Genomic DNA, 72,089 nt, shown 5'->3' on the forward strand with positions numbered 1-72,089 from the left:
GCTGCAGGCTGCTTCTCTGTACTTGCTAATGAAACGACGGATGTTGCTGGTATCGAGCAGCTTACTGTTTGTGCAAGGTACCTTAATAAGGATGCGAACGGAATCGAAGAAGTGTTCTTAGGCTTTGTGCGAATTCACGACCAAATGGCCGGGCCCTCGCCGACACCATCATAAGGCTCCTTATAGAAATGGGAATTAACATGCAGCATCTCCGTGGTCAAGGCTACGATGGTGCAAGTTCGATGGCCGACAAAACGAATGGTGTTCAAGCTGCTGTCCGTGAGAAATATCCAGCCGCACTCTATGTACTCACTGCGCGTGTCACTCCCTTAATCTAGTTGTGTGTGCGGCATGCTCCATCACAGACATTCGAAACTGTTTTGGGACTCTGAAAGCGACGTCAGTCTCATTCCGTAAATCTTCCAGCCGCTCACACGTTTTGCCACAAATGATAAGTCTGACCTGTCCTGAGTCTACAAGGCAGCGCCTTTTGGGACTATGCGAAACGCGCTGGGCCGAGAAGCACGATGCAGTGCTTTCATTTGTGAGCCTCTCTGAGCCGTTGATCGCAGCACTAGAGGAGATTAAGTTTAACAGAAATGGCGAAAGTCCAGTGCAGGCAAACAGTCTAATGTTGGCACTCTTTTCACCAGCGTTCCTTGTAAGCCCGCATGTGACGGAGCAGGTGTTAGCACTGACTTTGCCACTGTCAAAGCTGACTTTGCCAATGCTGCAGACGAGGAGTATCGACATGAGCGCTGCCACTGACGACATAGAAGTGATACAGCAGACAATTGAAAATGACCGCAGGAACACGAATGCTTCTTTCTCAAAAATATTTGCACAAGTGCGGGCATTAGCAGAAAAACTGAATGTGGAGATCACCAGCCGTCGAGCCGGTGTCCGGAAGCAAAACCTTGGGAGCAATGCATTCGAAAGCGCGGAAGAATATTTTCGCAGAACCCTGTTCATTCCGTTCATGGACCACGTACTAGCCCAGTTAAACCAACGGTTCGAAAAGCACAGGACACTTCTAAAGGACTTTTCTTTAATTGTACCATCCGCATTACCACCAATGCAAGATGATCGGGAGAAAGGAGCATAAACTCTCCTGAACGTTTTTGTGCATGACGTCGAAACGAGGGCTGGTTTTGGAGAACTGCGACTATGTTGGACAAAATGGGCGAACAAAGCAGCAAACCAGCGCCCCGATACTGGAACCGATGCCCTCTCTCATTGCGACAGCAGGTTCTATGCGAATGTGTACAAGCTACTCCGGATTCTAGTCACCCTTCTAGTGACCACTGCCAGCGCAGAGAGAACGTTTTCAAGCATGAAGTTACTTAAGAATTACTTACGCTCCACGATGTCTGAGGAACGCATGGTTGGCCAGGCACTTCTGTACGCCCACAGAAATGTCATCGCCGGTTCGCTAAGCTTCCTCGCCGGGTCAACGTTGTCCTTTGATACCGAGCAGGACAAAAATCAGAGCAAACAAAAGGAAAAGACAGACAGTTGCAGAGTTCAGGTCAATGAGCCCGTAATTCTGACGCAATATTATTGTTCACCACCTTTTAAAGCCGTGAGGATTTTGTACCTTTTAGCAGTTAACACTGTGACCTAATATAAACATAAGAATACGGGCATGAGGTGGACAATCGACAGCTTCACCTTGTTCACTGAGAGGTCGGCATACGCGGCCTTACCAAACAAATTCACCTATTGGGAAGCCGTACTAGCAGCATTGTTTGTTACTTTCATTTGTCGTTTTTGTTCTTCATTGCTTTTCGAACTAGAAGCGGCAACCTTGCTTTTATATTTAGTGCACAATAGTGGTTCGCACTTTTAAAACAGTTTTGAAATAGTTTCCTTCGTTATTTCTGCGCTCTTCCTTTATAGTTCTTTCCACATGGTGCATCCGAGACAGCAGCTTGGCCCAAGGACATATAAGTTGGGCATTATGTATAGTGATCATTGCTTAGTTCCGTTTATTGATTGCATATTTAAATGTACATTTGTGAAGTTTTGCGTAAGCATACTGCGCACTGTTTCCGGTGACATGCTTGGCCGTTTTCGAGGTGTACTTTCCCATTCTTGCTTTTCCCTGGCCGCAACATTTCTGCAAAAAGATGAACATTTTGCGTAAACAATCTGCATTACAATATTTCATCTCGTCCTGGTTATTTCGCAGACTTCATTTTTTTTGTTATCAGGCGCTTCTTCAGTTCAAAACTGATGCAGTTCTGAAGTTTACGTGATATTTGCCGTACCTGTTACGCACACACGCACACAAAAATATTGAAAATACTGGAGACAGTTATTCCTGGAAAGATTTTGCGGGCATGCCAACGTAATATTTTTACGAAAAAAAAAACACATTTCTTACTCGTTCTTAACAGAGGGCAGCATTCAAGAAGTGATTTGCAGCCTCTAATACAAATTGTCACTGGTAATGCATGTTAATGGAAATACCAGTGACAATGTATGTACATGGTAATACATGTACATACCCACGCCGCTTTAGGAAAATTATGAAACCGGACGACAAAACCACAGTCTCTCGTTGTGACACTTCTGGATCCCCCGTTGCCGACTACGACGTTCCATCCGTCAACTCTGCATTTTGTTTCGTCTTTACTAACGAACCTAACAACGAACTTCCTGATTTTCCGCATTTTGCTTTTCCGCCGATGCCAAAGATTGAATTCAATTCAGAGGGAGTTGTAAAAGTTATTAACCAATTAAAGAACTCTTCGTCATGTGGTATAGATGGCATAAACGCCAAAATTCTGAAAAATAATAAACATATATGTAGTTCCATATTGTCAATCCTTTTTCAGCAGTCACTCGACACAGGTAAAGTCCCATTAGACTGGAGAGTTGGGAAGGTCATTCCGGTGTTCAAGAAAGGTGACCGCTCATTTGCAGGTTACTACTGACCAATCTCGCTCACTAGTGTTTGTTCAAAGATCATGGAACACGTCATCTTTTCTCATGTTGCTACATTTTTATCATCCGTAAACTTCTTTCACCCAAACCAACATGGCTTTCGTAAAGATCACTCATGCGAGACGCAACTAACATTATTCCTGCACGACATTCACCTTCATATGGACCGTAACATCCCAATTGACACACTGTTCTTAGATTTTGAAAAAGCCTTCGATAAGGTACCCCACTCCCGTCTCCTTCTAAAAACCTTGCGTCTAAACCTTCATCGGCGTGTTTTTAACTGGATTAAAGCATTCCTAACAAACCGTAAACAATTCGTGCATGTTAATGATCACTCCTCCGACTTGTCTTGTCCGGCGTGCCCCAGGGTACTGTCCAAGGGCCTCTTTTATTCCTAATATACATTAACGATATTCCGCTTTCCGTTGAATCTAACATCCGTCTTTTGGCTGATGATTGTGTCCTCTACCGCCCTATAAATAACCCCACCGATGTCTCCTCTCTACAGCATGACCTCTCACGCATTCAGCAGTGGTGTACCACCTGGTTGATGTCCCTTAATGCGAAAAAAAACATTACTAATTTCTTTCCATCGTCGCCGAAACCACACGCCGGCTACTTACACAATCAACAACTGTCATATAGCTGCTACTGACTCGATTAAATACCTGGGTGTCCATCTTTCGAGTGACCTAACTTGGGGCGACCATATAAATCACATAATTCCCTCCGCTAACCGCGCTCTCGTGTACATACACCGTAACATTTCCATGGCACCACCTACCGTTAAACTACTCGCCTATGAAACCATTGTCAGACCAAAACTTGAGTATGCATCTGCTGTCTTTGACCCCCACCAAACTAATCATATCGAAATACTTGAGTCAGCTACAGAACCGAGCAACCAGATTCATTGTTTCAGATTATTCCCGCTACTCGAACGTCTCCGCCCTCAAATCCCAGTTAAATCTTTCTACCCTCGCTCTTCGTCGTCGTATTGCACGTCTCTGCCTTTTTCACAGATTCTTTTATTCAACCCGGCGTGACAACCACCTCATCCAGCCGGTCCATCGAGGCCATCGCACAAGTCATCCAAATGCTGTGATTCCGCCACGTGCCCACACCACCTCATTTCAGCAGCCTTTCTTTTTGCGCACCGCCCGAGACTGGAATGACCTTCCGAACGAAGCAGCAGTCATCCGCGATTTTTCGCGCTTCAAAAATGCCATCCAGGAAGCAGACTCAATCACATCCTAACATACACCTTCATCGATACCGCCACTTTATGATGTCCACCCCGCATGTAAAGTCCCATACGGGACCTTTGAGGATATAATAAATAAATAAATAAATAATAAATAATAAATAAATAAATAAATAAATAAATAAATAAATAAATAAATAAATAAATAAATAAATAAATAAATAAATGTTATTCATATACTTAGTCCTTCTAAAAAATCAATGAGGAGGTCGCGCTGCAACGTGAGCCCCCCCCCCCCCCCCTCCCCCCGAACAAAATTCCTGGCTACGCCACTGGTAAGGACCACTGCAGCGCTAGCGCTCTTTATTTCTCTTGTTGCCCGCTTAAGCGACTTTTCACAGATGCTCTGTACCACTCACCCTTACCATCAGAAGTTCCGATGTTAGCGGTGCGCACGTCCGTATTGTTCCTATTCGGAACAACAGGGACGTGCGCGAGTGCCCTTAGAAAAGTCTTTGTAGAATTTCCTTTGGGTTCATTTTGATATTTTTGTTCCTGTCGATTCTCTGTTGTGAATCAAGTAAATAGGAAACAGGAGCCTCGCATTTTTCGCAAGGGCTACAAATTTAATTTCGCGACTTTCGGTTCAATCGAATTGTGTTTCGTCGACAAGGTGCCTGCTCGGACTTCTGTATGTGATGCAGTGGCCTGCGTTGTAGAGGTAAGAAGTCTTCCAGTTTTGTAGTCCCTTGGGTGCCGCTAGGAGGCACCCGTGGGCTCGCAACCGGCGTCACATCTGCAGTTTTCCTTAAATCGAATTTTCTTAAGCCGACAACTCCCGCACTTTGCAATGTTGTGTGCCACGTACTCACACTAAATCAATGAAAGAATAAGAAGTAAAAAACTGATTCAAGAGAGCGTGAGCGATTTGCTATGCACACACACACACACACACACACACACACACACACACACACACACACACACACACACACACACACACACACACACACACACACACACACACACACACACACACACACACACACACACACACACACACACACACACACACATGCGTGCGCGCGCGCGCATGCAGGCACGCACACGTAGGCACGTGGCGAAAAAAGATTAACAGACGAGTGAGTTCACGTTGGTGTTTGCGGCGCTGAGTTGTGAAGACACAGCCTAAGCAATTTCGTTCAGCCCTCAATGTAGTCTGGAATTTCGAGGCAGTGGGAGTTTCTGATCGAACGACCCAGCATGTGCAGTGTATTGTAAGAAAAAAAAGTGGTGAGGACAACCTAGGCTCCATTTAGTTGTCGAAGATTAGTTACTACGCAGACATTGCAGAATAACATATCCAGTGCATCTTCCTTACTTCTTTCTTGTGCATCTTCCTTACTTCTCGACAGACGCAGATTTCTCGTGGAGGATCACTTGTCGGCCAATTTTTCTTTTTCGCCATCTCTATTCAACCAAGACGCATCGCTGCACGTATCTTCTCGTTAGAGACCGAGAGCTGCAGCTATTACTCATCGCTGATTGCCCGACCAGAGAGTCAAGCACGACTGACGGCAGCGCGCAATCGCCAAGCTCGTTTGTGAAATTGGTGCACAGCCGCTAAGCGTGGAATCGGGACCGAGTGCCCGGTGATACCGAAAGAGTGGGAGTAAATGGAATCAATTGATCCCAGTGATGTCGAGCGGTAATCGTTTCTCATCCATTCATCGACGCTCACCACGTTCTTGCTCTAATACAATACGTAATTCCATAGCACGGATGTTTGAGACAATGAAGTGAAGGCTGTGGGGAAATAGAAATTTGGTTATTTAATATATGTTGATCTGAATCACATGAACGCCACGAGTCGGCCGTCATCATGTCTTTAAGCTCGTCGAGCTTCATAAAACAGAAAAGGTTAAACAAAGTAATTAATGAAATTGTAGTCCTGCATTCGCTCTGACATGACACTGCACACTTCAACGCAACATGTATAGAGAGTATGTTGGGGACTACCGCCTTGTGTGTGGACTTTCGTATTGATGTTTTCTACAGTTGCTAATTTAAAGGGTTGAGGTACTAAAAATATAAGCGCAGACACAAAAAGGGGGTAGTTTAGTGTTGCACTGCATCTAAATAAGCTTATCAGCGCAGGGGCTTGATGCGTGCTTTCTCCTTCCTCATTCGCAGGTTTAGTTCAGTAGTGCTGCTTAAGACCTAAGCTTAGTGTAGACCAACCAGCCCAACTTTCCGTTCTATTATCATAATTATTATTTACATTAAGTAGGCTAGTTGACGTACGTGCTAAAAATATGACTATCCCGGCTGTGCAGTCAGTCTAGACGCTGTAGACTTGTAGCCTTGTTTCACGCCTAGTTAAGCTTCCGAAATTACTATATATGGATAATTCGAGGCATCAATTTCTTATGAGTGACAACGCTACGCGTATATCTGCGAGCTAGATGGAATAAGTCAATGCTTATCGAGACAAATGTTTGTAGCTCTATCCCAAAAACTAGGTCCTTGGATATCTTGAGTGCAAGTAACAATGTATTGTCTAAAGAAGCTAATGTGAGAAACAGCCAACATATATCCAATGTAGAGTGTCGACTGCAGCGAAGTCTTGATTTTGACTCTTTTTAAGATCAGCAAGAAAAGAACAGAAAGAAAAGATAGCCATGTGAGTGTTTACAGCCAGAAACTTCGCGCGAAAGAAAACCTTTGGTGTGCGCATGATTCGAAGATAAGGACGCTTCGAAAATATAAAGAATCTCGCAAAACGTTAGACAAAACGAAGAGGAGAAATTCATTGTACAAAAAGGTGACAGCAGGCGCTAAGCACGCCTTTAACACACCTCTGCAACGTTGACAGAAGAAGGAAGAGACGAGGGACAAATACATAACGGGCGAGATTGCGGTGACGCTGAATCCCAGTTGAACGTTCGGAGGAGAGCATCAGACCAGCCGCGAAAAACCTTTTTTCGCTGTTGCAACGCGCCGCTTTATCGAGCGTGAAACCGTTTTTCATTTCCGGCAAGTGCAGCAGACACTTCACTTGCTCCTTTCTTGCTTTGCTTTGTTTTGTTTGCCCTTTGCTTCTTTTGTGGTTTCATCTGAAGTCAACTCTCGAAAATGAAAATGCAGAGCGGACTGCAATGGCAAACAGAAACGATGAAATTGCGGAAGCGTGGTTCACTTCCGCACGTTCCAGCTCATACAGCTTAACTTCTTCGTGGTAATACTGAATGAAGGATCAGAAGCTGCACCGTAAACAGGAATGAGCAAGACAAATGTGAAGCAACGGAACTAATAAACAAACCACAGAAAGAAACAATCTCCAGAACCAGTCAGAAGAGTAGAGTCGTTATGATGTCCCACAATAAACAGCGGCAATACAGTCGCTAAAGAATTTCGCTACACGGGTCGAAAAGGTGCACGCGTGGCTTCCACATTTCTTGCCACTTTTACTGAGCGTGCAATTGCACGGATGCTTGATTGCCGGCAGTTCACGACCGCGCAGCGCTGTGGCCCGCCTGGTATTTCGCCCTTATTCTTGCTATACTGTGCCGCGTTTATTTGTGTAGGATCTAGCGTGATAGTTGCAAACTAAGTTCTTAAGTAGCGCTCTATAAATTATAGATACCCACTTAATGTGCATAGTGCAGCACGTAGTAAAACGGTACTATGTTTTTTACAGGGAAAGCTGTTATGAGATCATTTCACCGGCCGTTTTTGGCGCCGTAGTTGTCCGCCGCCGCCGCCGCCGGTGTCCGTAACCACTATCGCTCGAAATAAGAAAAAAAAAACGAAACAAGAAAAAAATTCCAGGATGGAACGAGGTTCGAACCTGGGCCCTCTGCGCGGGAGCCCAGTATTCAACCTCTGAGCCATGCCGGTGCTTGAAACTGCTTTGCAAAAAGGTCCTATACAGGCTTCATGTCGAGAAGGAACCACATTAGCATATGCAATATAGCGTGGTAGAAGAGTAAAATAAGCACCAAGCGTCGCACAACGCGAATTCTGTGACCAGGCGTCACACAATGCGAATTGCGCAACGAGTAGGTTGTTGAATGCTTCCAACCCATTACAACGGGATCTGCCATAATTCTTCGTCGTCATCAGGCGCAGCATCAACAAAGTGCGCATAATGTCTTACATGTGTTTAGTAGGTGCGACGGCTCTCCGTAGAATGACGAAAAATGGCACAGTGCCTGCGGCCCTACTTCTCAAAAACTACAATGATTTATAGCGTAGTGGGTTCCTCGCAAGTGCACTTGTATTGGTTGCCAAGGAAGCCCATAAGCGCATGGTCCATTTCCTCGGGGTCTCAGTAATATTACAATAATTTAGAGCGTAGTGGGTTCCTCGCAAGTGTACTTGTATTGGTTGCCAAGGAAGCCCATAAGCGCATGATCCATTTCCTCGGGGTCTCAATAAAATTACAATGATTTATAGCGTAGTGGGTTCCTCGCAAGTGCACTTGTATTGGTTGCCAAGGAAGCCCATAAGCGCATGATCCATTTCCTGGGGGTCTCAGTAAAGGTCTTCGCCCCCCCCCCCGTCTCTCTCCCACGTCAACGTATGTTATACAGCATGACGGGAGAGGGAAATAGCTACCGGGCGTCACCCAATGCAAGTTGCATAACTGGTAGGCCGTTTAAAGCTTCCGACCCATTACAAAGGGCTGAGCCATAATTCTTCATCGTCATCAGTCGTCGCGTCAACAAAGTGCACATAATGCCCTACAGACGTGTAGCTGGTGCCTCAATTCTCCGCAGAATGACGAATAATGTCTCAGTAGGTGCTTCCCAACTTCACAAAAATTGTGATTTATGGCGTAGTGGGTACCATTCTAGTGTACTTCTATTGTAGCCCCAAGAGAGCTTACAACGGGCTCTAGAAACGCCGCTCTTCCAGCTTTCGCTGTGACTGTGCTGCGATTTCAGCGCAGGCCTGGCGTTTTCTTCCCTATATAGCACACCGACCACGACTGAGAATAGATGGTTTAATTCTGCGGTTATATCTGTGGTTTCATAAATAGTTTTATTTTCTATACATGTTCTACAATTTTTATTGCGCATGAGGGGTTAGGGTATTGAGGATGCGGGTATTACAATGTTTAATGACGACAGACTTGCACGAGCGGTTGTAGACTAACAGCGATGTCGTATACCGTACAAGACTGACTTATACTGTGAAGTTGCGTGCCCCCTGTGTCTCTCCTTCTCTCTTATCCTTTAGGCATCTAACTTTCAAACTACACCATCCCTTTCCCTAGTGTATAGGGTAGCATACCGGTTATTCTCAACTGGTTAGCCTCCTTATCTGCCCCTCCCTCCTGTACCAAATTACGCTTTGCCCGACTCAGTGCTTTTGCCGTTTATTTTTGTGTATGTGCGCGAATGTGCAGCAAATGTTATTGTAGGAAAAAGCCCACGAAAGACTTTACCTCATCGGATACCTCAATTCATTCATAACACAAACCTTACAGCTTACATAGGTATAATACTTATATACACATCAAGAATTGTTTCCGCAGGCCAAGTCTTCATCGAATATATAAGAAAAAACGTAAAGTATGTTAGGTAATGCTAATAAAGCGTTGCGTGATCTCTCACTAAAACCTGCCCTAGGAGTTCTCGCAAGCAGAAATATTTCTTCAGTACACCTCTGCTGTAAATCAGGGAGTCGAAAACTCTCTAATGAGTGATGACTATTGTCATGATGATAACAGTAATACAGTCATATAATAAAAGAGTACTGTCGAACCAAAAGGAAAAGAACATTTCTGACGTCAAGTAACTATCAGAATAGTACGGCACATTTTAATGCGCAGTTTGTAACGACTATAGCTCTGCTATGAAGATTCGACGAAACGGCAAGAGAGGAATATCTTTTTTTTCATGACTGTAATGCGGTCAGAAACTTTCACTGTGTCACCCGAAATTGATTGCCCGACAAAAATACCTATTGTATACACAGCAAGAACGAACGATGTTATGAAAACCAATGCATGACTGACAGATAAATATGCATGATTTACATAACTTCCGAAACACGTCAGAACAACAAGTATCTCGGCCAACAGCCGAAGCCCTCGCCCCGCACATATGATACGCTTACAAGCAGCCCATATAGGCAACCGCGTGACGGTTCTGCGACAACGCGGAATGGAGCGTGGGCAGTCAGAAACATTGCGGCCGAAGCTTCGGAACTTTCAGGAATGTCCACTGGTGGCATAGCCCAAACACAAGAAATGTGTGTATTTGTCGCCTGTCGAGTTGATTGTTTACGCGGTATCAAGAGGCTAACGATCAAATTGAGAGCGAAGGTTTGACCCCTGCAAGGAAAGCACACAATGTTGCTGAACGCTCGATGATGTAGCTCGACTATACGATGGAACCCTCTGAGATAATACTTCAATAAACGCGTTGCGTGCAGGAACGCGCAGAATGATAAGCTCGCTGCGCGCGTAGACGTGCGACATAATTTTCCTCAGGAATCTGGAGCAAACTGCGTAACTTTTGGCAGACCCGGTACTGACGTTCTTTTGGGGATAGGTAAGAAGTGTCGAACGGAGGGCATGGATGCAGAACACCGTCGGCAAGCTACGCATTCAGCTCAGACGAAAGCCTGGTTGTATGGCACCATGTGGCTTCATGGGGAACGCTCGTACCCGTGCGATCGCTCACTTGTGCTCTGCAGCCTAACGTGATCGACAGTGTACGGTCGACAACCGAGCGATGTTCATTATTCCTGCGTGCCATTGCATCTATACAACTGCTACCATGTTGTTGAATCACGTTTCAAAACATCCCCTTTAATACAGTCCACGGTGAAGAAGACATTAGCAGGAAGTTGAAGGCGTAAAAATATACTTGCACAAGTGATCACCTGAACAGAAGGTCAGTGATAATAAGCTGACTACGGAAAGGCTAACGTATTTGCCTCTTTCCTTTAGTCCTTGTGTCACCCCTCATTATGACGACTCCAGCCTCGCTTGAATTAATGTTCTGGCACTTTTAATGCTCCTTTGGATTTATGCCCGCACTTTTTAGCTGTAGTGATAATTGAAAAGGTTCAGTCAAGTTATTTCAAACACAGAGATCACTCGCTTATTACGAACATAAACATTATGGTGACGATGATGATGATGATGTGGTCTTTAATGGCGCAAGGGCCAAACACGAACGTAAACAGTGACCGGCTTTCCTACAACGGCAGATCGTTTCTGACACACCGAACGCCCTCCAACTTCCTATAATACATTATGATAATGACAGAAACCAGCGTTCGTCACTCAATCACTTTTTATAATCGTCACTGGTTGTACCTTGTCAGCGCATGGAAACACGCTGGCGAGAAACCTTTGGTGCGGGTTCATCAGGTCTACACAAGCACGACGCGTGCAGGAGAGTAGAGATAATTAAGGTGACAAAGCAATTCGTTTAAGCGAAGACACGTAAGGCTATAGGGGCACGTTGACAGAGGAAAGTAACAGTGAATAAAATCTTTAAAAATACAAGAAGGAAATGAATGCAGTGAATCGGTGAAAGCGAGTGAATATAACGCAATTGTATCAAAAGGATTTATACCGACCGGTAGTCGTCAAAGGACACAGGAGCAAAAAAAAAAAAAAAGACACACTCAATGCCGAATTGGAACTCCTGCACTATTTCACTTTCCTTTTGCAGATATTGTAAGCAAATCAGCCTTTCGATGCTAACAAAGTTACGCCATCTTGCCGCTGCCGCTCCTAAACGTATTTCGTTTTCGAAGCGCGCACGTGAGGACGTATCTACACCATACATGTCCAGTCGCGACCTACTTACGTATCTTTGCGTTCCGTGTTTGAATGGCCGGGTTGCGATGCTGTTCAATAAGGCTGATTAAATTTGGCAATGTACAACTTATGGCATGGCCCTGCCTTGAAACAAAATCACTGGCACAATAAACACAGAAGCAGTTGACGTGAGCCAGGGACTACATTTGCGCGTATCACTGCACTGATTACCACGCTCTTGTTTTTTTTAGATTTGAGACAGTCGTATAGTTTGTCTGATTGGTTAATGAAAGGGGAAAAAAATATGTGGAGTTTTCTCTTCATGTGAATTTAAATCCAATAAACGGGCAGCCCGCAGAGACACCTTGGCTACACTCAGAAAAAGCAATGCGTGTCACGGCGCCTGTAGCGACGATGAAGAAATGGAAAGATCGGATTGCCGAGTGATGCTGCACTCGGGAAGCTAAAAAAGACGCCTCGGAAAGACGAGTCTGCCTTCATGAAATCAAAATGGTCAATAATATACACATGAAGGGAGGCGTGTTTAGTTACTACGTGCCCAATTCGAAAGATGAAGATTTTGCAACAAGGCAGACCCCTCCGGAGGCATTGGTGGCTTTCTGTGAGCTTACTCTAAGCTTCAGTGGAGCCGGCTACAGCTGTGTTGTTTTATTGACTCATTTTGTGGTCTATGTTGACGCAGCAGAATATACCAAACGACGCTGTATGCCCCTCGCAGTGGTCGACTCCTCAGGGCAAGTGCGCGTGCGTGGTTCAATCTGAACCAGAAGCACACAAACAACGGAAGAAGCGGATATTGCTTTGGCAACAGCTTCCACACATTGCCGTTACATTATTAGTGATTCCAAAACAGCGGTACGCAATTTTGCGAAAGGCCGGATGCCGCCTCCCATAAGACACGCTATCACCCAAGACCGATTCAAATTATTTGGGCAACAACGCACTCCCCCCTTCCCGACAATGATGCCGCCCACTTTGCAGCTCGAGGATTCACCAATAGAGAGCCCGGGCGCGTCATGTTGAGATCAGGGCGGAATCGCATGGTCGGCTATCAGGAAATAACTCAGCACTATAGGTTCGCACGGGCTGTACCCGTGCGAACCCTGACCTGCGTGCGAGCTCTGACCCTGACCCGCAGACCAGGGTTATCAAAAGAGCAGAAGATGCCGCCCGGGCCCAGGGACTCGTGGCCGCCTAACCACGAAGCCGCCCACCGAAATACCTTGGCTTTTAAATAAAATGTTTACTTATTGGCTCACTTGATCATACACACTGCAGCGTACTTCAGTGCTTGCAGAAAACATTGTTCACAACCTTACGTTAGTCTTGAAGTGTCAGAGGAACGTGTGCTACTCCAGAAAGTGTTGACGAAACTCTACGCTACAGTAAATCGATGCCCACGGTTAATATGATAAGTACTTGTACTGGAAAGCAGCATGTGTATATAAAAAGATCGGCTGGAATTTTTATTTTGGTCGGAGAATTTTCTTGTGCATATTTTCCTAACACTTGGGACCTCAGAAGACCACAAACAAAAATGGAGCCAGTAGTGCTAGTATTTGTAGATTTTATATTTACAAACATGGCGTCAAATTAGAACATCAGGGTTCATTGGTTGAGAAATAAAAAAATGGCTCCTTTATTCCTGCTACTCACTACAGTGCACAAAATGTGAACCAACGTCTCATTTGGTAGAGCGAAAGTCTTTGAAAGAATTTCGGGACTTCGTCCCAAAAGCGGTGCTTACCCGCCTCAGCGTGAGCCATGACTTCGGTCAGGCTTCTTTTTTTATGGCTGTCAGCTCCGCAAAAATGCCACAATTGTGGGGTCGATCGCGGTGGGGATCCTTCAAGAAATGTCCTCCCCTCAAGAATTAGCAGTTTTGGTATTGTTTCCGAGGCGCTAGGAGAAATTTTGTGTGATAATGTCAATTAGCACCGCCAGGGCGGAAAGGGTTACACCACTTCAACAGCGCGAGAAAAAACAAAGGAATCCATGGTACAGAAAAAACCCCACATAGATCCAATGCGAATTTGCGTGGATAATGCAGCAAGGTAGAGATGTATCGCGGGAAACTATAGTTGAAAGCATAGAAAACAATGAAAAACACTGACGAAATTGTATGGCCTCCGACATAGCTGTTCGTCTTGCCTTCTGAGTCAATCTCATCATATGCAAATGGCTTACGACACAAAATTTTGCTCAGCCTGTGTAGGCAGAGCTAACCGTAATCCTGTTATACGATGGATTAGCCGAACAGTGCAGGTCATTTGTTTCGCTTCTACTTCAAGCCTGCCCGCTTGAGCCTTGCAGGCATACCATAATCCTACGGTCGGAATAGGATTAGGCGCACAGAGAATGTTAGCATTCTCTCCTTTGTTCATAGTGTGCGAGGCTACAAGCTATGCTGTCTAACTTTGCCTGCTGGATGTTTTGAATTAAGGTCAGTAGGGCATTCACAGGCGGAATCGCAATCTTTGAATCAGAAAATAATTATTCCGTACGATTTCGAATTAAGCAAGCACGCGACGTCCACCCTTCGTAATTAAATTATGGAGTAATTTTATGCTTGAAGGCTAGGGGTTGCTTTTGTGAAAGTAAACATATTGCCACACGCGCTCCTTTCTTTCGATGTTTTATGTTACCGCCCCCTTACACGTGTTGTCACTGCCTTGCGCGAACCGCGCCAGAATGCCTGGGGACGTTCCAGATTATTTCAGGATCATCTGTTAGGCTTGAGCGCAGAAACACGAACAGCTGAGTCTATTCTGGAACTAACGCGGCCACCAGCGATAAGGCTGGGATGTCGCTCTTCTTTTGTTTACGTTGAATTATTCATTAAATTAATAAGCTCTAGTACGAACCGCAACACAATTACAACACACTGTCAGTATTCGACACTATCGCTCGCAATAATGCATGGAGACTTTTTATGTACTGCCGCGATGTTATTTTGACTTGTATGTAGCACCGTAATTGTAGGGTTTGTGTAACACTTATTCAGGAGTCGAGAATTAGGTGGTCCGTTTTTGCGTGCTAACATCTCCTGCTACCATGTGATGCATGTAAAGAAAGCGAAGCCATCCCATCGCTAATCGGATGTCTGCTCACCGAACTGTGTCAGCGTGCAAATGTTTATCGCACTGACTTCCACGTGCACTCTGGGGAAACGTAACTTGGAAGGCGCGGCTAATCGTTATCGCCACCTAAGCCTTACTTTTCGGGTCTGAACTGAATAACCAGAAAGAAGTGATCAAGCTTAATTTACCCGCAACACGGCTTCGAATGTTTCTTGAGCTCGCGCCTAGTTAGCTGATGGCGTCGCCTTTATTATAACGTGTTTTATAGTTTTCAAATAGGGTTGGCTAGAAGGACGTGAAGGCGGGTAGGGCTCGACGGTTGCATCAATTAGTTAGATGCAGTAGTGAGCTCCTCCACAAGGGGTAAGACAAAAGAAGGTTAAGAATAAACCTATGAAACATTTGTATTTGGCATATCTGGGATCTGGCGGCACGCTGCTATAATTTGTCATGATGTATATCATATACAAAACACTGAAGCTTAGCGTGTACAAAATATTCAATCTTTCTTTTTTTCCGCTAAACACTCTAAATGACACACAGACTCTTAAGCGCTGCATTGCGAATTCTACCCACATTAAGTGTTCCCTCAAGGACAGTTGATAATAATAAAATTCATGTGTCTGTGCTTTCGTAGCATAGTTAATGCACTCCTACTACGTAACGCCATGATTATATGCGAAACCTCAGTGGTAAGGTTTACGTTTGTTTATCTTTTCATTGTCGTTCATTTGTTAATGTTTTTTTTAATCACTATGGCATGCGCGCATATTGAAAGTTCCCCTTTAAATAATGTTGGAAAACGAAGGGCAATACGGGAAATGTTTTGCGATCCGAGAAAATTATTTTTTCAGCTAAACTAATAGAAAGCACGGTTAAGGAATGAACACTTGTTTTTTTAATTTCGTCTTCGGACTATATTGGGCAATATTATTCCTAACCTAAATACGACCTACAGGCTTTTTCTTACGTAGCGTTAAACTCGGAGTTCTATGTACTCTGCATTTATGTATTTTGAATTATACCCATCAAGGCATCAAACATCGAAGGTCAAGTAAAAAAGTTCAGAAATGTGCCATTACAGGCTGCATTTACGGTGCGTGGGAGCCTAAGAGACCTTATCGCGTCTCTGCAAGACCTTCACTATAAATCACGGTAGGTGACCTGGGCCTTATGCCCGCAATTAGGCGAAAAGTGCAGCAAGCTTCGGTTCATAAATAACCAACTCACGGCTCAGACTGTGGCCAAGGTAAGATATCGCACTCTTGAAGGGGCCTTTAGATCTTTTAGATATATAGTGGCGGCCTAAGGAGCGGTAATCATTTCAGAAGCACCGCGAACGCGTGATGCCCCAAATTAAAAGCACATCAAAAGAAGCTTGCGCTTTGAACTCGTCAGGAAAAGTTGCGTAGTGTCTATAGCTAAGGCACTGAGTAACAAATAAGTTACCATGAAGCTTTAATCAAATCAAATACCTTAACAGTTACGTTCCGCGTAGACCGCCACGCGTGCCAGATTGATAGGTTTGCCTGTTGCATGGGCATGCGCGGATAAGTTTTCGTGCCTTCTTTCGTTTCCGCCGTTGTGCGTCTCTTCAGTTGTTAGTCGGCGTTTGTGGTGTCCTGACTTCTTTCTTGTGTCCGTGTTTGCACGCCCTGTCTCTTTAGAATGAAAGTTACCATGAGTCGGGTATACGCAATATGACGCAAGAATCGAGGTATACCACACATGCATACAGCATCGGAGTGTCGCCATGCCGTAGAAATCTTTTATAAATCTTTTATAAAATCTTTTATAATCTTTTATAATCTTTTATAAAATCTTCTATAAAAAATTGCGGGCTGTTGCACTAAGTCGCGCAAAGCTAGGCACAGCGAAGCACATGCCCGTCGCCGCTCGTACCATCGCCGTCGACCGACACGTACAGCTTCGAGATAAGCGACTTCCTCTTCGGGAGCACGCACTTCCTTCGATGTCCCATGACTCTATGAACATGATCGGGTGACTCGTGACGAATTTTTTTTCGCCAAGAATTTCTCTCTTTCTCTTTCTTTACATTTTTCTTTCCGGCTCTCTGTTTGTTTGTTTCTCTTCTTTCTTTCTTTCTTTCTTTCTTTCTTTCTTTCTTTCTTTCTTTCTTTCTTTCTTTCTTTCTTTCTTTCTTTCTTTCTTTCTTTCTTTCTTTCTTTCTTTCTTTCTTTCTTTCTTTCTTTCTTTCGTTCTGTACTCGTTCTCCGTATTACAGGCCACGCTGTAGCGGCGAGTAGTGGGATCTGCCCAAATTCTGTGGCTTATGCACGTTCACTATGATGATAGCTTTCGGGCACGGCCACACACTTTACGCCGAGCTGGAATAGGTTTGCTGTTAAAGAAATGTGCATACAATGTAAGCGCCATCTAGCCTCCATCGTCAGCATTACTCAAAGCTAGTATTTCAAGATTGGCACACACAACACACCTTCTCTTGCCTGTGGCATTTTATTTTGTTTAATTTTTGCGAGACATTTCGCCGTTTTCTCATTCTTTCCTGTAATGCCTTAGCATGTTCTAAATATTACTTGCAAATAACTTATCAATATGTAAGTAATGAATTCCTTGTTAAAATAAACAACCAGAAGACCGAAGTGTACACGTTCATATTTTAGGGTTAATGAGCATGCGTTAAGAAATTGAAAAACGTGTTTATTCGTGAAGTTTGTAATACTGACAGGGGCGTAACACCATCAGTGACCACACCGTAAAATTCAGTTATGTTATTTTTATATGGTCAATTCATATGCTGTGGCACGTGATCTAATTATTATTACATTGATGAATTGTGATTAGTCCGTACAATTAGTGTATATATATATATATATATATATATATATATATATATATATATATATATATATATATATATATATATATATATATATATATATTCAGCAACACATTACGGCAGTCTCGTCAACTTTCATGTTTCATACACAGAACCAACATGTTAGAAGAAAATACTTACTTTCCAAACAGAAACAGTGACATTTGAACAGAAAAAGTCTATGAAAACTGCCTAACTTTTTAATCACAGTTTAGGATAAAAGAGGGAGAAAGAGCGAGGGAATCTAAAACAGGGAAGTTTTGTTATTTTATTTATTCATACTGAAGGTCAATGCGCTGGTCCATGCAGGAGGTGCAATACAATGATAAATCAATGCAAAAAAAGTTCACCTTGCCTTAAAGAGCAGGATGAGTGAAAGAAAGCGAAAGGTAGGAATTTCAACCCGAGTCTACATGTGAGTTTGTGTGTGTGCGTGTGTGTGTTCGAAAACGCTAACCAGCGTTCAAGAAGGAGACCATTTCAAATTTTGGAAGTTTTTTTTTGCTAACTAAAGGCATTACCCCGCGTAGAAACAAAATACATGTCCTTCCCGGATACGAGAACTCGAATATTACACTCGTCGTTTCTCTCGCTGCGATAGAATACGTACACATTGGCATTTTCTCTCTTTCTCCACAAATGTGCAACATCTCGCAGAGCAGCACCTCAAGGTTGCACTCATCAGAATCTTTGACTTTAGAACTTACTGTTTACATCAACATCATGAGAACGTTTCACTTCTTCGCAGCAACGACCAAGCTTCCTGCCAAGGTTTTATAATAATAAAAATAATATCGTTTTTTCCGATTTCATGATGACTGTACAAACGCCTTCCAGGTTCATGCCATTCTGCCCAGTGCAAGCAGGACGGTATAAATAATGTGGCAAGAACAACGTACCGTATAACGAGCGAACTTTTATTTTTGTAAACGCCCCAAGTGTCTTTACAGCAGCCTTTTGCAGCCTCTAAAATTTACACCATCGTAAAGAAGACAAAATGAAAGGAAAAGTTGTGGAATAGCACCCTAAGGCATCATCCTTCGTTTATGGGCAGTCCGAGGTGCAGCAAAATATATCCACGAAACGGGGCATGGCGTTGTTCCGAAACAATAAACTTAACTCCTATAAGCATAAAAAGTAAGAAGTATTCGTGAACTTTGCATATTGGGATTGTAAAATCCACAATTACTCCATAAAGGATGCATTGCGGACGTCATATGTAGTGAGCTGTTTTATAGCACAAATGTTTGGATGGCTATGAGATTTTCCAAAGAAAATTTTGATTCAGATGCAGACGAGCACACCGCGTTGGCCCGTTTTAATACGTACGAGACGCATATGCGCGCAGTTTTGTTTTATGGCATATAAATTTTCAAAAATTCGCACGGTAAGTTGTTCAGACAATACTAAAACACGCAGAAACGAGCGCAGAATGTAACTGAAATTTTACTGTTATGTGAGACGCATTTTTGTCGACAAGCTGGTAAACAGTGCGTACAAGGGTGAAAAGGGGGGAAATGAGGGCGAAGGAGCGGAAGGGATGCATAACAAGAACAACATATCAATACCGAAGAGAGAGAAATAGATGAAAAGGAAACGCAGGGAGGTTAACCTGGCGCGAGTGACCGGTTTGCTACCCTGCACAGGGGTGGGGATATAGGGGGTCGGAAAGAGGACAGAGAGAGAGTGAGATAAAATGAAAACGAAAAAAAAAAAAACGAACACATGCACACACACGCAAGACGTTCCAGTCAGAGCCATTCTGAGAGACCAGTTGAACGCAGAAAGCGCAGTAGCGCTTGCACAGCCTTTTTCTGTGACGTTTGGTCCGGTCGATGGCGCAGGATTCTTTCTTCCGACAGAGTGAGGTCGTCCAACTTATCGAACGCGTTGCAAAGTGACTGTCTCTGTGAACAGTATGTGGGCAGTCGCACAGAATATGTTGAATTGTTTCATCACTGCCGCAGTGGTCACATGGTGCGGTGTCGGCCATTCCTATGCGGCACGCGTACGCGCGCGTAAATGCGACACCCAACCATAACCTGCACAGGAGGGTAGCGTCACGTCGGCGAAGGCCTGGAGGAATTTGAAGGCTGAGAGTTGGGTCCAGGGAATATAGTCGCGCATGCTTGAAGTGCGGCTCGAATGCGTTCACTAACGAATAGGGGGAGAATAAATAAAATTGTACCCATCCCTGAAAAAAAAGGCTAACTAAACAATATACCACCTTGATTCTAATGTAATCAGATGCACGTCTTTTCGAAATAATGGACAATCAATCGATCCATTGATCAGTCAATCAATGCTACTTTTAAACTCTATCCTTCTGACTTGCCAGCCGAGAAAGAGAGAGAAAGGAAGCAAAAGATGCGGAAGTATACACGAACAAATATTCGGTTCGGAATCCCATGGATGATACGTTGAATATATAGTGAATGTAAAAAGACAACAATCAACCACCCTTCATGACCCGCCAATCTCGCGCAAGTGACGCGCCACACAAACGATTCATGAAGCGCGACATGGAATGACATTGCAGTTGAACTGCCAGGTTATCCATACCCAGGTCCTTGAATAATGTATCAGCTCAGATTTATATTAAAGCCAGTTCGTTTCATTAAAAAAGAATCATCTGTGTCGCAATCTGTACTCCTCAATAAAAAAAAAGTCATCCCGTTTCATCGTTAATCATTAAACAATCCCTGAAATAATCGTGTTTTACAGATGAATTACTGATAACTGTCACAGCCAGAATAATACAGATCACAATAACAAGTACCGTATTACCTACGACTCTTTGATCAGCTTGGGGCGCTTGAGAAGCGGGAATACAATACGGGGTATGCTCATCTTTTTACGATTTCACGACATTGCACTGCTGCCAATTTCGGTTATTCGTCTCCGACGCACGGTTGCCAAAGAGCAATGGGGACAATGGCTCAACGCCGGGCTACATAAAGTCAACGACTCGACTGTTAGAATTTAGAAAAGGCGTTGAATCTCCATTTCCCGACACGACTGTACAAAAACCGGCCGCCTTTCACATCTCACTCATGAAAGTCAATTGGACGAGAAGCCTTTCACAGAATAGTTGTGACACCGTGGCCTCGTGCATTTGTGATGACACAATAGGGTCGCTATACGCTTTGAACTTGTACATATGATCACTCGTGACTGAATGGTGATATACTCAATGTGTTTATGTACTTTGCCCATACTGTAAAACTTTCTTCAGTTGCAGTACTTCTGTGCTGTTTTTTGTCTATTTCTGTAGTACAGGTTATTGCCCGGGCTCAACTTGATTTACATCACAGCCCTTCCATCACCCCTCTTCCAAGTTTCTACCTGTTTCCAGTCGCAGCAGATATGCGTAATGCTTAGAGTTAATGAACTAAAGAAGAATAATTTAAGGGCTCGTTTTGCTTTGTTAGACGCGCCCTTAATGACGAGCAACAGACGGCCAAGAACGGTATAGGGGATGTTACTTGTAGTCTTTTAACTTTATTCCAGTAATTACGATATAAATGCGAAGAAACTACAGTGGACGAAAAGACAACTTGTCGCCGGCCGAACTTATACCCTTCGGAAAATTGCAGGCTCGATCCGAAGGTTGCAGGTTAGGTCCCTGCCAGCGGCAAGTTGTCTTTTTCGTCCACTTTATATTCTTCGCACTGATATCATAATTACTGGAATAAAGTTAAAAGACTACAAATAACGTCCCCTGTGTTTTCATTGGCCTAATTGCATTGGCATAAGCCGTGGTCGCATCAAAGACCAATGGAGAAGAGAGCGTTTGTACATTGTCACGTGCAAAATTAAACAGATATCTAAGAACAAAAATATTGTACTTCAAAATGCTGATGCTCCCCTTGAAACTTAACCAAATAATCAAGTTCTTAATATTTTACCTATGGGACCGTGCGAAACACACCTATTAAAGCAATCTCGCAAATCCGTTAAGCGTGGCCCTGACATTTGAGGTTGAATCGCTCATGATTCAATAAATCACTGATTTAGGAATGATTTCGGAAGGAATCTAAGAGAACGTCGCATGGCCCATCTCTATCACGTTGATCTTCTCGGCCCGCCAGTTCTTCACACGCGCGAATGTCCTCGATATTGCTAGCGGGCCCCTTACCGACGATCGAAATCCGCGCCCAGGGCTTGGCGGGACCCACTGTTTTTGGTGGCGCAGCAGCCAAACTACGTGCTGAATGCCAGCAACAAGTTCCTTGCAGGTCATGTGATATCACAAGCAACGGCTTGTATATCCGCATCTGCCCGTTAAGCATCGTCCAACTTGAAGTAAGCAGCAACTTCTACGTCGAACAGCGCCCGTCTTCATAAACAATTCGTCGTGTTTGAGCGATGTGTGTAGGTTAAGTGGGCGACATTGTAATCTTCTTTTCGCGCACGTAAATTCGCAAAATAAAAGACGTGAGGCAGACGTTAACTTTTGCTCGTTTAGTCGATACTGCTCAAGCAGTCTATCCAATTGAAAACAGTAAGAGAAGAACCGAAAACCTGAAATTTCCCATTGTCCTACTCAGTGTTCACATACCCTTACGAGTAATCACGGCTAGGATACAAGACAAGTATTTTCGAAACTACACTCTTAAAAAAAAGAGAGTCAAAAGAGAGTCACGACTGCCTGACTCTCTTTGTGGCAGACGATGACCACCTTTTCTCCTAAGGGGAGTCACAAGACTCCCGCCGGCGCTCCTGGTGAAATAAATGACTCCCTTGCTCCAGGGGAGTCAGTGATGGGCATAAAAATGGGCATAGAGATTAAAATAAATAAATAACAGAGGAAATAGATGCTGACAGTGAGGGATCTGTGGTCTTCGCACACGTTCTCTACGTCGAGTCGGACACACTTTGCAGCCGTTACATCAGTGAGAATTAGAGAAAAAAAAAAACGCTTCAATTAAGATTTTGATTATCAATTTGAGTGCACTTGCTTATATAGAAAAGTTGTAGGCCGTCAGAATTTATGACCTACACACTTTTTAAAAATCTAAAAAATTGCGCGTAGGTGAGGTATTCGTCACCGAATTTCAATGGTAATACAGTAAAACCCCATTATTTCGACCCCCGTTAATTCGGAAAATCAAACGTGTTCTCTGGTCCCGGTCAGCATGTGTATTGTTTAATGGCACCAAATTCTCGTTAATTCCGTCATATTTCGCCGCAACCCAGCTTATTCACACGATCCTCGGAGCGCACCTGGCACGAAGCGCCGCAGATATGCGATGTGTTGAAGCTGAAGAGCTATAGCCACGGTCTGCATGCTGGTATAAAACTCGCACGAACCGAAGAGTACCCAGAATTTATTTTTAGGGGGGGGGGGGGGAGAGAGAGTTCAACTATACGTTCTTCATGTTTGTGCGTGCGTTTGTAGTGTGCATGCATTTATACACATGTAAAATTGAGAAGTAGAGGGGAGGGGGGGGCGCGGTTGAGCCCCGCAAAACCCCTCCCTTGGCTACGCCCCTGAAACGATCGAACGGTCAGTTTATGGCCATTCTTCCGGCGAACAAGAATGTCATGTGCAAGTGGTGGTGTTGGTGGTATAGCAGTACGTTACTAAGGGATGGGTTCAGAGCACGTTAATTTCGATCTCAAGACAAAGGGGGTTCGGGCCGCTGTTACATTGTGAACAAAGTCGCGAATGACGAAAATTGTTTCTTTTACACTCCTCTCATTCAAAATAATTCTAACACGTATTCATCAGAAAATGAAAATGCACTTGTGTAATATACACTTGCTGATTTCTTTCTCGATACTTTCCATAATTCGGCATTCGGTTAATTAGAAATTTTTTTCGGGTCCCGTGAAATCCGAATTAAGGAGCTTTTACTGTATCGAAGTCACGAGCCCGCCGGCTGCTCTGTTACGTCAGACAAGAGAGCGACGAACTTTAAATGACGGCGCGGCTGTATCTTGTGGAAAGTCATCTAACTTGCACAAACACATCGCATTGCCTTTGCGTGCGAGTTTTGGTGATTATCTGTTTCTTTCGCGCTGTGCACTAGAAGACCACTATTTCCACCTTTGCTGCCGCTGTACAGCATACAATTAAGGGGAAGCCACTTCGGCGCTTCTGCCTGCAGAGAGGCGAAAGAGGGCTTTGCGCCTATTTAGTTTAAAAGAACACATATATACGCATCGCAGCGTACATAAAGAATAAGTGGTTCACTTGTGTATTTCCGAAGACTTGCCGTTTTTCCTTAGCAGATTCTGCTTCGACGCACCGTGATTGTCACGGGCAGTTCTGACGTAACAAAGCGATCGCCTTTCCTGCGCATCGCCATTTAAATTCGGTGCATATATAAAATTACAAGGAATTATTGCGATTCTAAAAACAGGGTATGCCAATAATAGTGACGGCCTACACACTCCTATCGAAGGGCCAAGGAAAGCGTAGGGGGTTATGTTTTTCCTGGTTTTTAATAGAAGTGCAGTAATTATGAGACAAAGGAAAGATTAATTAAAGGGACACTAAGAGAAACAATGAATCGGTTTAGATCGATAAATTGTGCTCTGAGAACTGATGTCGTTAATTTCGCCACCATAGCTTTATTAATAGAGGAGAAAATCAAGTTCAAAGTTTCATTTTTAAATTTGGCGCCGAAATCTCCCCGCGTGACGTCACGGATTTCAAAGTGTATTTATCGTATTTTGGCGCCATTGGCTCAACAAAATTACCCCAAACTTGATATGTTAAGTCTATGGCCCCCTCAAAGGACAATGTACTTCATTTTTACCGATTAGGAACTACGTAGTCCCTAGTCGGCGCCATCAAAACATGTGACGTCACGGCGAATGGTGCGGAAACTTCAAGGTAGCGTCGCCACCCACATTTTGTTTCTGCGCGTTTTCTCGCTTACTAAGCGTCTTCTCGCAGCAAGCGTGGTGTTTTTGGTATTGTAAAAGAGTACTTTACTAATATGAGAAAAATCGTTTTGCTCTTTAGTGTCCCATTAAAGCAGTCGAAAAGCGACTTCCGGAGGAGAGTTCTTTTTTATTCCGCCTTCATATAACTGGGATATGAAACCAAAGAAAACACTATGAATCTGCCAAAGTTCGAGCTATAGCTGCAACTAAAGCAAAAGTTATCCAATGCTTTATTAAAGAATCACTTACATATAAGAAAACAAACTGATCTTAAATTGTTTATTTATGCGGTACGCAAGCGGCACAAACAAAACACTGTACACATAAATATTTATTTAGAAACACCTCACAGGACTAGAATGCAAGGGAAGCGTGTAACACAATCGTATTGGTTTTGCATACATAGAAACAATGCAGGAATGTACAAAAATGAATATGCAGATGTGAAATTGTGAGGCATACACTTACAAAGCCTTTACGACATAAGGCCAAGGAAACATTTTTAGTTAAATAACACCAATTCACACCTCGGTACCACTTCCCCTCCGAAGTACAGATCTAGACACTCGGGTAATACCTCAGCCCCTGGCATTGCTGCGCAAACAGCACTGCCTTTAGACACTCTGAATGTGTATCGATGTCTCCTGAACTCAACAAGTTCCATCGGGTTCAACAAGAACAGAACCTCGCTCTGACCACTAAAAATGGCAGCGATTTGAGCAAACTGTGGGTCATCTCCCTTGGCCATTACTAGTACATCTCCAACATGGTACGTAATATGCTGCATAGTGACTGACTTGGCTTGCCATGTACTACCTGGAGGTAGACGCTCTTCAATGCATGGAGGCAAGTCAGATCTTTGCACAGGTTTCAGGCCTGTCATGGTGTGGCCCTGGTCAAGGACAACCTCAGCAAATTCATAGCCTTGCAAGACTTGGTGACGCTCTGCAAGTGTTTTGCAGATGTTTCGGTAGTTCTTAGTTTTTGACGCCACATTCTTAAAGTATTGGTGTTTAGCCTCAAACCTCATACACCACATTTGTTTAAGTGGACCAAAAAAGGAAATCATACGAGGGTAATGCACCAAGTAATGCAGCTTTGGGATTATGCGGACGGTTGGATAACGATCAATGAAAGAACGGAGGAATTCCTGAATTTTCATCTCAATATAAACAAGAGAGTCTGACGGAAGCTGATCAGATAAGAGCAAGTCTGTAACTTCTCTAAACAGGAGGTAGACCTCCCAGTCTTTGTTACCTTCTGGAACTTTCGAAGCGAAAATTTGAGGCAAAAGTCTGAAAAGGCACCACTTCTGTGAAGCAGTACCTTTCAAAGGGGCATTGCTTTGCAGGAAGGCTTCTGTAAGTTGAGGTGGTTTGTTAGGTCTGTCATTACGACCATAACAAAATGTGCCAACTTTGCTCAAGTCTGAGGGCACAAGAACATTTTCTTGAAATAATCCTTTGAGCACATGCTTGATCACAACTGAGCAGGCTCCTTCAAATATATCGTGCATAATATCCGGTGGGAGCTGCGTTGTGACATCGAAGTTAGGCAGGCAGCTCATTGGTGATGGCTCATTCACACCATAAAGTCTTTTGTACAAAACTGGATTGAGATGAATGGCTGTGAGGTGGCTGTCATGAAGTTGCTGCGTTCTGATGTGGCATAGTTCTTCCCTTGTAAGAGATGCAAGATTTGCATGTTGTGCCATGCAGAATCGACAAACTGAGCCCCGTGAAAAAGAGCACGTAAAGCCCCCAAGCCGGTTCATGGAAAGGTTGTCTCCACAGCACGCAAGAACAAATACCTTGAAGCAAACCTCATTTTGTCCAATATGTACATTTATCCCTATCTCTTGCAGCTCCTTTAGTTCATCAAGCAATGGACCCAAAACAGTCTCCAAGCCATACCTCTGTACATCAGCGTACTTTGCAAGAATAGCAAGATGCAAAAATTTCAGCTGAGAGCGGTATTTTGGGTGCACATTCAAAACTGTGTAGTACACAGCCAGAAGCTTGTGCACACCTCTGGCAGGGCCGATAGGATTGGCTATTTCCACTTCATCCATGTACAGCAGAATGTGAAGTACTTTAACATTTTTGCTGTGCAGTACAGTGCTCATCTGACGCTTGTAAACAGAGCCGTCCTGAAAAGTGTATAATGTGTCACTCTCGACAACTTCAGTGCTAATAAGGTGCTCAAATACATTTCTACACTGTACAAACTGACGTATGACACTGCCAACAGAAACGTACTGATACGAAGCTTGGTCGTCGCCAGCATAGGCACGCTGTTGTGCCTCCGTGAATGGGAAGTTCGCTTTGATATAGCGGGATCGTTGGTACCGAGACCGAATATCATCAAACAGGCCTACAAGAAAGTTGCAGTCGAGGACATGTGTCAAATTCTCAGGAAGAGCATAACCGCATCCTATGAGTGCCTGTTTAACACACTTGCCAAAACGCTTCAAGAGCGACTGCACCAGAAATTCAACTTGTTGAAATAAGCTGTCACAGACTGAGTACGGCAGTTTTCGACACTCAGAAATGTTAAAGAACATCTTGGCAAGGCTCTGGAGTAAATCTCTGGTGAAGCACTGCAAAGTTAGAGGGTCCGAGGGCTCTTCGTCCGACGCCCCATATCGCGAACGTGGCTCACATTGCAGACCGGGGGAATGGGAGGGACCAGTAGCACCTTCATCGTCTGCACACACTGTGTCAACTAAGCTGGAAGCTTCATTGGAATCACATAATTCTTCTGAAGCTTCAGGTGCTGGATCATTGTCAACTGCTGAGATCCACCGCTGGTGTTTACGGTAGACATGGTTCCGAAAGCTTCCAACGAGTTTGTAAGTGTTTCGGCAGCCATCAATGCCGCAGGTTACAGTGAAGTCCGGGTCTGAGGAGTGTATTTCTTCCAGATGCCAAATCACACGTGTGAATTTCGGTGCGAAGAACGGGCACCGCGGGCACCTAAAGCAGCAGGCGGAACTCATGGTCAGAAAGGAGCGTTTTACGTGACACGAAACACAAGAATATTTAGCGAGAAAATGGCCGATCACATTTGCCACAATAGCCAGCCGCGAGCGGACAACATGTTCGAAAATTTTTCCTGTGCTCACTGAAGAAGGTCAACATTTTGGTCGGGACCCGTCGAAATTGCACTGAGCCGTCAATATTGCGCTGACGCGCGCCAACGTGCTGTTTTGCTTATGGCCGCTGTTGCGCACTTCGAAATGTATTTAGAAAGCGTTTTAAAATACCAAACACGCGTGATATTTGGTACAACATGTATAGTGCCTCTAACCGACAGCTGTAACTGCGAGTGCACATGTGCCAGCTATCGCTTTGCACGTAAATAAACCTTCAGGTAAGTAAAGCCACCAACAGTTTCGGTGTGGGCGGCTTATGGCTCTCGGATCAGGCTTTGGATTCGGCAACTGAATTTTCGCGCCAATTTAGAGTTATCGGCGCCGGCCTCTCTCCATGAGCGAAACTAGCGAAACCATGGAGAGCAGTGATTGTTCCGTTGCTTCTGCGGCATCTCCGTCTGCGATTCATGAGAGCGGCAGCGACAACACGCCATTTAGTAGCCCTTCAATGGAAAGCACGTCGACTGATGCGCAACCAGTTTGCCTCGTTTCGCATGGGTCCTCGAAGAAGATTGTCGCGCTGAAAGGGTCCCGAAAGCTGGCCGATCTGCAGGAAAGTCTGCGAACGAGTGGATTTGCTCATTTGATGGCGAGCAACCCGCTAATACAGGTAAGCGTGAACAGTGCACCGACGCCCTTATCAGCACTTGTTTTTAAAAGGCTTTTCTTTTTTCGAGCACTTAAGATTTGGCCAGTGCGCGTAGTAATGTTGTTCAGTGTAAGAGTTGTAACCTGTTTTTATGTTGCCGCGCGTTTCACTGACACTAATTGTTATCTTCGCTGTTAGAGAACCTGTCAGCAGCGGGGTTTATTGCGGGACATCGATTCTTACGACGTTACCCTGTTCGCCGTCGATGTAGTACGGCCTGAATGTTGCTTGTCTAGAGTGATCGAGCGGCCGACTGCAGCCACTGCCTCATAGAAGCTGCGAAGTCCCACATATTTATTTATTGTAGCACACTGTCCCGCGTGCGGTTGATTTGCGTGGGAACGCCGCGGCGTCGGCCTCTGTATATTTCCGCCAAATATGTCCGAACCGACGGATATGACACTGTGTGCTTCAGCCTGTGCTGCATATTCATGTGGAATATGCAGCCGCTGGCTTAGCACGTATATCGGTGAAGGTAAAGTACTAACTATGCGGCCCAGAATTGCCTGTCGCCTGAGTACATTGGCACATAGTCATTACAACAGGTTAAGTGCATGTAACAGTGATGGGAAAGGAAAACGGTGCTTGAGTAAATGTCGGTTCAATATCCCTTGCTTCATACGTAATGTGCAGGCTTATTGATAAACAAATGGTGTATGTTTTCAGATCTACAATGAAAGGTTCCAGTGCTTCGTTGATCTGGACGAAAGTACAACAGTGAATGATGGAGCGCTCATCAACTTGATTGCTTCGCAGAGCCACTCCGAGTCATCGGGAGCAGTTGAACAGCCGTATGCACTTTATTTTATCCATTCCAGAGTTATTCCTGAACCACAAACTGCACTGAAATGTATCATGTGCTGGAAGGCTGAAGTACAGTGCCCATGGACTGAAATGCGGCATCAAAACATTTAGTATCACCACTGGTATGCGCAATCGCTTATGGTGATTGCGTCAACAAAAATGGCCTTTTAAGGTAACTTTGGCTCTCGTATAATTGTGCGAGTCAAAATGATAACGACATGACCTGAACTGAAGGCGGTGGAAACAAAATTATGTGCATTACTTGGTCTTATATTGTTGCATTTCAATCTGTAAGGACTGTACTTGTACATTTAGTCAGATGATAATTTGTCACTAATAAAGTGCAAACTGCAAAATTGGGCATCTTCAAATAAGTTGCCCATTTTGAAATTTAGCAATAAAAAAGAGGCACCCACCCACACACACACATTGTTTCTAGACTTACAACTATCTTATTTCTAATAAAATGAAATTATAAGATAAACTCGGAGTACGCTTATGCTTGCAAATCTATATTGCATGCAAGGACCTGAAAACCATTAAGCATACAGAAAACACAAGGCTATTGTCATCTTCTGAACACATGGCTTCTATGCAGCCTAAAAGAAGCCACATGCACTTCTTAATTTCTAAGTTTATTTATGTTTTTCTCATGCTTCGTGATTATCGGGCTTTTTGCATGTGATATAGCTATGCATGCACACTCTTGCCTTTGTTTATAAGCTTGGTTTTAACTACCGTATTTACTCGATTGTAACGCGCACCCGTTTTCCGCGACCAAAAAAAAAGAAAAAAACTAAAACATGGATTGTAACGCGCAACCATTTTTCGTGAGAGAAAACAACGAAAAAAAGTTTGTAGGAGTTAACCTTCGCACATTCCGAAGAACAAGTATTTAGGTTTTAAAGAACTAAAGTTTCAAAAAATAAAACACAGTCAAACAGCGGGCCTTGCCGCTAAACTGTCACCACTACGGCGGCGATACGAGTCGCGTAATGGATCAGTCCTCGTCGCTGTCGGACAACACCTTGTCGCTGTAAACGCTTTTCGATATCGGGAAACCGGCCCTGCTTTGGTCCACTGAAACCTTTTCGTGAAGCTTTGCTGTAAAATATCTTCTGCTTCTGTTTGCGCCAGTCTCGCCCGCACGTTTCGGGAACTCCGAACGACCGCGATGCGGCCCGATTTCCGTCCGTCTCTGCACATGTAATAACTTTTCTTTTAAATGCGGCATCGTGGTGCACTTGTCGAGTATTTCGAGTCGGCACTTCCATGCTGTCGATGCAAACGCAGAACGGGATGACGAGCTCCTCAGCACACGTACGAACTATAGTGCCTATACGAACTAAAACTATAGTGTACTAGTACACTATAACTAAAACTATAACTAAAACAATGGCCGAGGCGCGTAGGAGGCGGCCATTTTGAAATGCCGATGGCAATATGATAACCGAGCTTTTTTTTTTTTCGGTACTCGATTCTAACGCGCATGCGATTTTTGGACTCGTTTTACCGAAAAAAAGGTGCGCGTTAGATTCCAGTAAATACAGTAATAAAAGTTCAGTTGTGGGTACAGTGACTGTGTGTGTGTCTTTTCGTGGGTTAGAGTTAAAAATTATTTACTAATCAAAAGCTGTAGTGGCCTATATATTTAAGGTGGTTTGTACACTTGCTACGCTTGTTTTTGTTTTTCTGTATTTTGAAAATTTTGTGGGAACGAGTGTGAGCAGTTACTTTTTATGGTTTTTTTCATATCAACCCCATTTTGGGGGACTTCAGCATGACATTATGTTTCCATTTAGCTCAGGCAGGTTTAATGCAGAAAAATTTAATAAAATATTTTTGTAATACAAGTGCTCGATATATGTACCAGAAGAAAAAGATAAGCTTAATTACTTACAGAAACTTTTGAAGGTCCTACATACTTTCATACTTGGAAATCCGGCGTGAACACGACGCAGACACAAGACAAGAGGGTGAGGGACACAGGACGAGTGCTGCCTAAAAACTGAAGTTTATTGAAACAAAACTGAACACACAAACGACCAACACCACACATGCATAGGACTTTTAGGTCACTTGAAAGAAATTGCTAAGCCTGCGTATCTCACAATCTAGCAAATAAGCGAAAGGTTAAGATACGCAATTGTCACCCATAATTTTGATGAAGAATACTACCGCGAGTTCATGAGCCCTTTTATGTTTGTGCTTCAAAATACAGTGTTGTTGAAAAAGGGGTTGCACCAACATGACCTGCAATGGGCTGAAAGATGTGACGCTCAGGGGCGTAGCCAAGGGGGGGGTTGGGGGGTTCAACCCCCCCCCCCCCCGAAATTTTTCAGTTTTGCTTGCGCATATATACACGCACACATACAAACGCACGCACGAACATACATAAAGTATGGTTGAACCCCCCCCCCCCCCCCCCCCCCCCCCCCCCGAAAAAAATTTCTGGCTACGCCCCTGGTGACGCTCGTTGATGCAATATCTGACTGGCCTATGTATGCCTTTCTGCAGGAGAGGTTAATTCTATGAACAACCACAATAGTGCAGGAAACGGTGGGATTGTGATGCTTGCAGCCTGCAACTGCTTTTTCTCTAGCCTTCCCAACTCCTAAAATTAAGAAAAGCTGTGCTGCAATTGAGAATGCTAGAGGAACAGTAGTTAAAGGCTGCTCCGTCAATCATCGCAATCCAACCGTGTCCTGCACCATCGGGGTTGTTCATAGAATTCCCCTCTCCTGCAGAAAGGCGTACATAGGGCAGTCAGGTAATTGCATCAATGAACATCACATCTTTCAGCTCATTGCAGGTCATGTGGGCGAAACCCTTTTTTCAATAACACGGTCACTATGTTGAAGCACAAACATACAAGGGCTCATGAACTCGCGGCAGTTTTTTTCATCAAAATGATAGGTGACTGCATGTTTGAACTTTGTGCTTATTTGCTAGAGAGTGAGGTATGCATGCGTCGTGTTGGTTGTTCATGTGTTCAGTTTTGTTTCAATAAACTTCAGTTGTTAGACAGCACCCATCCCATGTCCCCCTCTCGTCTTGCGTCTCTGTCGTGTCTGTGCTAGTTTTCCTGAGTATTCACTATTTCCTACTTGCCCACATCTCTACCTTACCGCTATAAACTTGTCTCAGATATTAGTCTATCTGAAAAAAAAAAAAAAGATACTCTTTCTGGCTATGAAGAAAAACTGGAATGCTTGTGCTTTTTGCAAACATTATGCACTCTTTTGACGGGCAAGTTGGTGACCGATCATTTTGACATGTCCAGCAGCTCGTATAAATATGACTCAAGGCAGGATAAATGGTCAAGATAATTGGTTCTCCTGCAAACCATATTTCATTTTAAGAAGAGCCTCAGTGCTACCTTGAGCATATAAAAAAGAAAGGAAGAAGCCATTCCTATTTGAAGGCAGTACTATCATGTTTCAGTTGACTATTCAAAAATGAAATTTTGCACTTTTGTGTCATGACTGATAGTTGTTGAACAAGAGTTGTCACTGCAGGCCAGAACGTGATTGTCAATGCAATAGCGTTAACAGAGCCCATGTAGCAGAAACTCCAGTGTTGGTGGTGGCAGCGTCGACTGTGAGTGAAAAATTGGCATTGTCCATGAGCAAAAACACAAGATAGATACAATAAGTAAGTAATGAAAATCTTGGGTTCCAGTGGGAATTGAACCCAGGCCTTTGGCGTGGCAGTCAAATGTTTTACCACAGTCACACTTGTGCATGAAACTGCTGAGGAAAAAAAAAACATATACCTTTGCTCACGTCACGGTTGTCTCTCTCAAAGAGATACTTCGAAAGTGTCATTCCATTGTAATTGCTTTTTTTTTCTGGCACAGTTTTTTGAGTAGGATGCCCATGTCTGTGAGGTTACCAATAATGTATTCCTGATGCCTAGCATCTACACTGCAAAGGGAGAAGGTGTTGTTGGCAAGGAGGTATTAATGTAGGTAGTCAGTAAAATTTACACCCCTTTGCGTTGTAATCAGTCTAAGTCGTCATAACTGCTGATGCTGACTGTCCATACACTGTTGCAGAAAGCAGGCACTTTTCTTGCTAATGACAAGTGTCTGCATTTCTAGAAAGTGTCTCTGCTGTATTTCTGAATGGTCAGCAGTGGCAAAAGAGATAAATTTTAGCATATGAGCGATAGTACGTGGTAGAGTATTTCATTTTCTTTCCAGCTCTTTTAATGTTTATTTGTGTTGATTATAATAAATTAACTTCTTTTAGGCTACTGAAAAGTGGAGCTGCACCTGACAAGATGAAGCACAGCATGAATTTCCGCGATACACACTGCCTCAGTGCCGATGGGACATTAACCTGCATCTTCGAAATGTGAAAGCAGGAGATGTGCCGGACAACCTCAGGAAAAAGATAATTGAATGGCTTTCATTTAATCTGTCTTCGCAGACAATGTAAGTGTCAACATTTTACCCGTGTGTAAGAAAATTGGGATTGAATTGGCACGAGGGCTCGTCCTATAGTAAATGTTTTGTAATTATCTTTAATCACATGCTTTTATTTATTTATTTTTTGCAACTTTGTACTGCACCATGTACCTTGAGGCATAATGTCAGTTATAAAATGAACCCACAGTGGTAGCTTGGAAGGTGAAGGTCATGCCACTAAGCTTGAGGACATGAGTTCGACTCCTAGCCACCACAGAGTCATGTCAATGGGGGGCAAAACTCAAGAATTTCCTCTGTACTTGAATTTAAGTGCACGTTAAAAAACGGCTCGTGGTCAAATTTATCCAATAATTTAAAAACCCCAGGTGATCCAAGTATGTCATAAGCTTTCACAATATAAATTTATTCCCCGCTAATTACGCCCATAGTTTATGCGTCACATCTGCTGCCAAAAATTGATGTATGGTGCTGCATTAAATACCAGGACTGTTTCATGAGCAAATTTAAATATGAAGTGCCCTCAATTTTACTGCTTTCACTCATGATACAGTCATCATAAGGTTCCATAATAAGCAAGCACATAAAGAAACCAACATGCCTAATTAGGGATGCAGGAGCCTTGTAAGGTACAACTATCTCTTGGATTCATTCATCCAAGGAATCTCAGTTATGTTTGAGATTGTTTAATGGAAACAGTTGTATTACTGTGGTTTTCAAATGTTTGTTTTTATGCACTTGTATTCTGCAAAAAAGTGATGTGGGCTTTTTTTAAACATATAGGTACCCAAATAAGTGTACAAGGTTGCTGCAGTGAGCCTTGTAAACGCCTACCCACAGCTAAGAGATAGCTCAGACTCTGGCCACGTAAGAAAATTTTCTGATTAGTTTTTATCATTTCAATTGTGTTCGCACATTTAAAAGGTTAGCATGCGCTGTCAAACAATTTGCAGCACATTGTAAAGTTTGCAGTTATATTTTCCCTCAGCTGTTGTACTTGTTTTCTTGTCATTGAGAAGACATGCGTGGCTTCATAGCATGGCTGTTTGACTAGGTACAGGTCTGTCCAGAAAGTAGTAGAACTGAATTCTTTTTTTTTTTGTGCCACTCAAAACACTTGATCGACCCATGGCAACTTTCCCATAAGCCCTCTTGATCATGTCATGGGTCTCGTGTGCCGTTTTACCCAGTTTGAAGTAAAACTTCACCAAGTAACACTGCTCCAACAAGTTTATTGTAGGGATGACAAGGCACCTTGATAAGGGTTCACCAAACTTCATCTACACTCTGTAAAGGCTTGGAGATGACTGGCGACTGGTGCACTGGTAGCCAAGTCCCTCCAGCTCAGGAACATTCCCTCCTCACCAAGTTTTGGCAGGAAAAAATCAGTCCTACTACTTTCCAGACAAACACTGTATTCATGTGCCAGCAGTAGCTCTACATCTAATATGCTACATTGCTATAACTTGCAAAAGCTAACTGCATGTTGACCTAGTGGTATACCTTCATACATATATGTAGTGATTGTTCATAAATATAAGTAATGCGTTAAAATCTGTACCAACATCAATGTCAAAGAAACCTACTGCTGCCATACTGAGAAGTGTGTTATTTCAGTAGGAACATTTCAAAGCATCATGGAAATTGTGCGAAAGTCTTTCAGAAGCTGAGGTTAAGCTGTGTGCTTGTCTATTTTTGGCTCTCTACTGTTTTTACCATTTTATTTGAAGCCAGAACACCTTGAAACCATTGACCTGTCATTAATGTAAAGACAAATGCTGCACCTTTATTCCAGATCTCCTGGTACATGTGCCTTAGAAATAAGTACAAGAACATGCGCAAGCGAATGCCTCCAGGATGCCCGGAAGTAGATGCTCAAAAGAGAAATTCAAAGCAAGGAAGTTGGGCAAAAGCTCTGTCGCTTCCTCTAAAACTGGGTTTCGAAGACAGGTGAGGAGCTACACATTTTCATGCATATTTTATTTATTACATGGGGAAGTTTTACTTTGCTGTGCATTTTAGTTGTTGTAAATCACTTCATATCTTTTATGTTTGTGTTTGTGTGGGAAAACTAAAATTCTGCACAACTTGCTCGCTCAATTCATTGTCTGTGCACTTTCAATTAATTGATTTGACCAGTCGCTATAATCTACTCGCCACCAGGTTATTTTAAATGTCGGCCGTCTCACCAGATTTTTGTTGTCCAGAAAAACAACCTAATACATCTTTTCTGCTGACCCAAAAAATGCAAATTCATTCCTAGTTGGGATGATCGCATTTTGATGGAGCAAAATGCAAGAGGCCAATTGAGTGTGTGATGCCAGTGCATGCCACGCAACTCTAGATGGGTGAAATTATCCAGAGCCCTCTACTAAGGCATCTCTCATAGCTGGGTTTACTTTAAAACCTTAAATCCCATGAACCAACTGACTGAAACTTAATAAGTTTTACAGTCAAATCTGTGCATGCGTGCCCATCTAAGCTACTTCTATAAATGTGCTGTTCACTGTTTCCTGCATGAGTTCACAGTGAAGTGACGAGCCACATCTGAATATCTGCATTGTAAGAAATATGCATGATGAAGATCACAATGGGGAACCAGCACTGGAGTTTCAGTGGACAGGGTGCGCCGCCCTGTCAACTTGGGCATACAAACAAATACAAGTAGCTACTAACGTGAACCATGCTTCCATACGTGATCATCAAATGAGGAAAAGAAGCGTCAAGACCAGCGGTATTGTTTTCACAAATGCCACCATAAAAAATGTCTTTAATAACTGAAAAAAATAGTCCAGAGCATAGTTGACTCCCTTCAGCCTCGCTTTCTACCGATGCACATGGGTTGGCACTCTGGAAACATCACAAATCTTTTATTTGAACTGGCCTCTGAAAAAGTTAAAGAAAGCACATGACATCTTAGGTTGCGTAACGTCATGCCGTACATTACGATATCGTATTTACTCGATTGTAACATGACCACGATTGCAACGCCAGGGTGTGACTTTTCATTTACATCCAGGAAGAAAAAAATAGAATTTCGGTATTCGATTGTAACGCAAGGGTCGACTTAGTTGCAAAATCTAGAAAAAAAAACTCGCATTACTTCGAGTAAAACGGGACTGTACGTCACTGTCATGTGCACAGCTCTAGACCAGTTATAAATCCATGACTGCTAGAAAAACCGCATTGTTTACGCATGTTCCATTACTAATCACACACTCCATGTCAAACGCGGAACCACCTGAGCAGTCCAATTACCACTAGGTTCCTCAAAGGCATTTCTTTTCTTTTTATTCTTTTTTTAATTATCAGGCTTAGGCGAAGGCCGATTGCAAGTTTACAACGGTCTGCAGACGATGGCGAGTTAAAGCACGACCCCTGTGACATGTTTGTATTTCCGCTAACCACCACTGATCTCCACTTTACACCGGCCTTTTTACATTTATTTCACGCTTCACTGTCAGCTTCAAAAACTTTTTTTTAAGACTGCGATACGAGCATTTAGTGGGCACATGAAGCCATTGAAAACACCGTAAGGAAATCGTGTAGTGAAACAGCTTCTGTAATATAGTACGAGAGCTGTAAGTACCGATTACGTAAATGTGATACGCTCGCTCAAAACAGCCTGTCACTCACTGGGCCGAATGTTCTGTGCTGTCTGAGGCACTAATTTTATTTCAAAGTGGGCGCACAACGAGCACACTGCATACAGCGTCGAGTTTCGCTAGCGCAATTTGAACACAACTTACCTGTAAGTTTCCGTTGTACGGTGCTTGACATTTCGCCGAAAGGTCACAATCGCTGTCTCTGCAAAAAACAGCTTCTTTCCACGTCGTAGACCATACTTCGCAGTGGTCTGCTTCCATCCTTTCGACAGCACACTCTCGCGAAGGTACCCTTCCGCACACATCCCATCGCTGAAACCGCAGGGAGAATAATTGGTGCATCGCTGCTTGCCCGCTGTGCCAAAGTGCAGCGAAGTGTCCCAATCTTCGCTAGTCTTGCTCGTTCCAAAGTACTTACAAAACGACGCACATCGAACAAAAGCCGTGGTAGGTGTCGAATGACGTTCAGCATGCGTTTGAACGTGTCGTCGTACGCCTCGCGGTGGCTCTGTATTACTAATGTTTCTCAGCTAGCTCGGCAGGGCGGCACATCGAGTAATTTTAGGCGCGCCACCTGGGCAGCGCTGGCTCCCCATACAATCTCTTCAATGAACTGACCTTCTCTTGGCCTGCTTTCTTAGCACTTGTAGTTTGGAGAGTATGCTTGACCTGATTCTCACCACTAAAGTGTAGTTCAGTATTTTGCTACCTCCAAAATAAGCCCGCCATTCTATCCAAATAAGACGATGTTCCACAAACCAATAATTGTTACACATCAGTATTCACTCATCGCCTGGTGCTAGAAAGGAAATACCAGAACTTTGTGCAGTCTGCCCATTTGACTCTTCGCCCCACCATATCAGCCTATGTTGCTGTATTGTGCAAAAATACAAGCAATGATTTGTGCAATGTTAGTTTCTCTGAATTTTTTCCAGAGTTCTTTTAATTATATTTTACATTGAGTTTTCAGGACTATTGTGAAGCCTACATTCGAAATGGACGCTGCCTTCGTCACTGAAGCAACTGACTTCATGAAAAAGGAGCTGAAGAAGCAAACCCCTGATATGAAAAAGTCGAAGACTCAATGTTGAGAACGACTGCTGCGAGAAGAAAAAGTATTGAGCTGGACGGCATGAGCCTGACTGACGTCGTGGGCCTCTATCCAGCCCTAACCCTCGAGAAGGAGGTGAGCGACCCTAATTGTTCATTCTGTAATAGTTTTTATTATTATAACAAATTACTCGCAAGGCCCTCGTACATACCAGCTCGCATTGATCACCGCAATAAAGTTGGGATTCCATCTTGTCACACTAAATGTTTTCATGACTCATTCGTACCCAGAACTTGTGTCAGTTGGAATGCCCTGCCCCATGACATTGCTGGCATAGCAGATATTAATATGTTCCGTAAAACAATTGCTATCTTGTGAATATATTTATGCTTGTGCTCTTTGTATAATTTTTTTCTCTTATTATCAAAATTGTTCTCGTCTATTCCCACTGCTATTTTTCCTTTTTTTTTTGTCTTGTTGTGAGTTTTCGCCAGCCACTTTGTACTTTTACTTCTTTTTGTCCTGTATGATTTGCTGTTTTCTGTATTCTTTATGTATCCCCACTCCCCTCTGCCTTCGGGCCCTGAGGGTACAATAAATAAAATAAATAATAAATAAATAAATAAATAAATAAATAAAACTTCTGCACCATTGAGAATTGGTTTTCCTGCATAATCATAACTGGCAAGAAGCTCCTTAATAATCTTGATCAACACTGAACTAAGCAATGACTTGACAAAATGTATGTTTCATGCTGTAAAACATATTCAAATCTGTGCCATACCTTTAGGCTATCTGTCTGAAGATGCTTTACTATAATACATTGCACAATAAAGGGCATTGATAAATACAAAGATGTAAGGTAATTAAGGAACTTCCTAGCATAGGCTACATCCTTGTTTGGTTACAATTTGTGACCATCCTCAACTATTTGTTTACATCCAGGAAATATATCCAACCAAAAATGTGCTAACTGCCCAATGCACCAGCTAGCCCAACAACGAATTGTACTAGTACATTATTTGTTTACTTCAGTACAATCAAGACCCAAGGGGTGTTACAGAGGTGTCTGGGTTACATGATCACTGCATTAGTACAGCACTATTGATGGCTTTCATGTCTACCCTATGTGTACTTTAGATCTGTCATTTTATCTAAACCGTCCACCTCGGTGGAACCAGTGGTTACGGTGCTTGGCTGCTGACCCAAAGTTTGCACGTTCGACCTTCGGGTCGATATGCTAGAGGCCTGTGTACTGTGCGATGTCAGTGCATGGTAAAGAACACCAGGGGTCAAAATTTCCCAAAGCCCTCCACTACGGCATCTCTCATAACCATATTGTGGCTTTGGGATGTAAAACCCCAGATATAATTATTATCTTTTCTAAACTGTCCTGCTGTGCCCAATTTGTGATGTATTCTGTAGCCCTTAAGTAAAAGTAAATATGAAAATTACAATTGTTAAAAGCAAATATCACTGTCTTCGTTTTCGAAGACAAGAAGTAAAAGCTAATAGTCATAATTCCTGTGAATTTATGCTATTCTGAAAATATAGCTTTATGGCATTATCTTTTGTAGTAAGGTGTTCACTATTTACAGTAAACTCCTCCAAAATGCCAATGGGTAATTTATTGGCGTGCAGCTTTTACTGCTCATGCAGAGGATGTAGCAAGAGCTTCAGATTTGCTGACAACTATTTACTAAGGTGAAAGCCTTAGCTGCCTCATCAAATGTGAAAATTGACCGTCTGCTGTTTTTGAAATCGGTCATTCAGCAAATAACCCTGTCACACGAGCAACCTGGAGCAAGTACACTTTGCCGCTAGTGTATTTTGCACACTGTCACATAGGAATGCTTAGAGATGCTTGCTGCAGAACGGACTCGCCAGCGAATGTTCGGCAAGCCGACTTCCCTATGTGGAAGTGTGTAGCCTCTCTAGCAGTGGCTAAAAAATAAATTAAGTAATATAAAAAGCTGAGTCAGTAGTATCTTTAAGCTATCGTATTGGTTATAAGAATATTGTTTCTATACTACAAAAAAATTGTAGTGGCTTAGCTCGGCTATGCCAGGATATACGTAGCGTGAGCTAAGGTTCAGCTGATTATCCTTAGCTCTCTCTCCTGGTTGTCTAGGATTAGCTTGATTATCATGCTTACTGCTGCTTCATTGATACACACATGGTGTACGCATTATGTCACACATGTATATTTATTTTTTGCTCAACGCCATTTCTCTATTGCCACAAAGACGGCTCGGTGGTCAGTGTAGTAACACGCTGCCATCTCTATGGCCCAACGCCCGGCGCATTGGTCACTTCTCGCGCTTGCGCATCACAGCTCTCGGACGTGCACGCGAAACTGCTCGAGGTCGGCCAGTGTAGCTGACGCTACAAGATGCTTATTATTCTCACTCTCAGGCAGTTTGCAAACATAGCTACGTCTGTCATATTTTACCTAAAGCTTATTCTAGACTAAGTTTACAATAATGACACAATATTGCTTAAGAAAATATTGGCTAGGCCAACAAGTGTACGCTGTCCTGTTGACTTACCCACCACAGTTGCCATAATTTCCAAAGTACACTTCTCTTTCTTATGTGGCAGCGTACCACCGAAGTGACACTTGGTGCACATAAGTACGCTTGCTCAAATTGCACGTAAGGTTGTCTTTGTGAAAGGAGTAATACACTGTTCAATATTGCCGAACTCATTCTGCTGCAGCAAGGTAAAACAGTGTGAACAATAAAGGAAACAAGAACAGATAACAGGGATACTTTTAATGCATAAGCATCCTCTGGCTTGGTCGTCAAGGAAAGCTGTGTGTATAGAACAGCATGACAGTGTAATTAACGGCAAGCTGATGTCCACAAAGGTCCCACAAAGGTTTTACTTGGTGTACTTAAGGAAGCATATAGAACACTTCCAGCTGTTTAACAGTCAGTGTGAAAATAAAGCAGGGCAGTACACTCCTCAGAGCAAGTAACTTTGCTATGTAGAGAAAGAGTAGGCAGCTACATGCTAGCTGCAGTGACTATACCACAGTGTGAAAAGAAAGGACAGTACGGGCCTTTCTTTCAAAGAGCAGAATATAGGCCTCATAAGTAATTAACAATTATGGTTTCACACTTCTGAGAATCTTCCAGTGAGGAGCTACTGGTTCTTCATTCTTTATTCTTTATCCAGCGATTACATTGCTTAGCCTGAAGGTGCTATAGCCAGGGGGTTACAGTCTGAGAAAAACATATCTCATTCTCATATCTCAATGAGAAAAACATATCTCATATCTCAATCAGAAAAACATATCTTTATTTGCATAGCATCATTGCTGACTTGATAGGCGATTCCATTCTCAAATGAAATGAACAAAACATGAGTTAACATACGTATTAAATCTGGTACGGTATTCTAAAAATATAAACAATCATCAGTACGTGATGAGACATATAATGAGACCTGTGTCAGTATATTTCCTTTCAAATGCTGGTTTTTCCATTAAATATTTCATAGAAGAGTTTCAGTCGTAGTTGTTTTCATTGAGAGTTAGAATTTTTATCCCGATTCATTTTTCATGTTCTTGCAGCTGTCTGTGCTCGAGTACCAACCGAGAACAAACCTTGTTGCTGCTGCATTCTGTTTTTTTTTTCAACCTTATTACTTAATTTTCTTTGCCAAGGGTAATTGATTTTTTTCCCTCATTAATCTATCTTATGCTGTCAAAAGTGGTTGATGCACAGCAACTATTACAGTAAACACCATGTTAATTTTACATGAAATGTGAGAAGCAGGAAAGATCCTTACCATAAGTGATAACACTTTACTTAAAACAACTATTAATGAGTTATGCTAATCTTGTTAAAATGGGTACTGGCCTGCCCTTTAAGCTGGTAGACCTATCCAAAGGTTGCACTTTTTACAGATCTTGAATGAATGTCGTCGCCTGACTGGTGTATCACCTGATGAAGCATTACTGCGTGCACTGAGAGAATTCAGTGAGCACATCCTCAATGCAGCGGCACAAAAGCACGCAGCACAGACTACCCTTTGCTCTCTGCAGGCAGACATGTCAGTGGACAACAGGATTGCAAGAAACTGTAAGTTCACGCTCTTCACTGTCGTTAGAGGCAAAGCACATGAGTTATTTACTTTGATTTATTCCAACCAGGATCAAAAGAAGCATTTCAAAGACTGGAGTTTGAATCCTTTCAAATATGTGGGCCACATACTTTTCAAAGCATTAACACTGTTCACAATATAATTGGATAGGTGATGGAATGTTCTGGTCCATACCGTGCTGATAGTTTTGGGCCATTTTAAGTTAGACTAGTATGATGTAAGGCTAGTGTTCATGTGCATTGCGCATGCTACAGTGGCAGCAATCCTCCTCATTTCACGTTGCCACATGTCATAATTGCCTGTATATGAACGCATGATTGTTGTTGTTACCTTTAGCAGCTGAAGTGTTGCGCTGCTAAACACGTGGATGAAGGTTTGATTCCCGGCATGGAGGAAGGAAACAGTTGGAAGGAAGCATTGCACCGCGTAAAAAAAAGAAAGAAAAGTAGTGTGTCAGGCACGCACTCAAAAGCTTCGGTTACCCCCATTTCCCTCATAGGTTAAGGGCTCCAACTTTCTTCAGAAGCAGACCACTCATCGAATAGTGAAAGAGCAAGCCTTGAATATTTATAAATTATGAATATCCTTCATTTTGAAGCTGCTTTATGCATTTCCTGTTCACCGCTGTTGTAGTGCTGAATTATGCCTCAGGAATTCTTGAAGTGGATTGCTCTTGGATTGCGTGAGCCTTTTAAACTGTACTGCTGGCAATGTTGTTGCACTAGCGATATTGCTAAATAATTACAGGCAGCAGAATTGGTCAGCAGCAGCACACCTTTCACTGCTGTGGTTTTTCTCTCCAGATGCCAAAGGAGTGGGTGCCATCATGGTCCTTCCATTTCTCGTCAACGAGCGAGGAGGTGAAATATTCACAGAAATGGTAAGAATATGGAACATTTTGTGTGATCAAGTATCATAAACTTGAAGTAATAAAATTATGTACAAATGTGGCAAAATATTAGGAGCTAGGATAGCACAAAGGTAAACTATGACAGTTTAGCTGTAAGTGGACGTGCCTTAATTCCTATGTGGTTCCTGCAAGTTTTTGAACCATTTGAATGTTTTTAGTGCAATGATGTGATGCGAATGACGGGGCGATTACATTGGAGGCTATTTACGAGATATATTTGCAATATCATTTGCAGCTTCGGCCAGTTTAGCTGACAGTCCGGGCTAGGTCACTTGTTCTCTTTGTTGTGCATCTGTGACCAAGAGACCATGCTATGTGCACATAGCGTCACCTCCAGCGGCAGTAGCATTGTCACGATGTATCAAGGCTTCGGGGTAATGGAACAGTCATAGGATCTGAGGCGTGTTGCATGTACAGTGTCTCTGAACCCTGAGGGCTAATGAAGTTGTGTGAACAACAGGGATGATCTTATATGTTGGGAGCATCACGTCACAAAATATGTGAGCTTTTTTTAACATAGCAGCTTTTTTAGCAGTTTAACATGACAGGATGGGGACTGCGGAAATACCTCAGAGCCAGGCGTAAAGTGTTCATGTGGGTATTTCCAGTTGTACAAGTGCTGTTTGTTCTCTTGAATGGTCAGGATGCTAATTCAGGCCGTTTTTTGTGCGTGGGCAGCCCTGGTGGTGGCGTGAAGTGCATATTTGCTGCCTAGCACTGTGGCAGATGAAAGGGATGTATCTGAGGATATTGTGGGACTTGGGGAGCAGCAGTGGTGGTGTTTCACAGTTCTGTAATTGTTCACAAGTTGTAAAGTATCTTTGGACAGAGTAGGACACAGTTTAAATTTGCTAGGGGTTAAAACACAGTTGCAGTGAATTCCTGACTGGGTCTTCATAGAGCAACCAGCTACAGCGTTCTAGTGGTTATGGTGCTCAACTGCTGACCTGAAGATTGCGGGATGGAATCCCGGCTGCGGTGGCCGCATTTCGATGGAAACGAAATGCTCCAGGCCCGTGTACTTAGATTTAGGTGCAAAAGAACCCCAGGTGGTCGTCAAAATTTCCAGAGCCCTCCACTACAGCATCCCTCATAATCATATCGTGATTTGGGAACGTAAAACCAAACAATTATTATGAGTCCTCAAAGAGCCCAATTTCTTTGTTGACAGTTTCAGCCGTAGTAGTTCTTTCTGTGGCTACCAGTTAGTGCGTACTGTGATCACACTTTGTTGCGTAAATGTCAACTGCGCCCCCAACTCGTGGTACGGCCAACACCACGGTATGTTGGCCTACCTTGTGGCTACAACTATTTATTGGTGCTATTTTATTCACTAACCCAACTCATGCAACCTTTCCTTTTGGGATTTGAATGAAAACAGTAGGGAAAAAATTTATGCTTGCTACCATAACAGGCATCATCAAAATGACAATAGAGGTCGAACATAAGAGGGAAGTGCTTATCGTATTCATCTGGAAAATTTGTGTTGCAATTGTTCAGTGTTGGTTTCAAGACAAAAGCAGCATAAGCATTTTTGGTGAGCTTGTACGGGTACAATCCAGATCTTTTGCAAAAGCAACTTCTGATAATATAGTTACAGTGCACAGTCATTTTTCTTACCAAAATAGCATTGGTGCTCACTGGGTTTAAAGTAAATCTGAAGAACTTTTCTGCACTTGGAATATATAGAGAACCGTTCACGTGTTGTTTAAGCAGAAGCAGTAGTACTTTTAATCTTTTTGCACTGCTTAAATTTTTGTTTGTACAACCCTCAACTAAAACACTACACTTCTTTTGAAATATTGTCTGAAATGCAGTTGTTCTTGAGTACCAAGAACCAATGATGACACGTCAAACAAGGAATGTTGCTTGAGCCAACATGTCAGAAGCACTTGTCTTGGTCAGGGCAGCAAATGTACATGTCCCATTGTCACACATTCCTTGTTCAGTGACTTCTCATTGCAAGCCTCCATGTTCCCCAAAAAATTCTCTCAAGTAAGGACTTATCATGCGTATCTTTGTTTTGCAGACACCAGGGAAGGGATTCACACATCCGACACTGCTCTACACTGGCGAAAACCCCGTATCTTCTGAGGCCATGTGCGTGAAGTGCGAGAATGTCTGTGTAGACGTCCTTGATTTTACGTCAGGACTGTCGTTACTTTTTGCGATGTACTGGGCGTACAACATTGAATATGTCGCATCCGCGAAGAATACGCTGTGCCTGCTAGAACACATGATGGGCATAAACAGCTCTAAATTGACCACCAGAGGCATAAAAGTGCTGACTGCACTGAAAGCGCAATCGAAAGCAAGTAGGTCAAACGCAAGTTCAGGGCAATCAGGTGTGACTGATTGAAGTTTGAGTGTTAAAGCACAATACCTTTAAGTACTAGTCATAGCTGTCTAGCAGGGCTACGCAGAAGTTATTTATTAATGTGTTGTTATAGCTGTCTGGTAAGAGCTAGTCAGAAGTTGTTTAATAATGTGTTGTGATCGCTGTTGAGTGAGAGCTAGTCAGGAGTTATTTAATGTTGCAATATAATTCTCACTGGAAGCCACTGTGATATAGGTACATTCTTTGTGTAATAAAAGCTTTACATTTTCCTAAATGTTGTTTGTGCTTTCAGATATGTACAGCAGCAAACATAATTGGACACAGACGTGGAGGTGGTGCTAAAGGCGTTGAGTGGTGAGACAAGTCTTTTTGTCAAATTGGATGAAAGGACTTCCAACAAGTTGCATTACTGGAGCATTTTGTGATGCTCTTTGATCTGCACAAGAATTCTGGGCAAGAACAACTTTCTATTTTTAATACAAATGTTCTTTCAAATGGCACTAGTATTCTATGTCAGCTTTGCCTTACTGAAATTATGAATTCATAATTCAACATGAAAATTAAAAAAAACTATTCATAGGTCTGCTCGTATGTGCATACCTTCGATGGCATATTCACTGGGGCGTATTTTTGTAATGGCAAAGAAATTAACATTCTTTAATTGCACCAGTATGACACAAAATGCATACCGGATATTGCAACTATAGCAAGTGTACAAGGTTGTCCATTGATTCCAATTCAGCAAAACAGACTGCTGTCTTCTTTTTAAGCCTGGTCCACTTCACTGCTGGATCTGACTATAATACATATTAGTGAAACTTTCCCTTGTGGTTACATATTCACACTGATACGAATGTGTTCTGTTTTTGGAGGTTGCTACTGTGTTGCTCTGTCATGTATATTTAGCTGGGAGAAAAGTAGGGAAAAATGCACATTTCTTGCACACAGGTCCCTGAAATGAAACAGTCATTTTACTTTGTGTCGCTGATTTCCAAAAAAGACAGTATCAAACAGCTGATGACCCTGCATTAAGGATATGACTTTATTTTATGTGAGCCGTGAAAATTTATGGAGAACACTTTTATTGCGCTATTCAGTCATGTTTGCAGTTAATACGCACCAACTCTGCACGAGAGTCGTGCATACCACCGCTAACTTTCTGTGATAGTCAAATGACTACCCTTACAGGGGTCACGTCAGATAGTGAAAAGTGTCCTAATGACTACCGTGTAGTAGTTGCATCAACTCCAACCAAGGGAGTCGCATACACCACCACCTTTTTCACAAGGGTGTTCCGAGAACTACCCGAATGGGGGTCAGTGCTGTCATTGCAAAGGGGTCTCCCTGACTACCAAGAAGTACTTTCGAGACACCCCTAGGTAGTCGTGCGACACCCCTAGGTAGTCGTGCGACACCCCTAGGTAGTCGTGCAACACCCCTAGGTAGTCGTGCGACACCCCTAGGTAGTCGTGCGACACCCTTACGTAGACACCCTTAGGTAGTCGTGTGACACCCTTAGGTAGTCGTGTGACACCCTTAGGTAGTCGTGTGGACTCTTCCATTGGGAGTAACACATACACCTTATTGCTGTTGGCAGGGAGTCGTGGAACATTTGACTTGAAGAGAGTCAAGTGACACCCCAAAAGGTCATCATATGTGTAGCGAGCTGATTACCACCCAAAGGTAGTCAGTACAGACTCCCTTTTTTTTTAGAGTGTACGGCAGCCAAAACAAACGAGCTCCCAAAAAACATCCTCGAGTGAAACTTTTGCACCTATCGGAAAAGTGAGACGGCTATGGCATAACCCTGCGTTTTCGAGAGCACCTGTGTCTCATCCCAACAAAAGATTCTCCTTTCCTCCCGGGCGCAGCATCGATTTCCTTTCATCCGAAATAGTTTGCCTTTCAATGCCCTGAAAGTACCTGCGCGCATTCGATCTACCCACTCGGCCAAAGCGGTCCGACGTCGAGTGGTTCGAAAATGGTCCTTTTTTAAAGGTCTGCTGCCTCGCTATTGAAAGCTCGGATATAGTGTTTCAACTGAATGCAGTGATTTAACGGGACACGTAAATGATGTCCTGCCTCGGCTCTCGATTTCTGTGGTCCGGGAGAGCACAGCGTTCGTTCGTAATTGCAGGTTGAACGCTAAGCGCGCCCTAAACACAGCGCGGAGATAACAATTTGAAGCTTTAGTATGACGGTACAGGCGCCTGTGTACTTACGGGATGGTTATTTGAGAGTTTCCAGCTGGCGGCTTCTGGTTGCTGACTACTGTGCGGGAATTCCGTGCACTGTGTTGGTTGTTCGCACACGGCGGTAGATAAGCAGTTCTGGCGTCGCGCTGTTGCATGCATAGCTACGGGTGCCACTTCTTGAGCGGAGCACTTGAATGAAGGCGGCATATGTATTAAAAAACAAGCAAAACAAAAAAAGCTTGCGTAACTCTCATTGGTAGCAAGCTAAAAAAACTCGAGATTGTCAAAATTAACGAAATATGAAGTCAGAGTGCCTCATTATCCAATGGTCATTTTGTTTCCCATAAATCACCGTAATTTTCTTGTGCCTCTCGTGTTTCACGTAAGTTTTGAATATGCTTCTGTGGGGGCATTTGAAAGTTGTTCTGAAATTTTTAGAGACAAATGACAGGATGAAAATTAACGATCGCTTAACGAGTCGTGTCATGGCTGAGTAAGCTTGTCACTTTGAGTAAATTTGTCGCATGGCTGGTATTACTCACTGAGGCGTCTCTAGTGTGAAAATACAGCAAGGCTGACCGGTCTTCCTTAAAGACAAACGCCTATCTAGGTGGGAAACTATTTTTTTTTTGCAGAAGACTCACGGTGGCGAGGAACCCCTTCTGTGACAATAGTTTTGAAGGTAATGAGCCGTGTATTCAGTTGCAAGCTTTATAAACAAGTAGTCAATGTGACAAAATAATAAAACGCGTAGAGACCTCTGTGAAGTCGTAGCCACACCATTGAAACTTCCAAATTTATTTGCGACTTTGAAATACACGTTGTCCTACAATATTAGCTTTATTTTATATCATAATGAGTTCTGGGCAAGTTGATATAGGCGGTTGTCAAAAATAAAAAAATTACAACCTACGGGAGTAACGCCAGCGTAAAGCTCTTTTTTTTAACGGAGAATTGTCACGCGAAAATAACAAAGTGAATAGTCGTGGTTTCATTTTGGTCAACTTTTGCAACCAGAAGGCTGAGCTGATCTTGTGTTGAACATTGCGTTCAATTAATAGAGAACGCAAAAGTTCTCTTTTTCGATGGCTTTTACTGACTCACGTAGTATCGTGGGTGTGTTTCTCCTACCTCACGGCCTCAGAGATTCGCGGACTTTGATACAGCGAGTACTTTTGGAGAAAAGCTCTTGCACACTGAATTATGTGATATATCTTTTATTTTTGAATATTAATTTTACACTGTTTACTAAGTGACTATTCGCCAACAACAAACGGTTACAACAGTTTGCGCGTTTATTCTTATTAACAGCGTTGCTGTCCTTGGTCGAGACTTTTATGTCCGGGATCCGTGGTAACGCTTCTGGGCATCATAAACGGGCATGCGTCACAGACATTGGGTAAATCCCACTACTCGCCACTGGTCCGCTAAAAAATGAAAGCAACGGTTAGCCCAACAAACGGGTATGTGCCACAGAAATTGGGTGATCCCACCACACACAACTTCCACTGAAAAGTGAGAAGGCAACAGTTAGCGCAACAAATGGCGAGCGCGTTGCCACAGTCAAACCACCGTCACGTGAGACAGAAAGTACAACTTTATTAAGAATCCAGTGCAGACGCTGAGGCTGCCCCGCGCCACCCGTCTACTTTGTGTTTATAAAAATTTGTGGCTCTACTACTACCTCAGAGCTTCACAGACAGTGTTTAATAAAGAGAAGTGATACAACATATCTGCAAGACTTGCAAAACATAGAAATGCGTTAGCCTGACAAAGGGAACGCCACCAGCTTTGCTGTTTAAATCGGTGCCCGCGAAGCGAAGCTGGTTGAATTTTTTGTATACAAAGAAGAGAGCGAAATCCCAGTCAGAGACGCGTGAATCGCTTTCCTTCGTCGCCTCGGACACCACAGTAGCGGCGACCCACAACATGAGCATATCAATGCTGCGGTCCGAGCGCTGAGCAGCGTGCTTGTTTCAGATGTTAGGGGCGAAGCTCCTTAAGGCGGCACCCGTTCGTCCCTCGTAGTCGTAGTAGTAGTCGTAGTGCGTAACCAGTCTTACGCTTTGACCTCCAAGGTGGTGCCGGTGGGAGATTTTTCCTGTGCGTTGTTGAACAATAAAAAATTCGCAGCGTGCGCGTTAACTAAAAGCCGAATTCTTCTGTCTCTCATTCCCCATTAGCAGCCATTGGCATGTTCCAGTAGGAAACGTTAGTAGAAGTGTAAGTGTTAGCTAAAAGCCGAATTCTTCTGTCTCTCATTCCCATTAGCAGCCATTGTTTACCTCCTAGGTAGTGCCTGGTGAAATTTCTCCTGTGCGTGATTAAACAATAAAAATTTTGTTCAAAACGCCGTTGATTGATGAAATAAACCAACGAAAGACGCCATACGTTTTGTAAAAGCAAAACGAAGGAACGCCAGATGTTTCTAAAGCAAAACGAAAAAACGCCAGCTGCTTAACGAAAGACGCCAGATGTTTTCTAAAGCAATGGTTTTCTAAACAATGAAAATTCACAGCGTACATGTAAAATTAAAGTGAGCTGCAAGTCGTCATAACTCATCGAACCTTTAGTATAAACGCGCCCGATCTCACGTCGGTGATGATGTACTGGGCAGAATTCACGGAAGATTCACGGTTTACCGATGAGCCTCCGCAGCTTCGCCCACTCATCATCATTCACACCGTGGATATGCTGTGATTTTTCAACCATGCGTGTGACCTTGCCGTCACATCTTTTGTTTAAAAACAAACACGCACACTTGTTGGCGTACGATGGGTTCTCCATTAGAGGGAGCCAAGTTTGAACACAGCGTCTAAAGCCCTTCCCCGCCCCTCTACCAATGGCAGAGTCTGAGAGAAAACAAGCTTTGCAATAGACGCATAAACGAATATGAAGAGATGACGTACCTGTCACAACGGCCGATCCCAGACCTCGGCTTTCAGGATATAAAGGTTGCAAGTAAACAGTGCTCGGAATGCGATATCAGGGGTCCTCGCGCTCGGCCGCCATTATCGCCAAAGACCTGCGTGCCCCTAACTCTTCAGTTTGAACAACGGCGGGACAGGTCCGACTATGTAAATGTATGGGGAAGCCTTGGCGCCCCGCATAGATAATCAGAAGGGGCGCCTCCACGCCCCACCTGCGCGCACGCGTATGCTCACACCATACCGCGCCGCTCAAGTCTTGAGAAATTCGATTACGAATCAAATAATACACAGCGTTGCTGACGTGGCAACAAGGCTACCACTTAAATTTCACAGGGTCCCGTATGCATTCATCTAAGACGACTCGAAGGCAAAAGCCATCTTTTAGATGCGAAGCATCTCTTGCTCGGGTGTATGTCCCGCGGCGTCGGCCTTGGCGTCTGCACTCACACTACGCATGCGCAACTCTCCTCATTCCCTCTCTCCAACAGCTGCGCGTTACTCTCTCCACTTCTCTCCCAGCACCTGCTTGCGCTTCTCCTGCGTTCTCGCTTCTCCTCTCGCGGCGCATGCGCTACTCTCCTCCTCTAGTCTCCTCTCCTTCAAGTGTGAATATAAAGCGGGTAGAGCGCTGCACGCGTTATCCAGCGCTTGCTTCGGTTGACTCCTCTGAAATGGGGGCTCGACATGCCGAAATTCTCTCTTGCGCAACGCCGCGATGAGCGCCAGCGCATGCACGTCCCCTCCCCCTTTCTCTCCTCTCCTACGCTACCCCCTTCTCGCGCGCCCTTCGACCGCGTTCCCCGCTCGCCCTGTGAGAATTAACGGCCAGGCTAGAGGGAAGACACGACGCGCGTAGTGTTCCTCTTCGCGTTCCACGACGCGAGGTCGGTAGCATGCCCAACGAACGCCAGCGGAACGCGATCGTGCAAGTGCTCCGGCTTCGCATCGCCTCATGGTCCCCTTTAGCGGGATATGGTGTAATATTTTTCTTCTCAGCCGATGTATTGGCCCTGCCCCGCCATCAACCGAAAGCTTACCGAACCTAACGTGGTTTTGCACTGCTTCCGTGATCGGCCCACGTTTAACCAAGCGATGATGTTGTGTGATGAAGACATCATATGACGTCAGTGACGTCATAGTGACGTCCTGATGACGTCACACATTCTGGCGGTTTGTCATGTGGTGACGCCATCACGTGATGATTTTTTAGGGGCGAAGCTCCTTAGGGTCGAGGCTTGTCCGTTGTCCGTTGTAGCCACGCTAGTACTGGAAGCGCTCGCTCTCGCGCTCGCGCCAAAGAGAAGTCTTCTTCCTCTTGTTCTTCGAGCGCTTGATGATGATCATAGCCACATATAAAACCACACATAAAAATTTAAAAAGAGGAGGCAAGCGAGAAATAGAGAGAAAGAAGTAAAAATAGGAACAAAAATAAAAATAAAGATAAATAAAGAGAAAAACGAAAAGAGAAAAAGAGAGGAGGAAAGAAAGAGAAAACGGAAGAGAAACAAAGAAGGCTGCCCAGCTCCGCACTTCCATCAGGCTCGATCAGAACGACTTGCATTGACCTCGTCTTCTCAACCTTCAGGTTGGATCCCATACAAAAACCTTTGGCTTTATACATATTTCACCAACCATAAGGCGGTCATAATGAAAGGAAAACGCCGCCCACATCTAAACACCATACACGCAGTGTGATTAATAAACAACTTTGTATATCCTGTACACAAGTGTTGTCACGTCTTTGCATGATCGAGTAGGCAATGTACGCCGAGATTCACGGTTAATGATCCCCCGGAGCTTCGCCCACTCGTCATCATTCACTTCGTGGATATGCTGTCACTTTTTTTGCATCACTCGTGTTATCGCCGCCGACGCGGAACGCCGGTCAATGTTCGCGTTTGATGAGACATCTAAGGCTTTCGCCTTAAAAAACAAAAGCACAAGGCACTACAAAAAGTGCCTCACTTTTACACTTTTCTGTTACACGTTCATTCGGTATAAAGATTCGCCACCCAGATTAAATATCCACATCCTCGGAATCTGTTTTCGATGTCACGACTAGCTGGTTTTAATTTTATGATTAGTCCACTGGCTTGAAGAAAAACATTTCACGTTTCCAACAACATAGAGTGCTTGCACGTAATAACAAGTTACTCCTTAAACACTGCAACCAATTTTGATTAGACACAGAATTTGCGATTATCTCCGTGGGTTGCGGAAGTAAACTACGCTTTAGTAAAGGAAAGGACATGTTCGAGAAGCATCGTCAACACGCTTCTGAGAGATTTGTTTTTCAAAAGACAATATCTGTTGGAAGATGGAATATTTGCTTTTCATTACCAGCAAAATCAAGGCCCTCAAGCATCATCAACGTAAGAATCTTTACATTATTGGCGTAAACTCCTGTTCCGAACCACTCACTGCTGAAATCTGAAACCGTCTTCTTCATTAACGTAGCTTCGTTCCTTCAGTTGCTATATTTGGACGCCTGGATTCTTTATTTTGTCGAACATCTCATCTTCGTAAATGAGTGGGAAGTTTAAAATCTTCTCCCCGTAATGACAGATTTTCCGGGTGGTCTGGTCCAATTCCCGCTGTTACTGCAGCTGCCTGTGTTGACTCATTTGCGAGAACTTCCTCGTCGTATCTCATACTCTAATACGCGCAGGAAGCGTGTCGCTGAACCATAAAGTCAAACTAAGGCGCTCACTAATTTCCTAAGGTTTTCGCTAATTACATTGAGCAGAAAGGCAAGAGTACCGCGCAGAACCATTACTCGTCCGAGTGACCTGCGGTCATATCAATGTTTGTTGAAGGAAGTGAAAGGAAAAAAGGAAGAAGGATGGAAAGTTAACCAAAGGCTTATCCGGTTAACGGAGTGCCCGGCTGACTATCATGCATTCACTGCTCTCCAATAATTCAAGGAATGATAACAAACGTGATAGAGCTACATTCATTGTTGACAAGCTCGTAGAGAAATTTTACGTTACAGTTAAGTTGCCTGCAGTAAAGTTTTTGTGGTCTTCTGTGTACAAGAACGCTTCAGCCAAGACCTCTTTTTGTGTCCTAGAGCACGGTCTGGCATCGAGATAGCTGGGCCCAGTTCGTCGTTTGTGGAAAGGTGTAGGTTTTGCGCTAAGGCTAAAATTTTGCACAACATTGAGCAGGTCCAACTTGAAGTGCCCGAAAACTCACACTAACGCACAGCTTAGTAATTGTGGCCATGCAACCTTTAATTGTCGTTTGGTTGTGCACCTCTGCCATCAATTTTTACAAAGTACATTTTTCATTTATCAAACGATCACTAAGTGGCAGGGTGAAAACACAAAAACCCATGAAGATGTTTTCTTTTTTTTTTTTCAAACTTGCTAGCAAATTATACGTCAAAGTGTGTGCAGAAAGGCGGGGAAGGTGGCGATCGCAAGCAAAGTACTTTTTTTTTTAAATAAAAAGATTGCGGCAGATCCCGCACATTTAAAGAATCGATGTTTTGAGAAGCAGTCTGGGGAAAGCTTGCTAAGCCGCATTGTACTTTTCGACGGCGAAGCTTAACCACGCCGCGCTTAGTCACACGAGCCCGCCCCGCATTAGTTGTTTTACCGGCGTTTGGATGCACCTCAACCACCGTTGTGGCTCGTCGTATACGATGCCACTTATTTTAGGTTATGCATGCGCGTCATCCATATTATGATAGCGGAGCTAAACAAACTGCAGCAGTGGCATCACGTCATCTTGTCATTCGTTTCATGACGTACATGATGAATATCCTGCTAAACGTGCCATGACGTGTCTGATATGTTTGTCATGTAAATAGGTCCTGTCATTCACGATATGACATACACGGATACAATGGAACGACCACCGTGGCGTCATGATAGCATCTTGTCATTTACATCGTGACATATGACATGCGTGTCGTGTCATTCATGTTACAATATGTCGTTCATGTTCGACATACACATGGTATGTACATTCTGATTTCATCATCATCCTAAGCCTATTCTGTGTTCACTGTCAGTGCGTGAAAACACCTCAAAGATTTGAGACTGAGTCAAAGAACCGTATCTCGTTCATTATCCCGTCTTTGCGCTCTTTTTACTGGTGGCATATTTGAGAAGTCGTTTCCTGTAAGAGCTCGCAGAGGGATGTGTACATCAACGGCACTAAAACTGAGATGAGACAATTATTAAAGAAGCGACAAAGCAACCAAAGATAATAGTGGCCGCTGTGTGGATAGGCTCTTGTCTAAGTGACATTGAGTGGCTCTTGTCTCAGTGAGTGAATTATACCTCAGTCACACTGGCAAATTTAGTATCATTTTGAGCGAGTGCACTTACGCCACCAGAATATGACTTTGGCGGCGCGCTGCTACACGAGAAAGGGAAGTGTACCTTGGAAATGATGGCAATGGCGATGGTTAACTAAGTAGAACAGCAGATATTTGTTATTTCAGGCGATGTTTCTTAAGAATTAATGTATTGTAGCTATAAGCAGCCTTTAAAATAAACTTTAGGTACAAACGCGGCGGATGCGGCCATTGCATGGCGTGTGCTCGGCATGCCCCTGGCGGCCGTGGCTGTAAACTGCCTGAGAACGAGAATAGCAACGTAGTTTTTTGTGGTATAGTATGCTTTAATGCATAACAATATTCCTAATAACGAAAACGATAGTTAAAAAAAATGCTACGAACTCAAACTCGGATAATAACTTACTTGTTCTCGAGCTACTGCTACTGAGGCTACACACTCCGTCTCGGCGAAGTGAGGTTGGCGAACGCACTCGCTGGCAAGTGCGCTTTGCAGCGAGTGTCACTAAGCATTCCCGTGTGACAGCGTGTAAATGACACTAGCGGCGAAGTGCACTCCCTCAAAGTGCACTTAACTTGTCCTGTGTGACAGGGGTATTAGTTTAGGGCAGGATAAACCATTATACGCAGCGCACAGTCTTAGATGCGAAGCAGCTTTTGCTCGGGGCTGTGTCCGGCGGTGGCGTCCGCGCTCTACTGCGCATGCGCCTACTCTCGCGCGCTCGCGTCAAGGAGAAGTCTTCTTCCTCTTGTTCTTGTCACCAACTTTGACGTCCCTCTGCTAGTTCATTGTGTCTCCGCTGCCCAAGGGAATTTGTTCGAGACTCTTCCCATTGTCGGTCGCTTCCCGTCCCGGGGAGTCCGTTTCTGGGATGGTTGCAGGTGTTCCAGTAGTGTGAGAACGCGTAAACCGTCAATTATCATAGTCCACGCGTCGCCACCGACTGTCAGTCATAACAACGTGTTTATATGTTCGCAACATATACGTGTACCTCTTGCGAGTGGACAAAGACACCCTTAAGATTTTGATGTGCCTAATAGCCGCCTGGCATGTATAGCCTACCTCTCTGTTTGTCTATTATTAAAAACAAGCGTAGTAGCTCGCCAAATTATCACTCGAGAGCTTAAAACTGTTTCCCATCAAAGCATACGGACACTCATGAATTTTTTGGGCAGATTGTCGACGCTGTTCACATAGGAATTTGTAGAATATTATGCAGAAAATCAGTGTTCGGGAACAAAAGCTATGTTCTCAGTGCGTTATTGAGCTATTCACAAAGTTTGCAAATACGAATCAGAAAGTCGCACTGCCTCCTCACGAAGATTACGAGGATGTAATAACGAGTTTCTTCTTCTAAAATAAACGAAATGATATAGAAATGGCTTTAATGGTGACATTTTGTTTTCCCTTGCGTCATGAATGCATTTTGCGCCTGCAGCCACCACGTAGTACCTTCTCTCTTCTTTCTTGTAGAAACTGCGCAGACAGCGTTTATGGCGCGACACAGAAAGACAGATGACTCACGTCGGTGCGGCCCATCTATCGAAACTACAAGATTAAACAAACCAACTCAGCGTAATATAACAAAATGGTAAAAGAAAATCCTAGCGCACGTGCACATCGTATAGGCATGATGCATGACAAGTTTTCGAGACACGTTGTAACAGAAGACGGCTCCTGCAAAAGCAAAGCGTATACTCGTTTTACGTTTCATTTTGTGTGCATATGTGTGGAATATCAGCTAGGACTGCGCGAGGAAGAGACACTGTTCCATTCGCGTGCAACAGTGACCGGACGCATCAATCATATCCCCATTGCATGCTAGGAGCGCAATACGTCGCAAACACACCGGGGAAACGGCGAATGGCTGCTTTCTTGGCGCACAGTGTCTATGCTGCGCATTTTCACACGTCTAACATCACGTCTCGCATATAATATAGGGGGAACATGATTCACTGAGGTTTCTGCCTGCCTCGTATGTCATGGTGGTTACAAGCCTGCCCTGTCTTAGTGCCCTCTCTGGATGTCTCTATTAACCGGCGTGTGTCACGTACGTATTACTAATGTGCTACAATACGAAAATCAGGTCGGGCGCAGCTTTGTTACCGCAGTTAACGTAAGCTGACCGAAACAACGAAAGAAGGAAGGCAGTTTGTGAGCGTTTTTATTCACATTATTTTCACTAGGAAGTCAAGATAGCTACACATTTTTGTTTGACAAGTTTCAACCAGTCAAAAGAGGAGGCACAGAGGAGAGACGTGGTGCACACAGCAACTGACTCTGTATTGACCATTTGCTATCACTGATGGTGCTGGAAATCAAGTTGTACATAAGAAGCATGTAACATGTTCTTATTGTTTTTGAAAATAAAGCTGTGTGTAGGTTATATGTATTAAGTTGTTATTCTCGTTGTTGTACCGTAGCAAGGTGTCAGCAGTCGGCGAAGAACAAATGGCTGATAGTCAATGCACCCCTTATAAGAACTGCGTACCACGTAGCCAATTACCAGAACACGTTCCGTGCATTTGTGTCTGCGTCGTGATTGTTTGCGTTGCACATAACTTGAGCGCACAGGTCCCCACGTCACGCGAATAACAACGCGCATGTTGATTACACATCGACAGCAGTTTTTTTCTGCGCAACTGCAAAACGTAAGCAAAAGTAGGCTTTCGCATATCCTCAGTAGAAGGTAAACAACATACTTTTAAAGCCGCTTGACACGATGGAACGAATCGCTCGTTAATTACGCTTGGATTGAACGTGGCGTAACTCGGCGAAATCGAATAACGTGGAGCTACTTACTATGTTTACCGCCCCTCACGGCGGCAATACACAACGCGTCACGCTCCGCCCGAAAGTTGAATAAGATATTCGGAGTGCTGTGTAAAAGTGGGTAACCATGAGAGGGCTCAAATGAGCGGTGTCATATATTGAGCGGATGAGCGCTTAAAACATTGATTTTATTTCTGAAAACTACATTTGAGTGTCAATCACACAGACGCATCATTCCACTTTATTATTATTATTATTATTATTATTATTATTATTATTATTATTATTATTATTATTATTATTATTATTATTATTATTATTATTATTATTATTATTATTATTATTATTAGATGATGAATTCGAGCCCACCAGACGGCTACTGTCGTTCGCTTAACCACTCAATAAGCAGCCAGCACAGGCGAGGCCAGCTGTAGCTGCGTAAAGGTGTGCGAAGAAGCAACAAATGATTATGAGCGGAGTTAATTTTTTTTTTTTGGCACTTGGGTCTACTATTAGCAGAAAAATGCAGAGGAAAAAAGCCGTAAGAACGCCCTTGTAAGATCTCGACGGCGCACCTTCTGTATATACATAGCCAGTAAATTACGTTCCCATAATACATTTAGCTAAGCTCTAGCTAAGCCACGAAAAAAAGCGAGAGAGGGAGAGAGACAGCACGCAACAACCAGAAAACGCGTTCGTGCATCTGCCACGTACGTACTATTAACGTTCCAGAAACACGCTTATACGGCGCATAACACAAAGTTACGTACTCAGTTCTCGTCGTGTTGGCCTCATACATTTGATGATGGCAGAGTGCAAAAAAAGAAAAAAAGGTAATGCATACTGTGCATTTGCTGTGTGTTGTAGAAAAGCAGCTGGTTACATTGATCCGCAGTCCCACACACTGCGGGGCTAATGATCAGATCGTTGTTATGGCGCACGAGCCACCAGCACGAGTCATATTATACCTATACCATCTTTTCGTTTATTACAGCGGTCCTCCACATAGGTGAACGATTCTGCGGATACTCATGCCCTCTAGCGATGGCGCGAAGCGGACACCGCAGAATAATGCTTCATTCTTTTCATGCTGGAATTCCTACACCAGACTATTGTTTGCGTTTTGGTACTATTGGCGAGCGAATTTGTAAGCATGTGCTGCGCTTTCATTTGCCGCACCATGCGTCCCGTGCACTGTTTAGGACGCTAAATCCTCTCGACGTAAGCGCGATTCCATCATTCGCCGAAATTAGGGCCTTTTCGGCGTTCTGATTGAGGGGCACCCCTTCGTCGTTTGTGATTTGTAGCTTATGTCTCCTTGTTTGATTCCAAACGGAAAATTGGTTTCCCTCGTCCAACTGTTCCGTAGTTTGCGAGCGAAGAAAACAAGTGCCTGTTCGAGAAACTAGCCGACATCAGGGTGTGCACTAAGAAGCATTGTAAGTAGTCTGATTAGCTCAACCACATGTTGTCAAGCTATGATTGGTTCCAGGATGCCAAGACCACTTGACCACGCCGCGCTATACTCTGCGCGCGCGCTATTCTCACGCATGCGCTATATGTTGCCAGCACGCAGCGTAGCCTCAAGGGAGCTGGAGGCGTGCTTTTACAGAGAACTGGAAGCACAAGTGAACTCCTGCCAAGCAGGACTTCCTCATTAAGCTCAGATACTTGGGAAACAACATAGCGTCGCCTCTTAATTGCTTGACGTGTAAATGAGCGAAGTCCCTTGAAGAATTACCGCGTCGCGTTGCCAATCACGGGCACCGTTTTTTTTTTGTTTTTTTTGTCTCGACTTCATTTCACAGAGATTGTCTTCTCCAGGCCCGGCCGTGTTGGACTGAATAGTGATTTTGTCTACAGGCTAAGGAAAAGTTGCCGAGATCAGGAGAGCTGCAGACGCAGGGGCCCCATTTCAAAGGCGTAGGTTCAAGGTTCAACTCTTTGCATATAATTTACAGCTGACGTATATGCAGTAGAATGTGCGAGGAAGCTTACGTGACCCCAGGAAAGATTCACAGTTGTCTTCTACAAGAGTATAGATTTTGCACAGAGAGGTGCGTGGTCGAGAAATTCGAAACGCTACCGCTCCCATCTAGCGAAGAAGCAAAGGAGGATTTGAGTTCCTTTCATTTGAATAAGAATACTTCTACGTAGAGTTCTTCCATGACGATAAAAAGTATTTTAGTTAAAACGTTCGCCCCACATTCCTTCGAATGCTGACCATTGAGAGAACAAGCAACCGCTGCTCTTTCGCTCATCATAACGAATGTAACATTGTATCAGTCGTTATTCAAGAGAAAAGACGAACGATCTGTTTACACCTACACAGTTGTGAAGGTCTACGTGCAATCTCATACGTATTCCACGGACTTATTGCTAGAGCATCCGCAAAAGCTAGCGCGGCTCTTTTCCAGACTGCGGTCCCCTCTTAGCTCCCCGTTGGCTTTCAACCTTTTTTTTGTCTTCAACAGCGAACAAGTTCTACAGCCCATAACAAATACTCATCATCGGAAACTTCCCGTCGTTCGTCTTAGTGCTCCCGAATACCATCTCAGGCGAGAAGGAGGGTGCCACCGGGGTTCTATGAAAGCAAGACCCAAACAAAGTCAAGGAACGCAAGGACGCCCGACGCCCTTAACAAGGAACTGATTAGCCTAGAATAACCACAAACATCCCTCGAAAACCGTCGTCGCCGGTTCCTCTAATTAGGTCGTGCAAACGCATACCAATGGTCTCCCATTGGTCTACTAGGAGGAGGAGGGATGCGCGGCACTGACGCCGGCTAACGGGCGTGCGATAGCCCGAGATGCTGCCGGCTGTATAGAATGCGTAATTACGCATTACTTCTTCTGCTTGGGGGCGAACACTGCCGTGTCATTTGATCAGCTTTTCCGGGATAACTATTTCTTCTTTCTCTATACTGCAGGCGCAGTTAAGTGCTCAAAACTGCGTTTGCCTAGTGCGTTAGCCATGGGGCGAGCACGTTCATTCTGTTACGCTGGCGAAGGTCGCGATGTCATCGACATCACTTTGTCGTCGTCAAACAGCTTCGTCATTTGCAGCGTCGTCTCCGCTTTCAGCAAGTTAAGCAAGTGTTGACCACTGCAGCCATAGCATTTTCACTTTTTATATGTGACAGGTTTCTTGACCTATCACAGAAATCAGTGGCAACACACTTGTATATCTGCAAACAAGAGTGATAGTCAAATGTTAGGAAGTATTGCGTTCAATACAGATTCTAAGAAATCCGAGCAAGCAATACTGGTGGCATGCAAGGTCACGAAGCTGACATTCTTGTGAAGCGCAAATAACTTATTCATGAAATGATGGTGGAGGGCTCACCCGCCATGGGGCGTCTCAACTGCTGAAGAGTCTTGTGGAAGTACATGCTACACAATGTACCCTTAATCATACCCCATTTATCTGGATGACTGACTCTACACTACTCGTACCCACATATCTCCTCTATAGGTCATTGCCCAGCATATTCGTAATGTTCTGGGCAAGGCCTGGTAAATAACCCTAAATCTCCGGACAATTACTCCGGACAAGGTTCTGTATGATAATAAAATTTATTCTCTCTCACCTTGAATGAAATTGTTGCAATCGTCACTATGAACTGTACGCGATGCACTGTAGTGTACAGTGCACTAATATATGAAGACGCCTATATTTTGGTTGGGTACACTTGCTTTGCGGTACTTATCAGTAACTCCTTGCAACTGTGCCTTACTACTGAATTGTTGGGCAGCGCTGTTACGTATGCTGCGTATTCTGCGCTCAGGGAACACGTTTTTAATCAACATTCGTGGCACAATTGCTTGGAAACTGGAACTGCTAGGGACTTGTTGCTGTGTATACCTAGGTAATTTGGTGGCAGCTATTTTTTAAACAAAAGCTCTCCCCAACAAGTCACTGAGATTCATTGAATGCGGAAAATTGAACGAGAGGTGCAAGGTTGATAATGCCAGAGAGGTTCTCGTTCTCTCATGCCAACCATCTTAGTTGTTCTGTCGATGCCCCTCAAAATCCGCCATGGCAAGGTGCCTGTGCCCGCATAAAATCTTGTAAATGCAATTTAAGCAGCATGAAAGGACGCGACATCGACGCTGTCAAGAGACGTCTAGTGTTTCTGCAGAAGCCACTCATTATCACGTTGTTTCAGCGCCTCGAAGCGGCTTAAGGGAAGAGAGAGGGATGCTCCCAAAATTCAATTGGGCCGGTCCTGTCATTCCTCCTCGATGACCAACCGTCGCTCCGACTACTCAGCACGGCGTTTTCTTTGTTTTGGTGGGTCTACAAAGTGAAAAAAAATAAAAATTAAAAAAAAAAATAGAAGAGGGGTTAAGAACGAAACGCAGACAGCAGAAGAAAGTCATGACAGAGTGGGGTGGACGGGCAGTGAAACGGCAGCGGATTTCATGCTGAGTTGCGAGGCTGAGCACACGCGTCATGTGGCGCTGTTTCCTTCAATCCCAATGACTGGCAACGGGACTGAGCGAAAACACGGATAATATGATGCGCATACTTAACTAGCAACACAGTCTCCACACAAATGTGGACCAGGAAGAAGCCGAGAAGGAAGAAAAGGAATGAAAGGCGGGGAGGTCAACCAGACGCGCGTCCGGTTTGCAACCCTACAGTGGGGAAAGGAATTAAAAGAAAGAAAAAAGAGGGAAGAAAGCACTCGCTTAAACCGAAAAGAGGGAAGAAAGCGGTCGCTTAAACCGGTCGATTTTAAAAAAACTGTAGCAATGCTCGCTTCGCTTCGGTGGCCTCCGACGCGTAGAGCCATGATCCAAGGATCTTCTCTTCGGAAAACAGTCTGTCGTCTAGCGTGTTCAGCGCATTGCAGAGAACGTAGAATTTTAAGGCGAAAGCCTTTAATGTCTCATGCTCGCGGTGTCCGTCCGTGCCCTGGAATGATTCCAGCTGTGGCCACTCCCCCTGACACCCCCTAAGCAATGACGTGAGGGCACAGCGGCGCGTGCGGCAACGCTCCTTCGTCAGACGTCTCGTTGCAGCAGTCGAGTTAGTCGGATGGCTCCCAAGCGGCCCGGTGATGATTCCACGGCAAGCGGTTCGGAGAAGCGCCCCAAGAATGTGGACTTCCTCGACACCATGGTATAGTCAGTCGAATGGCCACAGGCGTTCGCCGAAGGCACTTTGGAATTTACAAAGTGTCTTTCAATTTTCAGCTCTTGTAGGGGGCAGCCATATTCGGCCGGGGGTTACGAGTAAGGTGTAACGATCGAGCACAATAGCTTCAGGCCTGTCCTTATCGCATGGTTACCGTAAGTGTTGGTTCGCCGGGAGCTGTGACGCAACCAAACCCGCTGTCTCTGAGCTTGCCTTGCTGACGGGTGCTAACTGTGGTCAGAGATATGTACATACGCTTGCTGTGAACGCGGGTGCGAGAGTCGAATAATATGACTTATACACAAACGACCGACTTTATGTGTCAATGTTAATGTAATCCATATGGTTGAAATGTTAAAATATGTATACTGTCGTATCCATAAACTGAGGGACACTAGAACACAAGAGAAACCCATGACGTCGTTGTTCTAACCTTTGTTATTGGACGAAAAACCAAAAACAGAATTCGTACCTTCCATCAGGGATGGCTATAAAGGTACACGCACAAAGAAAGAACACCATTCCCCAATAAAATGGCTTACTGATAAATGATGTTCGCCAATAATTATCATGCTGGTAACGCTTGTAACATCATCAACAGCGATAACGACAGCGAGCTTCCGTTCCAGCTTAAGTACGGAAACAGTTGCGTTCACAAAAAGTATATATTAATTTTTGTGGCCATGGAGATAAATTCATGTTCTTTTTTTACTGTCGAGGTGGAGAAAGAAAGAAAGAGAACGTAAGGTATATAGCAGGCTCGGTCTTCTAAAAATCTCAAATTTTTGCTCAAGTAGAAAGAAGGAAGTTAAGGATAAAATATAAACAAGCATTAAAGATGCCGGTACACGTCACTAACACAGCAACATCGAGATGTAAAACCAGAATGTTTCTGTTCTCGTTGCTGCATTCTTTGTTAACAGACGTGCAATGTCCAGACTGAAGAGTAGAGGCGAAAAAAAAAACAAGATGCGGAGCAGCCGCAGTTTCCACTGTAGCAAAGATGGATAGATTAGTAGACAGAACATCGCCCATTACAAGACTAGGCAAACCATTTTTCAAACACCTGTCACGACGTAGAAGTTCTGAGGTAAACGTTGTTCTATAGGTACGAGAATCGTAGTTCATGAAAACTACGCTTCCAGGGAACTCTGGATGACGGTGCCACTCTCAGCCCGTGCAAAGGACGACACAACAAAATGCTAAAGCGCCGCAATTGTTTGCGCTTGACTGCTTACATGCCTCACTGATGGAAAGAGCGGCAGCGATGGATCTTTCACGGTCGACTTTCATTTCGACTGAACGTTACACGTCACTGCAAGCGTGTCCTGAGGGTTCGAAGCAAACTAATGCCCATATTGTCAACAGAAGGGAGACAGAATAATTTTCTGGTGTACCATGAAATACTTCGACCTCCAACTTAACATATGTCACCTTATTTCATCGCATTTCTTTTAATTTTACACAGTGTGTTTGAGAGATATCAGTCTATAAATGGCATTGGATGCTTCCTGTCGCGTGTCCTCTCGTACTATACGTCCAGGAGGCAGTGAATACTTTTATAACGAAATTATATAGCAAATGCGACGTGGATAGTCGTAACTGTTCCTAAAACCAGAGCGATGTGCAGCTGTATAGAGGAAACACCAAGGATCTCGACTTGCCGCGCAGTTTTACTGCTTGGGTTGTTTTCCTACTTGATAACATGCTCTCTAGTTCGGACCACGGTTCGGCTGTCGCTATATACATAATAAAAGAAATGACAGTTGACCCAGTGGCTAAGATTAGTTGGCCAGCACCGCTCACAAGTTCTCTCGCATGCGGTGTATGCTAGTCACAGAAGACGACTTTGTTCATTCTTTAACTTGGACTGCATGACATCCCTGAAAGAATAGTTGCTAATGTTCCCAACGAAAACATGGCTACTGATGTTAAATGTAGTAGTGGGTCTGTGTTTGCAACTGTGTTGTACATTTTAGCCACGGTAGAATTAAAATAATAAACGGAGACATTCATGTCAATGCTAAGCAAGAGGAGGAAAGCGTTCATGGGCAGTTTTTTTAATGCGAAACATTTCTCAGCGAACCCTAGGCACTCCGTCCGTCCGTGCCGTCCGCCTACGTCTGGGTGCTCTCGTGATCACCTCCTTAACTTGGTGAAGATCAAAACTAGCATGAGAGGGTGAGAGGATTTGACGAATATGGTCATTACGTCGTGAAACCCTTTCATCCAGACACGTGTGGCACATACCCGTCTACGACGGGCCGTTGTGTACGGGTATGCGCCACAAGTGATTGACACGTTATATCTACTCAGGTACAGCGAGGACATACATTGGTAATTTAAGTGCGAGAGCGTTAAGAAAAACCAGCATCGGCAGCGTTGACCTGACGAATGCAAAGAAGAAAAATTAGGATCCCAGCAGGAATCGAACTCAGGCATTCTGCGTGGTAGTCAGGTATACTACGACCCTGTGCAGGCGTAATGTTGGTACAACGTCAATTGTGGTTCTGGTGCTGGCTACCTAATATTACAACAAAGAACAGGCGTCATACCTAATATGACGCCTACGATACAGCCGTCATATCAGGTTAACTTGTGTGGTTCCAGTGTTGGCTCCTCTTTCATTGCAGACTAATGAAGATTACATTTGTATTCCTATTATTCAGCAAGCTATGTTCAGGCGTTGCTCGACCCCGGAGGAATGCATTAACGAAAGCTACGGATCATATTCACATCATTGCACCGTAAAGTGCACTTCAATTCGATAATACTGATGTATGTGCTCTAACGTGAGTGCTGACGTTACGTCACACTCTAAGTTACCCTTTAAACACTAGTGTTGTCGACGTGCCTGGTAAGCCCACACATGTAGCCTACTATACTTACAAAAACACGTCGATCCACCTCGTAACACTTGGCTCAAAGTCATAACATGCATTAAACCGATTCCCACAAGGCGTGGAATCTGCTGAATTTATTTTCTTTTTGTTTGTTTCATCGGAATCTCGCATTGCCCTCTCTTAGCAGCACGTGGCTTTCCCCTTCGCCCTGCCTATTCCTTTTGTTCAGCCGTTTTTCTCATTAGCTACCCAGATGTCCCATGCCCATCTTTTTTTTTCTTTTTCTTTTAAGCTTCACAGTAACAACGGCCAGGCAACCTAATGTTCCTGGCAGTGACAGATAGCTGGGCTCTGGAACAGAATGCTGCGACAAAGACACAGCGAGCTTTCAGGATTCGGAAGATCTTGCCAAGTACGTGTCCCACACTTACGCATATAATGACCAAAGGAAGAATGAAGATACGCATAACGCTACGAAGGAAAAAAGGGCAACATGATCGTTTTGTCACGTGTGATGTCTGCTTTTCAACACTGTCGGAAGTATCTCTTTTTGTTTTTTCTTTCTTTCTTGGCTTGCTTACATAACAGCAATGTCGGTGACTCCGCTGAGGCCGAGCGTAAGAGCGAGTGAAAACGGCCTTCGGATTGCGGGCGTTGAGAAAGCAGAGGTCCTTAGCAGAGCCCGTATTGCATGTTAAGGAGATAGAATCTGGGTGAGCTCATGCAATAGGGCCAGTCATAATAACCCGGAATAAAAAAACAAGCATCCACATAGCAACCTGAACTTAAGGTTCGGAAACGTAAGACAATATTTCGTTCAGAACTGTTGCAAACGCATCTGAACTAATAGCGTTATCAGCAGAACTTGTTTGATTTTTTTTAAATAAAAAAATTACAGCATATCCACGGGTGAATGATGAAGAGCTTGGGCGAAGCTCCTGAAGCAATCATGGTCTCGGGATTCGCTTCTCGTTGAGCCCGTTTCGCAGCGGCGTCCTTGGCGCGCACCATCACGGGATCCGCCTGGCTGCCGCCGAGCGAGCGCCCGCCGCTGCGCATCGTCCATGCTCCGCCAACGATCCGACACGTACGGCGACGATCCAGGAGAATGAGAGAGGCGCTCGCTCCCCGCGCATCCCCGCGCATCCCCGCGCAGCCCGCGCAGCCCGCGCAGCAGCCAATCGGAGAGCAGCGGCACTTCCAGCGCCATCTAGTGTCGATTCACAAAAGCGCCATATTGCACACAATTCTATTGGACCAACGCCATCTAGGAAATGAGACGAGAAATGGTGATGACGACACAGATTGTGTACAACGCCATCTAGAATATCGTCCCTGAACTGCACTTTGTATGTACTTCTATGAGACAGCGTCATCTATTGCACCATACGGGAGATCCGTTTACGCCGGACTACGGAGACGTGACAAGGTTAGACTAAGAGGAGCTACGCCCCTAAAACAGCATCTGTTTCTCTTGCATCACGGATTCCAGTGGGTGGACGATCTAGCTTCAAGTGAGTCGTCACCCACACACGCACGCGTGTGACTGACGCCAGCACAGCGCATATGCAGAACGCATAAACATAATCAAAAGAATTGAAATATGAACAATATTCATGTGGCGACGTTTCAGCTCTGGGCTACTATTACCGAAGCCCGATGCTCTAATCACTATGAGAGTTCGTCGATAAAATATTTAAGGACCCTGCCACTCAGCTACAGGCACTTTTTTTTTCTTTCATTGTACTTATAATAATTGTTGCCGTTTCAAGTCCTAAAACCACGGTATGATTATGAGGGACGCCGTTATGGGGGGCTCCGGAAATTCCGACCACCTGAAGTTCTTTAATGAGCACCTAAATACATGTGCACGGGCCTCACGCATTTCGCCGCCATCGAAAATGAAGCCACCGCGGCCGGGATTCGATACCGCGACCTTCGGGTTACGGCTGCGTTCAATTACCCGCTGAATTCTCTGAGCCCGCGATCTTAGTGCTCTTACGTGACCCGCATTGCACCTTGCAACTCTCAAGCAACCACACGCCAGTCGTGTAAAATAGCATCAAGCGCTGCTACTCGGTACTGTATTGCATCATCGTCCAACAGCTGAAAGCGACGCAACTCTGGCGTGTCGCGACACTTCTACTGTACTGGCAAACTTGCTTGCTAAAAGAACGCTCTGTGTTTGCTTCCATCTTATACGTTCACTCACGAGAAAACAACTATCGCACCACCGCGACACTGCACAGTGTACCAAAAAAAATAATAAAAAGGTAGGAAAGTAGGAGCAAAGATCTCTTGGATAAATATTGACTGCCATGTGCAACGAAAATGGCCGCGTAAATTTTGTGCTGCAGCCACTGGGACGTTGTTTCATGATTTCCCAAGGGAAGCATAGAACTACTGTGAGACGATCGTCTAAGGACCTTTTTCTTTTCAGATACGCGCCTCGGGTCAAAAAAGAAAAAAAAAGAAACGAAGAGTTCGAAGAGTGCATTAGGGTGTTATTTGCTGGCGCGTGCTTAGAATAGAAAACACCGAGCACGTGCGTTTCGTTCTTGTATTTCTGCTTGGTGCGAATATTGAATAAAAGAAACGTTGTTTCTTGTTGAGAAATACTTCGCCTAATGTGTGCACGTTTTACTGTACGCAGTTTTTGCAAGTAGCTTTGAAGACCTTACCTGTCCTATACAACCATGTTTAACGCTTATTCAGACGTGTGCGTTAATGTTTGCTTTGCTTCTGGCGGCAAAGAGCCCGTGATTTCAGACAGATATATGCTTATCGTTTCCTCTTGACCTTTGGTGTAAGGTTAGGGCTTTCGCGCTTTAATTTTACCATATCTTTCTTGCACGGGCTGCAGTTGGTTTATGTTAAGGCTTGTGAACTTGGCTTGTATAGGGCGAATGTGTCGCTATAAGTGAAGTATTCGGAGAAGTTCATCGGGGCAGCTCGTCAGCGGTGACCTCACGAGAGGTGACAGTGAGATAGCCAGCACCTCTATGAGGCATAAACATGTTTAGTTTTTTTCATAGCGAAAACTGTTATGAGATCACAACAACAGCCGATTCGCTGGCGTAGTTGTCCGCCGCAGCCGCCGGTTTCCGTAACCGCTATCGCGCACAATGGAAAAAAAAAATATCTAGAATCGAGCGGGATTTGAACCCCGGCCATCTGTGTGGCAGTCGAGTATTCTACCAAAGGAACATGCCCGTGCTTGAAACTCTTTCGCAAGAAGACCCTATACAGGCGTCGGGCGCTCATCGTGTCGGGCAAGGAATCGAGTTAAGAGATGTAATATAGCGTGGTAGAACAGTAAAACAACAACTAGGCGTCACACAACGCGATTTGTGTAACGAGTTGGTGGTTTAAAGGGACACTAAAGAGAAACAATGAATTGGTTTAGATTGATAAAGTGTGCTCGGAGAACTCTTGCGTAGTTTATTTCACCACCATAGGTTTATTATTAGAGGAGAAAACCAAGTTCAAAGCTTCATTTTTAAATTTCGCGCCGAACTTTGTAATTCATGACGTAAAAGACTTCAAAGAGCATTTGACGTATTTTGGCGCCAGTGGCTCGACGAAATTTCCACAAAATCGTTATGTCAAGTCTCTCGCCCCCTCAGAGGACAATGTACTTCGATTTAACCGATTAGGAACTACGTAGGCCCAAGCAGGCGCAGTCAAAAATATGTGACGTCACGGCACATGGTGCGGGAATTCCAAGGCGGCGTCGCCACCTGTATTTTCTTTTTGCGCGTTTTCTCGCTTATTAAGCGTCTTCGCGCAGAAAGCGTGGTGTTTTTGGTATCGTGGAAGACTACTTTACTAATGCGAGAAAAATCGTTTTGCTCTTTAGTGTCCCTTTAAAGCTTCCCACCCGTTACGAAAAGCTGGGCCATAATTCTTCGACGAAAACAGCGCAGGAAGAACAGGGACACAACAAGAGGACACACAACACACGCGCTGACATTCAATCAATGAACTTTCTTTTTTTTGAAAATTAGCGCCTGTGTTTAGTATCCTTTTCTCGTGACCTTTTCTCATGTTGTACCAACAAGCCCAAGTGCAAACTCTGCTCGACATAATCTTCATAGTCATCAGCCACAGCTTCAACAAAGCGCACATAATGCCCTACAGACGTGTAGTGGGCATCTCGCTTCTCCGCGGTGTGATGAATAATGGCATAGTGGGTACTTCCTTATTTCGTAGGATTATGATGATTTATGACGTAGTGGGCACCTTGCAACTTCGCTTGTAGTAGTCGCCACGAGAGAGTGTACAACGGGCTCTAGAAAAGGCGCTCTTCCACCTTTCGCTGTCACTGCGCTGCGCATTCCGCGCCGGCCTGTCGTTCTTATTTTTACATATTTTAATAAACAAAATATTTTTGTCAACGTGAAAAATGCTGGTGCTTGCCTTACGGCACGGTTAGTTTTGAGCTACCGATATTATCCCTCATCTAGCTAATTATTTTCTTATTACGTAGCTAAATGGAACGTAATCAGCTCTCGTTAAACATTATCTGAGAGTCATTAATTCTTTGTTAGTGCGTGAAAAAACACAGCTTCATCTATGAGAAGATTACTTCACGAGGAACTGAGTTCGTCAGAGGAACAATTACAATGAATAAATAGCTCGTCATATTACCAGTATTAAATGCTCCTGAAAAAGGTCTTATTATTATTCCGACTGGTGACCATTTCATCAACTATGAAAAAAAGAAAAAAAAAGGGAGAAAGTGAGATAGGAAGGAACGAATGGCTCTGTGAATACCGAAGCACACTTGAAAGAACGCAGCTTGGAATTTTATGTCAGCATCGTGGCTGAGTGAAACGATTTCTTCCTCTGGGACGCTGCATTTGACACACAATTCTGACTGCACTCTAAACGGAAAGAATGAAAAAGAAAAAAGAGAAAGAGGGGTAACAAGTATTGTTAAAGCGCAGCGTAAACCACGCAGTTTAGCTGTCTGCAGCCGCCAGATCCAAGAGCACGCTTACGACCAGAGAAAGGAATGCGGCAACGACACCCCATCTCTCCCTCCTGTCTTTTTTTCTTCCGACGAGATAAAAAAGAACGTAAGAAGCCAAAACTTCACAGGGATTGCCGGTATAAGAGGCGTATGAAGAACAAGCGGTTTGGAAGATGGAAGTTTAGAAAGCAGTCTCCATAATCGGTCTTCCGAAAAAATCACAGCATATCCACGGAGTGAATGATGATGAGTGGGCGAAGCTGCGGAGGTTCATCGGTAAACCGTGAATCTTCCGTCAATTCTGCCCAGTACATCATCACCGACGTGAGATCGGGCGCGTTTATACTAAAGGTTCGATGAGTTATGACGACTTGCAGCTCACTTTAATTTTACATGTACGCTGTGAATTTTCATTGTTTAGAAAACCATTGCTTTAGAAAACATCTGGCGTTCTTTCGTATTGCTTTTACAAAACATCTGGCGTCTTTCGTTGGTTTATTTCATCAATCAACGGCGTTTTGAACAAAATTTTTATTGTTTAATCACACACAGGAGAAATCTCACCAGGCACTACCTTGGAGGTAAAGAATGGCTGCTAATGGCAATGAGAGACAGAAGAAGTCGGCTTTTAGCTAACGCTGCGAATTTTTTATTGTTCAACAACGCACAGGAAAAATCTCCCACCGGCACCACCTTGGAGGTCAAAGCGTAAGACTGGTTACGCACTACGACTACGACTACGACTACGAGGGACGAACGGGTGCCGCCTCAAGGAGCTTCGCCCCTAAAACGACGGGCGTTCGGTCGCGGATTGCTAACTCGGCGGATTTCTTGTCTGGTCTATGCTAGTACTTTTTTGTGTAGATTACAGAAAAAACGTCGCCCGTAACTCGGGCGAAATATCATCATATCTTCATTTGTATGTAGATTTTTTTACGTTTGCACTCTTTTTTCATGCCAAGTCATTCAAACGTAGTGGTTTCTCGGCTTCGCGCTTCAACTGCATTAAGGCGAAAGCCTTCGATGCCTCTTCAAACGCGAAACTTGACCGCCGTCCCGCGTCGGCGTCCCATGT

General features: G+C 44.0%; 1 protein-coding gene across 1 annotated transcript; it reads left to right on the forward strand.

Moving 5' to 3' along the window:
* The first annotated feature begins 38,514 nt into the window (after positions 1–38,514).
* LOC119392801 (uncharacterized) lies at positions 38,515–46,076 on the forward strand. Its single transcript, XM_037659752.2, has 4 exons — positions 38,515–38,627; positions 42,406–42,580; positions 43,406–43,482; positions 45,542–46,076. Exons 1-4 carry the CDS (start codon positions 38,526–38,528, stop codon positions 45,869–45,871), a joined length of 684 nt encoding a protein of 227 aa, XP_037515680.1. The 5' UTR covers positions 38,515–38,525; the 3' UTR covers positions 45,872–46,076.
* The last annotated feature ends 26,013 nt before the right edge of the window (positions 46,077–72,089 follow it).

This window comes from Rhipicephalus sanguineus, chromosome 5 (assembly GCF_013339695.2).
Source record: "Rhipicephalus sanguineus isolate Rsan-2018 chromosome 5, BIME_Rsan_1.4, whole genome shotgun sequence".
In the NCBI taxonomy this organism is placed as follows: Eukaryota; Metazoa; Arthropoda; class Arachnida; order Ixodida; family Ixodidae; genus Rhipicephalus; species Rhipicephalus sanguineus.

Excerpts from the sequence above, each read along its gene's own strand:
- LOC119392801 (XM_037659752.2), top strand. The coding sequence starts at position 38,526 with ATGTTGAGAACGACTGCTGCGAGAAGAAAAAGTATTGAGCTGGACGGC. Across the intron at positions 38,628-42,405 it reads CCCTAACCCTCGAGAAGGAG|ATCTTGAATGAATGTCGTCG; the intron begins GTGAGCGACCCT and ends CACTTTTTACAG. Across the intron at positions 42,581-43,405 it reads CAACAGGATTGCAAGAAACT|ATGCCAAAGGAGTGGGTGCC; the intron begins GTAAGTTCACGC and ends TTTTCTCTCCAG.